General features: G+C 47.2%; 1 protein-coding gene across 1 annotated transcript; it reads left to right on the top strand.

Annotated features, from left to right (window-relative positions):
- Positions 1 to 2,744: 2,744 nt before the first annotated feature.
- On the top strand, positions 2,745 to 37,522 carry MAB21L3 (mab-21 like 3). The gene is made up of 6 exons (XM_069945721.1): positions 2,745 to 2,855; positions 20,546 to 20,686; positions 34,394 to 34,685; positions 34,790 to 34,971; positions 36,671 to 36,865; positions 37,019 to 37,522. Exons 1-6 carry the CDS (start codon positions 2,808 to 2,810, stop codon positions 37,277 to 37,279), a joined length of 1,119 nt encoding a protein of 372 aa, XP_069801822.1. The 5' UTR covers positions 2,745 to 2,807; the 3' UTR covers positions 37,280 to 37,522.
- Positions 37,523 to 72,089: the final 34,567 nt, after the last annotated feature.

Here is a 72,089-nt window from a genome sequence, read left to right on the forward strand (position 1 = left end):
TCACAAGGTTGATTGATGGGGGGCTCTGCGCAGGGCCGGCCTTAGGGGTGCTCCGACAGGGCACTGTGCACACCCAGCAGGAAGGGGGCTCCACCTGCGTCCCCCGAGGCCATATATCCGACCCCTGCCTCGGCACAGCAGCCTTGCGGAGAGTCAGCAAGGAGGAAGTTCTTCTCCCCTGAACATGTGACTGCAGCCTAGCCCCGCCCCCACAGCGTCTCCCGACTCACAGATGCCCATAACCCCGCCCCCTCTCCCCACAGAAACACCAGCAGTGTGATCCTCCGCTCTACCTCCTCCTCATGGGCAGAGACATCATCCACTACTACTGCAGTGTGAGTATATGTATCTATCTGTGTGTTAGTGGAGTGTGTGTGTGTTAGTACTCATGTGTGGCTGAGTATAACTACAGCTCCCAGCAAGCCCTGACAGCCTGTGTATAACTACAGCTCCCAGCAAGCCCTGACAGCCTGTGTATAACTACAGCTCCTAGCATGCCCTGGCAGCCTGTGTAGGACTACTACTCCCAGCATGCCTTGACAGCCTGTATGTGTATAACTACTACCCCCAGCCTGTGTGGGTATATGTGTCTGTAAGGCCTCTTCAGCTTCCCCCCAGCCCGTCCCCAGCCTAGCTCTTGAAGCCCATGTGCCATTAGATGCGATGGTGGCACACATGTAGACTTCACAGCTTCCCTGGCGACTTCTCTTCCCAGCTGGCGATCTGTCATGTCCTGTCTCCGCAGTTCTACTGTACATCAGTAATACTGTAATAAAATATTATTGGGAAAGCTGGGGACGTCTTTGGGATGTGACGCATAGTAGTAGTGAGTGGCTGCAATCTGAGGACATTAGGATCCTATAAATGAGGCTGCCGGCTGCCCAGTAGAGCTGTCAGTGCTGAGAGAAGAGATGGCAGATCCTGTGCGGTGAGACACCGAAGTGGCTGGAGAAATTATGAAGGTCACCGTCCTATCCCCGCCGCATCTCACAGCACATGGGCTCCAAGACATAGGCTGGGGATGGGCAACAAGCCTGGGGGGGAGGGCGCCATCTACCCTAAGGCCGGCCCTGGCTCCGCAGGCCCCCCTAGTGGCGAGCCGGGTCGCAGCGGCGTCCTCGCTGATCCCCTAGTAATTGTGGTGGCGTCCTCGTTGATCCCCCTAGTAACCGTGGTGGCGTCCTCGCTGATCCCCTAGTAACCGTGGTGGGGTCCTCGCTGATCCCCCTAGTAACCGTGGTGGGGTCCTTACTGATCCCCTAGTAATTGTGGTGGCGTCCTCGCTGATCCCCCTAGTAACCGTGGTGGGGTCCTTGCTGATCCCCCAGTAACTATGGTGGGGTCCTCACTAATCCTCCAGTAACCGTGGTGGCGTCCTCGCTGATCCCCTAGTAACCGTGGTGGCGTCTTCGCTGATCCCCCTAGTAACCGTGGTGGCGTCCTCACTGATCCCCCAGTAACTGTGGTGGCGTCCTCACTGATCCCCCAGTAACCGTGGTGGTGTCCTCACTGATCCCCCAACCCCAGTAACCGTGGTGGCGTCCTCACTGATCCCCCAGTAACCGTGGTGGTGTCCTCACTGATCCCCCCCCCCCCCCCAGTAACCGTGGTGGCGTCCTCACGGATCCCCCAGTAACTGTGGTGGGGTCCTCACTGATCCCCCAGTAACCGTGGTGGCGTCCTCACTGATCCCCCAGTAACCGTGGTGGCGTCCTCACTGATCCCCCAGTAACCGTGGTGGCGTCCTCACTGATCCCCCAGTAACCGTGGTGGCGTCCTCACTGATCCCCCAGTAACCGTGGTGGTGTCCTCACTGATCCCCCCCCCAGTAACCGTGGTGGCGTCCTCACTGATCCCCCAGTAACCGTGGTGGTGTCCTCACTGATCCCCCCCCCCCCCCCAGTAACCGTGGTGGCGTCCTCACGGATCCCCCAGTAACTGTGGTGGCGTTCTCGCTGAGCACTCAGTAATTGTAGTTGGGTCCTTGCTGATCCCCCAGTAACCGTGGTGGCGTCCTCACTGATCCCCCAGTAACCGTGGTGGCGTCTCCTCTCTGATCCCCCAGTAACCGTGGTGGCGTCCTCACTGATCCCCCAGTAACCGTGGTGGCGTCCTCTCTGATCACCCAGTAACGGTGGTGGCGTCCTCTCTGATCACCCAGTAACCGTGGTGGCGTCCTCACTGATCCCCCAGTAACCGTGGTGGCGTCCTCACTGATCCCGGTGCATGCCCCGTGGTTGCGTCCTCACTGATCCCCGTGCATGCCCCGTGGTGGCGTCCTCACTGATCCCCGTGCATGCCCCGTGGTGGCGTTCTCACTGATCCCCGTGGTGGCGTCCTCACTGATCCCCGTGCATGCCCCGTGGTGGCGTCCTCACTGATCCCCCAGTAACCGTGGTGGCGTCCTCACTGATCCCCGTGCATGCCCCGTGGTGGCGTCCTCACTGATCCCCGTGCATGCCCCGTGGTGGTCCTTATAGATGGGGCAGCGGTCAGACGAGGGCTCAGTCCCTTTAATCAGCGGCTCCTCCACCCGTCTATGGAGTCCCGCTCTATAACTTATAACTTCTCTGTCTCCAGTTCCCCGGGGGGGGGGAGGGAGAGTTTAACAATTAGTTTGTTCTGTATTTACAATACAGACACAGATGACAAGGGCGATGGAGAGTCAACAAGCCGGGACATAAGGGAGGGGCGGCGGCGGTGACATTGATTATGTGCACAGAGCCGCTGCCCAGAGCTGGGATCATGTGCAGAGCGCTGACAGCACAGCGCAGGTGGAGCAGACTGCTGTGCACACTGAGCCGGAGATGAAGGGGATCACAGATGAAGACTTACACAACTTCCTCATCCATACGGTATATACTCTGCGTGTGTGTGTATACTCTGCGTGTGTGTGTATACTCTGTGTGTGGATATACTCTGTGTATGTGTGTGTGTATATACTTTGTGCATACTATGTGTGTGTATAATTTGTGCATACTATGTATGTGTGTGTGTGTGTGTATATACTGTGTATGTGTGTGTATATACTATGTGTGTGTATATACTGTGTGTGTGTATATACTGTGTGTGTATATACTCTGTGTGTGTGTATATACTTTGTGCATACTATGTGTGTGTATAATTTGTGCATACTATGTATGTGTGTGTGTATATATACTGTGTATGTGTGTGTATATACTCTGTGTGTGTGTGTATATACTGTGTGTGTGTGTATATATACTCTGTGTGTGTGTATACTATGTGTATGTGTGTATACTCTGTGTTTGTATATACTCTGTGTGTGTATATACTGTGTGTGTGTATATATACTCTGTGTGTGTATACTATGTGTATGTGTGTATACTCTGTGTTTGTATATACTCTGTGTGTGTATACTATATGTGCGTGTGTGTGTATACTATATGTGCGTGTGTGTATACTGTGTATAAACTGTGTGTGTGTATATATACTCTGTGTGTATAAATTTGAGTGTGTGTATATACTGTGTGTGTGTATGTATATACTCTGTGTATGTGTGTGTATATACTGTGTGTGTGTGTGTGTGTGTGTATATATATATATATATACATATACTGTGTGTGTGTGTATATATATACTGTGTGTGTGTGTATATATATATACTGTGTGTGTGTGTGTGTATATACTGTGTGTATGTGTGTGTGTGTATATACTTTGTGCATACTATGTGTGTGTGTGTATATATACTGTGTATGTGTGTGTATATACTTTGGGGGACATTTATTAAGTCCGGCGTTTTTTACGCCGGACATATAAATGTCCCCGCATCTCCGGCGCTACGGAGATTTATGTAGAGGCGGACTGCCTCTACATAAATCCCGTGCGCGTCGGTACGCACAGCCGAAAACCTACGCCACCTGAAAGGTGGAGTAGGTTTTCGGTGTATCTTTGTGCGGAAAAAATTATGAATCGTGCGGACTCTGAGTCCGCGCCCCCCGTAACGCCCCCTCCACACCCCCTCCCCGCCCCACGGCGTACTCGGCGGAAAGTGCCGATATGCAAATATTTTATTCGCAAATCGGCCATTTGCAAATAAAAAAATACGCAAATCGGCACTTTCCGCCAAAAATCATCCGTACGCCGGATGATACATGTCACCCTATGTGTGTGTATATACTGTGTGTGTGTGTGCATATATATACTGTGTGTGTGTGTGTGTGTATATATATATATATATATATATATATATATATATATATATATATATATATAATGTATATACTTTGTGTGTGTGTGTGTATATATATATATATACACTCTGTGTATGTGTGTGTATATACCGTGTGTGTGTGTGTGTGTGTATATACTCTGTGTGCAGCATCCTGCCCTGTGGTCACACAGGGATCATACATGACACTGTACACCCCCTCCAAACCTTGTGTGACCCGGGGCGGTGGTCTCCAGAGATCAGCCAATGTACAGAGGCAGCCAATCGCTTCCTTAGCTCGGTGATCCGCTCAGCTGCCGGCTGCTGTCAGTGCTGCTCTGTCCCGGGTGCCTGGAAAAGCTGGATCCAGTCCTGGGAGAAGTTTCACAGAACTATCCAACGTTTCCAGGCAGCTGGGGCGGAGCAGACTGATGAGAAGACGGCCGAGCCAAGGAAGCCATTGGCTGCGTCTGTAAATCCGCTCATCTCTGGTGGGATCTGTCGTGAGCTGGAATCCATCGATGGATGAGCAAGAGCCTCAGGAGTGTCCGAAACCCGTTGGGAATAGAGCTACTGATCTCTCTGCTCCCTCCTCCCATCCATCACCCTCTCCACCCATCACTGATCTCTCTGCTGCCCCCCCCAATCCCTCTCCACCCATCACTGATCTCTCTGCTCCCTCCTCCCATCCATCACCCTCTCCACCCATCACTGATCTCTCTGCTGCCCCCCAATCCCTCACACTCTCCACCCATCACTGATCTCTCTGCTGTCCCCCCCCATCCATCACCCTCCCCACCCATCACTGATCTCTCTGCTGCCCCCCCATCCCTCACCTCTCCACCCATCACTGATCTCTCTGCTGCCCCCCCCATCCATCACCCTCTCCACCCATCACTGATCTCTCTGCTGCCCCCCCAATCCCTCACCCTCTCCACCCATCACTGGTCCCTCTGCTGCCCCCCCATCCATCACCCTCTCCACCCATCACTGGTCCCTCTGCTGCCCCTCCATCCATCACCCTCTCCACCCATCACTGATCCCTCTGCTGCCCCCCATCCCTCACCCTCTCCACCCATCACTGATCTCTCTGCTGCCCCCCCATCCCTCACCCTCTCCACCCATCACTGATCTCTCTGCTCCCTCCTCCCATCCATCACCCTCTCCACCCATCACTGATCTCTCTGCTGCCCCCCATCCCTCACCCTCTCCACCCATCACTGATCTCTCTGCTGCCCCTCCATCCATCACCCTCTCCACCCATCACTGATCTCTCTGCTCCCTCCTCCCATCCATCACCCTCTCCACCCATCACTGATCTCTCTGCTCCCTCCTCCCATCCATCACCCTCTCCACCCATCACTGATCTCTCTGCTGCCCCCCAATCCCTCACCCTCTCCACCCATCACTGGTCCCTCTGCTGCCCCCCCATCCATCACCCTCTCCACCCATCACTGATCTCTCTGCTGCCCCCCCAATCCCTCACCCTCTCCACCCATCACTGATCCCTCTGCTGCCCCCCCATCCATCACCCTCTCCACCCATCACTGGTCCCTCTGCTGCCCCTCCATCCATCACCCTCTCCACCCATCACTGATCCCTCTGCTGCCCCCCATCCCTCACCCTCTCCACCCATCACTGATCTCTCTGCTGCCCCCCCATCCCTCAACCCTCTCCACCCATCACTGATCCCTCTGCTGCCCCCCATCCCTCACCCTCTCCACCCATCACTGATCTCTCTGCTGCCCCCCCATCCCTCACCCTCTCCACCCATCACTGATCTCTCTGCTGCCCCCCCATCCCTCACCCTCTCCACCCATCACTGATCTCTCTGCTGCCCCCCCATGCCTCACCCTCTCCACCCATCACTGATCTCTCTGCTGCCCCTCCCATCCCTCACCCTCTCCACCCATCACTGATCTCTCTGCTGCCCCCCATCCCTCACCCTCTCCACCCATCACTGATCTCTCTGCTGCCCCCCATCCCTCACCCTCTCCACCCATCACTGATCTCTCTGCTGCCCCCCCATCCCTCACCCTCTCCACCCATCACTGATCTCTCTGCTGCCCCCCCCCCCCCCCCAATCCCTCACCCTCTCCACCCATCACTGCCTCTGACCTTCACGACTCAGCTGTTACCCTACACATCAATGATTTGCAGCCATCCCGTCCATCAGTGAGAGACCTTCACCCCTGGGTTATTGCTTGTGACAGCTCCGCTGTGGGTAGACATGGGCAGCAGGGGGTGGCAGATAGATCTACGGTAACCCTGAGCAACATTCATCTCCTTGTATGACAGTACTGTAATCCCCTGACCATCAGTCATCTCCACCTATGCCGTGTGTGTGCACGTGTGTGTATGCGCACTCTATGGTATTGCTGTGTGTGTGTGCGCACTGTATGGTATTGCTGTGTGTGTGTGTGTGTGCGTGTGTGTGTGTGCGCGCGCGCACTGTATTGTATTGCTGTGTGTGTGCTCTGTATGCCATCGCTGTGTGGGTGCTCTGTATGCTATCACTGTGTGTGTGCGTATGTGTTTTGTGTGTATGTGTGCACTGTATGGTATTGCTGTGTGTGTGCACTGTATTATATTGCTGTGTGTGTGCTCTGTATGCTATCGCTGTGTGTGTGCGCACACATGTTTTGTGTGTGTATGCTCACTGTGCGTGTGTGTATGTATGTATGTATGCTCACTGTGAATGTGTGTACATGCGCACTGTATGGTATTGCAGTGTGTGTGTGTGCGCTGTATGGTACTTCTGTGTGTGTGCTGTATGGTATTTCTGTGTGTGCACTGTATGGTACTTCTGTGTGTGTGCTGTATGGTAATGGTGTGTCTGTGTGCTGTATGGTATTGCAGTGTGTGTGCTGTATGGTATTGCAGTGTGTGTGTGTGCTGTATGGTATTGCAGTGTGTGTGTGTGCTGTATGGTACGTGTGTGTGTGCTGTATGGTACGTGTGTGTGCGCTGTATGGTACGTGTGTGTGCGCTGTATGGTACGTGTGTGTGTGCTGTATGGTACGTGTGTGTGTGCTGTATGGTACGTGTGTGTGTGCTGTATGGTACGTGTGTGCGCTGTATGGTACGTGTGTGTGCGCTGTATGGTACTTTGTGTGTGTGCTGTATGGAATTGCTGTGTGTGTGCTGTATGGTATTGCTGTGTGTGTGCTGTATGGTACTTCTGTGTGTGTGCTGTTCGGTATTGCAGTGTGTGTTTGTGTGTGCTGTATGGTATTGCTGTGTGTGTGCTGTATGGTATTGCTGTGCGTGTGCTGTATGGTATTGCTGTGCGTGTGCTGTATGGTATTGCTGTGTGTGTGTGTGTGTGCTGTATGGTATTGCTGTGTGTGTGCTGTATGGTATTGCAGTGTGTGTGTGCTGTATGGTATTGCTGTGTGTGTGTGCTGTATGGTATTGCAGTGTGTGTGTTTGTGTGTGTGTGCTGTATGGTATTGCAGTGTGTGTGTGTGTGTGTGTGTGTGTGTGTGTGTGTGCTGTATGGTATTGCAGTGTGTGTGTGTGTGTGCGCTGTATGGTATTGCAGTGTGTGTGTGTGTGTGTGTGTGTGTGTGTGTGTGTGTGCTGTATGGTATTGCAGTGTGTGTGTGTGTGTGTGTGTGTGTGTGTGTGTGCTGTATGGTATTGCTGTGTGCGCTGTATGGTATTGCTGTGTGCGCTGTATGGTATTGCAGTGTGTGTGTGTGCTGTATGGTATTGCAGTGTGTGTGTGCTGTATGGTATTGCAGTGTGTGTGCTGTATGGTATTGCTGTGTGTGTGCTGTATGGTATTGCAGTGTGTGTGCTTTATGGTATTGCAGTGTGTGTGTGCTCTATGGTATTGTTGTGTGTGTGTGCTCTATGGTATTGCAGTGTGTGCTGTATGGTACGTGTGTGTGTGTGTGTGTGTGTGTGCAGTATGGTATTGCAGTGTGTGTGTGCTGTATGGTATTGCTGTGCGTGTGTGCTGTATGGTATTGCTGTGTGTGTGTGCTGTATGGTACTTTGTGTGTGTGCTGTATGGTATTGCAGTGTGTGTGTGTGTGTGCTGTATGGTACTTCTGTATGTGTGCTGTATGGTATTGCAGTGTGTGTGTGTGTGTGCTGTATGGTATTGCAGTGTGTGTGTGTGTGCTGTATGGTATTCCTGTGCGTGTGTGCTGTATTGTACTTTGCGTGTGTGCTGTATGGTATTGCTGTGTGTGTGTGCTGTATAGTATTGCTGTGTGTGTCTGTGTGTGCTGTATGGTACTTTGCGTGTGTGCTGTATGGTACTGCTGTGTGTGTGTGCTGTATGGTATTGCTGTGTGTGTGTGCTGTATGGTATTGCAGTGTGTGTGTGCTGTATGGTATTGCAGTGTGTGTGTGTGTGCTGTCTAGTATTGCAGTGTGTGTGTGTGTGCTGTATGGTATTGCAGTGTGTGTGTGTGTGTGTGTGTGTGTGCTGTATGGTATTGCAGTGTGTGTGTGTGTGTGCTGTATGGTATTGCAGTGTGTGTGTGTGTGTGTGCGCTGTATGGTACTGCAGTGTGTGTGTGTGTGTGCGCTGTATGGTATTGCAGTGTGTGTGTGTGCGCGCTGTATGGTATTGCAGTGTGTGTGTGTGTGTGCGCTGTATGGTATTGCAGTGTGTGTGTGTGCGCGCTGTATGGTATTGCAGTGTGTGTGTGCTGTATGGTATTGCAGTGTGTGTGCTGTATGGTATTGCAGTGTGTGTGCTGTATGGTATTGCAGTGTGTGTGTGTGCTGTATGGTATTGCAGTGTGTGTGCTGTATGGTATTGCAGTGTGTGTGTGCTGTATGGTACTTTGTGTGTGTGTGTGCGCTTTATGGTATTGCAGTGTGTGCTGTATGGTTCTTGTGTGTGTGTGTGCTTTATGGTATTGCTGTGCGTGTGCTTTATGGTATTGCAGTGTGTGTGTGTGTGCTCTATAGTATTGCAGTGTGTGTGTGTGTGTGTGTGTGCTGTATGGTATTGCAGTGTTTGTGTGTGCTGTATGGTATTGCAGTGTTTGTGTGTGCTGTATGGTATTGCAGTGTGTGTGTGCGTGTGCTGTATGGTATTGCAGTGTGTGTGTGTGTGTGTGCTGTATGGTATTGCAGTGTGTGTGTGTGTGTGTGCGCTGTATGGTATTGCAGTGTGTGTGTGTGCTGTATGGTATTGCAGTGTGTGTGTGTGCTGTATGGTATTGCAGTGTGTGTGTGTGTGTGCTGTATGGTATTGCAGTGTGTGTGTGTGTGTGCTGTATGGTATTGCAGTGTGTGTGTGTGTGTGTGTGTGCTGTATGGTATTGGTGTGTGTGTTTGTGCTGTATGGTATTGCTGTGTGTGTGCTGTATGGTACTTCTGTATGTGTGCTGTATGGTATTGCAGTGTGTGTGTGTGTGTGTGCTGTATGGTATTGCAGTGTGTGTGTGTGTGCTGTATGGTATTGCAGTGTGTGTGTGTGTGCTGTATGGTATTGCAGTGTGTGTGTGTGTGTGTGTGTGTGTGTGTGTGCTGTATGGTATTGCTGTGCGTGTGTGCTGTATGGTATTGCTGTGTGTGTGTGTGTGCTGTATGGTACTTTGCGTGTGTGCTGTATGGTATTGCTGTGTGTGTGTGTGTGTGTGTGCTGTATGGTACTTCTGTATGTGTGCTGTATGGTATTGCTGTGTGTGTGTGTGTGCTGTATGGTACTTTGCGTGTGTGCTGTATGGTATTGCAATGTGTGTGTGTGTGTGTGCGCTGTATGGTATTGCAGTGTGTGTGTGTGTGTGCGCTGTATTGCAGTGTGTGTGTGTGTGTGTGTGCTGTATGGTATTGCAGTGTGTGTGTGTGTGTGCTGTATGGTATTGCTGTGTGTGTGTGTGTGTGCTGTATGGTATTGCTGTGTGTGTGTGCTGTATGGTATTGCAGTGTGTGTGTGTGCTGTATGGTATTGCAGTGTGTGTGTGTGTGTGTGTGTGCTGTATGGTATTGCAGTGTGTGTGTGTGTGTGCGCTGTATGGTATTGCAGTGTGTGTGTGTGTGCGCTGTATGGTATTGCAGTGTGTGTGCTGTATGGTATTGCAGTGTGTGTGCTGTATGGTATTGCAGTGTGTGTGCTGTATGGTATTGCAGTGTGTGTGCTGTATGGTATTGCAGTGTGTGTGCTGTATGGTATTGCAGTGTGTGTGTTTTCTGTATGGTTCTTGTGTGTGTGTGTGCTTTATGGTATTGCTGTGCGTGTGCTTTATGGTATTGCTGTGCGTGTGCTGTATGGTATTGCAGTGTGTGTGTGTGCTCTATGGTATTGCAGTGTGTGCTGTATGGTTCTTGTGTGTGTGTGTTTGTGTGTGTGTGTGTGTGTGTGCTTTATGGTATTGCTGTGCGTGTGCTGTATGGTATTGCAGTGTGTGCACTGTATGGTATTGCAGTGTGTGTGTGCTGTATGGTATTGCTGTGTGTGTGTGTGCTGTATGGTATTGGTGTGTGTGTTTGTGCTGTATGGTATTGCTGTGTGTGTGCTGTATGGTACTTCTGTATGTGTGCTGTATGGTATTGCAGTGTGTGTGTGTGTGTGTGTTGTATGGTATTGCAGTGTGTGTGTGTGCTGTATGGTATTGCATTGTGTGCACCGTATGGTACTTCTGTGTGTGTGCTGTATGGTTGCTGTGTGTGTGCTGTATGGTTGCTGTGTGTGTGCTGTATGGTATTGCTGTGTGTGTGCTGTATGGTGTGTGTGTGTGCGTGCGTGCTGTATGGTGTGTGTGTGTGCGTGCGTGCTGTATGGTGTGTGTGTGCGTGCGTGCTGTATGGTGTGTGTGTGCGTGCGTGCTGTATGGTGTGTGTGTGCGTGCGTGCTGTATGGTGTGTGTGTGCATGCGTGCTGTATGGTGTGTGTGCTGTATGGTATTGCTGTGTGTGTGTTGTATGGTACTTGTGTGTGTGCTGTATGGTACTTGTGTGTGTGCTGTATGGTACGTGTGTGTGTGTGTGTGTGCTGTATGGTACTTGTGTGTGAGTGTGCTGTATGGTACTTGAGTGTGAGTGTGCTGTATGGTACGTGTGTGTGCTGTATGGTACTTGTGTGTGTGTGTGCTGTATGGTACTTCTGTGTGTGTGCTGTATGGTACGTGTGTGTGTGTGCTGTATGGTATTGCTGTGTGCGTGCTGTATGGTATTGCTGTGTGTGTGCACTGTATGGTACTTCCGTGTGTGTGCTGTATGGTATTGCCAGCGGCAGGGCCACTCTCAGGCCGTTCATTTATTGGTCCTGTGCCATATATTTACAAGATATGTAAATTGGTTTTAATTACCAACAGGGGTCTCGCTGATGCTGCCGGTGCCCGGTAACCCCCCCCCCCCCCTTCCCCGGAGCAATACTGTGGATATAAGGGCCCTATCACACAATCTCCTAGATCGCCTGATAACGGGGCAGCAAGGGCTGTATATGTATGTGTGTATGTGTATACATACACTGGTGACTTGGATTAGGAGGATAATCCGTTCCAGGACGGCGCTTGTAATCCAAATCCGCTCTTACACCAAAGCAAATTTTCACATAAGAAATCACTGATCTGCAGACAATTGGTTCCTATCCCCCAAATATACTGATTATTATTCTGAATAACATGTAGTATGTATCCATGTACACTATTACACGTAGCCATGTGTTACTATTACACGTAGCCATGTATCACTATTACACGTAGCCATGTATCACTATTACACGTAGACATGTATCACTATTACACTTAGCCATGTATCACTATTACACGGAGCCATGTACACTATTACACGTAGCCATATGTCACTATTACACAGAGCCATGTGTCACTATTACACGTAGCCATGTGTCACTATTACACGTAGCCATGTGTCACTATTACACGTAGCCATGTGTCACTATTACACGTAGCCATGTGTCACTATTACACGGAGCCATGTATCACTATTACACCTAGCCATGTATAACTATTACACGGAGCCATATGTCACTATTACACAGAGCCATGTGTCACTATTACACGGAGCCATGCGTCACTATTACACGGAGCCATGCGTCACTATTACACGTAGCCATGCGTCACTATTACACGTAGCCATGCGTCACTATTACACGTAGCCATGCGTCACTATTACACGTAGCCATGCGTCACTATTACACGGAGCCATGCGTCACTATTACACGAAGCCATGCGTCACTATTACACGTAGCCATGCGTCACTATTACACGTAGCCATGCGTCACTATTACACGTAGCCATGTGTCACTATTACACGTAGCCATGTGTCACTATTACACAGAGCCATGTGTCACTATTACACTGAGCCATGGGTCACTATTACACGGAGCCATGTGTCACTATTACACTGAGCCATGGGTCACTATTACACGGAGCCATGTGTCACTATTACACGGAGCCATGTGTCACTATTACACGTAGCCATGTGTCACTATTACACGTAGCCATGTGTCACTATTACACGGAGCCATGTGTCACTATTACACATAGCCATGTATCACTATTACACGGAGCCATGTATCACTATTACAGGTAGCCATGTGTCACTATTACACGTAGCCATGTATCACTATTACACGTAGCCATGTGTCACTATTACACGGAGCCATGTGTCACTATTACACATAGCCATGTATCACTATTACACGGAGCCATGTGTAACTATTACACGTAGCCATGTGTATCTATTACACGTAGCCGTGCGTCACTATTATACGTAGCCGTGCGTGACTATTACACTTAGCTATTTCACATAGCCATGTTTTGCTATTAGGCGCAGCCATGTGTCACTATTACACGCAGCCATGTATCGCTATTACACGTAGCCATGTATCACTATTACACAGAGCCATGTGTCACTATTACACGGAGCCATGTGTCACTATTACACGTAGCCATGTATCACTATTACACAGAGCCATGTGTCACTATTACATGTAGCCATGTGTCACTATTACACGCAGCCATGTATCACTATTACACGTAGCCATGTGTCATTATTACACGTAGTCACACGTGGCCAATGCCCAACAATTTTAGGTCTGAACCTAAACAATCAGCTGATCACTTATTATTATCATTGCTCGTGTAATAGGGCCCTAACACTGACCCATAGATGTGCAGCTTACAGAGCTGGTGTCACTATTACACGTAGCCATGTGTCACTATTACACGTAGCCATGTATCACTATTACACGTAGCCATGTATCACTATTGCACGTAGCCATACATCACTATTACATTTAGCCATGTATCACTATTACACGTAGCCATGCGTCACTATTACACATAGCCATGTATCACTATTACACGTAGCCATGTGTCACTATTACACGTAGCCATGCGTCACTATTACACGTAGCCATGCGTCACTATTACACTTAGCTATTACACGTAGCCATGTATCACTATTACACTTAGCTATTACACGTAGCCATGTATCACTATTACACTTAGCTATTACACGTAGCCATGCGTCACTATTACACGTAGCCATACATCACTATTACACGTAGCCATGTGTCACTATTACACGTAGCCATGTATCACTATTACACGTAGCCATACATCACTATTACACGTAGCCATGTGTCACTATTACACGTAGCAATGTGTCACTATTACACGTAGCCATGTATCACTATTACACGTAGCCGTGTGTCACTATTACACGTAGCTGTGTATCACTATTACACGTAGCCGTGTGTCACTATTACACGTAGCCATGCGTCACTATTACACGTAGCCATGCGTCACTATTACACGGAGCCATGTATCACTATTACACGTAGCCATGCGTCACTATTACACACTAAAACACGTAGCTATGTATCACTATTACACGTAGCCGTGCGCCACTATTACACGTAGCCGTGCGTCACTATTACACGTAGCCATGTGTCACTATTACACGTAGCCATGTATCACTATTACACGTAGCCATGTATCACTATTACACGTAGCCATGTATCACTATTACATGGAGCCATGTATCACTATTACATGTAGCCATGTATCACTATTACACGTAGCCATGTATCACTATTACACGTAGCCATGCGTCACTATTACACACTAAAACACGTAGCTATGTATCACTATTACACGTAGCCATGTGTCACTATTACACGTAGCCATGTGTCACTATTACACAGAGCCATGTATCACTATTACACAGAGCCATGTATCACTATTACACGTAGCCATGTATCACTATTACACGTAGCCATGTATCACTATTACATGGAGCCATGTATCACTATTACACGTAGCCATGTATCACTATTACACGTAGCCATGTATCACTATTACACGTAGCCATGTATCACTATTACACGTAGCCATGTATCACTATTACACGTAGCCATGTATCACTATTACATGGAGCCATGTATCACTATTACATGTAGCCATGTATCACTATTACACGTAGCCATGTATCACTATTACACGTAGCCATGCGTCACTATTACACACTAAAACACGTAGCTATGTATCACTATTACACGTAGCCGTGCGCCACTATTACACGTAGCCGTGCGTCACTATTACACATAGCCATGTATCACTATTACACACAGCCATGTGTCACTATTACACGTAGCCATGTATCACTATTACACGGAGCCATGTATCACTATTACACACAGCCATGTGTCACTATTACACATAGCCATGTATCACTATTACACGTAGCCATGTATCACTATTACACGTAGCCATGTATCACTATTACACTATGTATCACTATTACACGTAGCCATGTGTCACTATTACACGTAGCCATGTATCACTATTACAGGTAGCCATGCATCACTATTACATGTAGTATCACTATTACACGTAGCCATGTGTCATTATTACACGTAGTCACACGTGGCCAATGCCCAACAATTTTAGGTCTGAACCTAAACAATCAGCTGATCACTTATTATTATCATTGCTCGTGTAATAGGGCCCTAACACTGACCCATAGATGTGCAGCTTACAGAGCTGGTGTCACTATTACACGTAGCCATGTGTCACTATTACACGTAGCCATGTATCACTATTACACGTAGCCATGTATCACTATTACACGTAGCCATGTATCACCATTACACAGAGCCATGTATCACTATTACACGTAGCCATACATCACTATTACATTTAGCCATGTATCACTATTACACGTAGCCATGCGTCACTATTACACATAGCCATGTATCACTATTACACGTAGCCATGTGTCACTATTACACGTAGCCATGTATCACTATTACACGTAGCCATGTGTCACTATTACACGTAGCCATGTATCACTATTACACGTAGCCATGCATCACTATTACATGTAGTATCACTATTACACGTAGCCATGTATCACTATTACACGTAGCCATGTGTCACTATTACACGTAGCCATGTATCACTATTACACGTAGCCATGTATCACTATTACATGTAGTATCACTATTACACGTAGCCATGTATCACTATTACACGGAGCCATGTGTCACTATTACACGTAGCCATGTATCACTATTACACGTAGCCATGCGTCACTATTACACGTAGCCATGCGTCACTATTACACGTAGCCATGCGTCACTATTACACATAGCCATGCATCACTATTACACGTAGCCATGTGTCACTATTACATGTAGCCATGTATCACTATTACACGTAGCCATGTGTCATTATTACACGTAGTCACACGTGGCCAATGCCCAACAATTTTAGGTCTGAACCTAAACAATCAGCTGATCACTTATTATTATCATTGCTCGTGTAATAGGGCCCTAACACTGACCCATAGATGTGCAGCTTACAGAGCTGGTTACAGGTCACTCACTCATACCCTTTAGTAGCGCCATGAATACATATGTATATGGCAGTGACTCTGATAGCTCAGTCCCAGGTTTACACTAAACACTCGGCTTCTGTATAGAGCAATAAACACAGTGACAGTAAAGAATCTGACAATGTGACCGGTGAATCTGATCGCATTGTGTCAGAAGTTGTCTATACACACAGAATGGCTGGTTGTTATGTATGGACGTGTATCCTGGTCACTCCTGGACTATAACAGAGGATCTACCCACATACTCGTGTTCAGAATATCACATTACAGATAATACAAGGAGACGCAGATGGTACATGGACTGCAATTATGGTTGTACAAAGATTCCCTAGGGGACACAGCGCATTAGAGGCCGCCAGAGATCACCGCAACCTGCTCTAAGAATCTCCCTGTAAATATAGGGATCCTCTGAAGGAATTAGGCCAATACAAGGTGCGACCCTTCAAGGCAAGTCTTAGTCATGGTCATGTATATTGGATAATTACAGTCAATAAGACGCCTAGGATCATGTGAGGTGAGAGCTGGAAACATCTCTGAGACCGACCGGAGCAAAACTTCCCTAAACACACCCTGAAATTACAACTACAACAAGATATAACGCTGCCGGTCTACAGGGTGACCGAAATACAAGACTAGATCAAGTGTTAGGTGGTGTGTAAGATATGAGGTAGTATGGTGAAAGGAGAGAGGTATGAATAGATATAAGGTGGTATGAGTATATATATATATATGGTAGTAGGTGTGCATATACCTATATAGTATAGCATTCTAATGTTACCATTAGAATAGCCATTACACAGGGGGGGAAGCTGTCTGTGTCACTAGCGCTCCAGCCTCCCCTGATGTCTATACAGTACATGTTACCATTAGAATAGCCATTACACTGGGGGGAGCTGTCTGTGTTACTAGCACTCCAGCCTCCCCTGATGTCTATACAGTACATGTTACCATTAGAATAGACATTACACTGGGGGAGCTGTCTGTGTCACTAGTGCTGCCACCTCCCCTAATCTCTATATATTACATGTTACCATTAGAATAGACATTACACTGGGGAAGCCGTCTGTGTCACTAGTTCTGCAGCCTCCCCTGATCTCTATATATTACATGTTACCATTAGAATAGACATTACACTGGGGGAAGCCGTCTGTGTCACTAGTTCTGCAGCCTCCCCTGATCTCTATATATTACATGTTACCATTAGAATAGACATTACACTGGGGGAGCTGTCTGTGTCACTAGTTCTGCAGCCTCTCCTGACGTTTATATATTACATGTTACCTCTAAAATAGACATTATACTGGGGGGAGCTGTCTGTGTCACTAGTGCTGCCACCTCCCTCAATGTCTATATTTTACATGTTGCCATTAGAATAGACATTACACTTGGGGAGCTGCCTGTTTTACCAGTGCTGCAGCCTCCCCTGATCTCTATATATTACAGGTTACCATTAGAATAAACATTACACTGGGAAAGCTGTCTGTGTCGCTAGTGCTGCAGCCTCCCGTGATCTCTCTATATTACATGTTACCATTAGAATATACATTACACTGAGAGGAGCTGTCTGTGTCTCTAGTGCTGCCACCTCCCCTGATCTCTATATATTACATGTTAACATTAGAATAGACATTATACTGGGGGGAGCTGTCTGTGTCACTAGTGTTGCAGCCTCTTTTTATGTCTATACAATACATGTTACCATTAGAATACACATTATACTGGGGGGAGTTGTCTGTGTCACTAGTGCTGCCGCCTCCCCTGATGTATATAATACATGTTACCATTAGAATAGACATTACCCTGGGGGGAGCTGTCTGTGTCACTAGTGCTGCAGCCTCCCCTGATGTATATAATACGTGTTGCCATTAGAATAGACATTACCCTGGGGGAAGCTGTCTGTGTCACTAGTGCTGCAGCTTCCCCTGATGTCTATATAATACATGTTATCATTAGACATTACCCTGGGGGGAGCTGTCTGTGTCACTAGTGCTGCAGCCTCCCCTGATGTATATAATACGTGTTGCCATTAGAATAGACATTACCCTGGGGGAAGCTGTCTGTGTCACTAGTGCTGCAGCTTCCCCTGATGTCTATATAATACATGTTATCATTAGACATTACCCTGGGGGAAGCTGTCTGTGTTACTAGTGCTGCCGTCTCCCCTGATGCCTATATATTACATGTTACCATTAGACATTACCCTGGGGAAGCTGTCTGTGTCGCTAGTGCTGCAGGCAAAGCATAGTAAAGCAGATTAGCAGTGATTGACAGGGTCCTATTATACAAAGCGATTTTTAATGATAACTGATTAACAATAAACGGTTGCAAACAACGATAGTTTCCTCCATCTGATCTTAGCAAAAGAAGGAGCGTCGTGGAATAACCCTGAGCGATTAGTGAATGAAAACCGAATTACAGCAAAAGATTAACGATGATTTAAGAGTTAGTGCTAAATCAACGATCAACGTTATACAAACGGTTTTTCGATTGTTGCCGGCAATTACTCAGAACGATTATCGTTTAGATTTGAATGATTTTTGGCTCGATAATCGTCCTCCCCCTGCTCACTCCTCTATATGCTTCAGCTGCAGCACAAGTGACTAGAGATACAGAGGATGGCTTCCTTCCTGTCTACATTCTGCTAATCGGGCTGTGGGCTATGCAGTCTGCTCCGCTCTGTGCCGCTCCTCCCCGGCTGTGGGCTATGCAGTCTGCTCCTCTCTGTGCCGCTCCTCCCCGGCTGTGGGCTATGCAGTCTGCTCCGCTCTGTGCCGCTCCTCCCCGGCTGTAGGCTATGCAGTCTGCTCTGTGCCGCTCCTCCCCGGCTGTAGGCTATGCAGTCTGCTCCGCTCTGTGCCGCTCCTCCCCGGCTGTGGGCTGTGCACTCCGCTCTGTGCCACTCCTCCCCAGCTGTGGGCTATGCAGTCTGCTCCGCTCTGTGCCGCTCCTCCCCGGCTGTAGGCTATGCAGTCTGCTCTGTGCCGCTCCTCCCCGGCTGTAGGCTATGCAGTCTGCTCCGCTCTGTGCCGCTCCTCCCCGGCTGTGGGCTGTGCACTCCGCTCTGTGCCACTCCTCCCCGGCTGTGGGCTATGCAGTCTGCTCCGCTCTGTGCCGCTCCTCCCCGGCTGTGGGCAGTGCACTCCGCTCTGTGCCGCTCCTCCCCAGCTGTGGGCTATGCAGTCTGCTCCGCTCTGTGCCGCTCCTCCCCGGCTGTGGGCTATGCACTCTGCTCTGTGCCGCCCCTCCCCGGCTGTGGGCTATGCAGTCTGCTCCGCTCTGTGCCGCTCCTCCCCGGCTGCGGGATATGCAGTCTGCTCCGCTCTTTGTTGCTCCTCCCCGGCTGCGGGCTATGCAGTCTGCTCCGCTCTGTGCCGCTCCTCCCCGGCTGCGGGATATGCAGTCTGCTCCGCTCTTTGTTGCTCCTCCCCGGCTGCGAGCGTTGCAGTCTGCTCCACTCTTTGTTGCTCCTCCCCGGCTGTGGGCTATGCACTCTGCTCTGTGCCGCTCCTCCCCGGCTGTAGGCTATGCAGTCTGCTCCGCTCTGTGCCGCTCCTCCCCGGCTGTGGGCTGTGCACTCCGCTCTGTGCCACTCCTCCCCGGCTGTGGGCTATGCAGTCTGCTCCGCTCTGTGCCGCTCCTCCCCGGCTGTGGGCTATGCAGTCTGCTCCGCTCAGTGCCGCTCCTCCCCGGCTGCGGGATATGCAGTCTGCTCCGCTCTTTGTTGCTCCTCCCCGGCTGCGGGCTATGCAGTCTGCTCCGCTCTGTGCCGCTCCTCCCCGGCTGCGGGATATGCAGTCTGCTCCGCTCTTTGTTGCTCCACCCCGGCTGTGGGCTATGCACTCTGCTCTGTGCCGCTCCTCCCCGGCTGTAGGCTATGCAGTCTGCTCCGCTCTGTGCCGCTCCTCCCCGGCTGTGGGCTGTGCACTCCGCTCTGTGCCACTCCTCCCCGGCTGTGGGCTATGCAGTCTGCTCCGCTCTGTGCCGCTCCTCCCCGGCTGTGGGCTATGCAGTCTGCTCCGCTCTGTGCCGCTCCTCCCCGGCTGTGGGCTATGCAGTCTGCTCCGCTCAGTGCCGCTCCTCCCCGGCTGCGGGATATGCAGTCTGCTCCGCTCTTTGTTGCTCCTCCCCGGCTGCGGGCTATGCAGTCTGCTCCGCTCAGTGCCGCTCCTCCCCGACTGCGGCCTTTTAGTCTGCTCCGCTCCGTGCTTCTCTTCCCCGGCTGCGTGCTTTGTCTGCTCCGCTCAGTGCCGCTCCTCCTCGGGTGCTGTGCACTTCTCCCAGTTTCCCAGGGCTGGATCCGTCTTTTCCCTCCGCTACCAAACCTCGGGTATTTTTCCTTAATCAGTATATTGAGTTGTGCGGCTAGAAATTATAATATGGAGTCAGAAAATGAGACCCCCAGGCCCCCCCCAGGGTCTGGACTGTAATAAGCCGAGCACGATCAGCCTATCCCACCTATTCTCCACCTGTGGATCCGGCGTCTGCCCTCCGCACCTGCCCTGTGTTACATCTGCCCCCACCCTGACCCATGTCTGTTGTTTCCAGGGAGATGCCCGCCATCGCCACGTCTCTCGGATGGTGGAGGAGGTGCAGAGCATCATGCTGAAGCTGACAACGCAGATCAGTTCCTGGGACTCCAGGTTCCATAGCATCTCCAACTCTGGGATCCACAGTGACAGCCTGAAGGTGAGTGGGACAAAACCACCCGAGGCTAGGGGAACCCCGCGGCCACCCGAGGCTACGAGGACCCCGAGATTGACATCCTCTGTGCTGCTGTGTCCTCTCCTATAAGATCAGCCCCCTCTTCTCCTGACATCCTCTGTGCTGCTGGGACCTCCTCTATAAGATCAGCCCCCTCCTCTCCTGACATCCTCTGTGCTGCTGTTACCTCCCCTATAGATCAGCACCCTCCTCTCCTGACATTCTCTGTGCTGCTGTTACCTCCCCTATAGATTAGCACCCTCCTCTCCTGACATCCTCTGTGCTGCTGTGTCCTCTCCTATTACGATCAGCACCCTCCTCTCCTGACATCCTCTGTGCTGCTGTGTCCTCTCCTATAAGATCAGCACCCTCCTCTCCTGACATCCTCTGTGCTGCTGTGTCCTCCCCTATTAGATCAGCCCCCTCCTCTCCTGACATCCTCTGTGCTGCTGTGTCCTCCCCTATTAGATCAGCCCCTCCTCTCCTGACATCCTCTGTGCTGCTGTGTCCTCCCCTATTAGATCAGCCCCTTCTCTCCTGACATCCTCTGTGCTGCTGTGTCCTCCCCTATTAGATCAGCCCCTCCTCTCCTGACATCCTCTGTGCTGCTGTGTCCTCCCCTATTAGATCAGCCCCCTCCTCTCCTGACATCCTCTGTGCTGCTGTGTCCTCCCCTATTAGATCAGCCCCTCCTCTCCTGACATCCTCTGTGCTGCTGTGTCCTCCCCTATAAGATCAGCCCCCTCCTTTCCTGACATCCTCTGTGCTGCTGGGACCTCTCCTATAAGATCAGCACCCTCCTCTCCTGACATCCTCTGTGCTGCTGTGACCTCCCCTATAAGATCAGCCCCCTCCTTTCCTGACATCCTCTGTGCTGCTGGGACCTCTCCTATAAGATCAGCCTCCTCCTCTCCTGACATCCTCTGTGCTGCTGTGTCCTCCCCTATTAGATCAGCCTCCTCCTCTCCTGACATCCTCTGTGCTGCTGTGTCCTCCCCTATTAGATCAGCCCCTTCTCTCCTGACATCCTCTGTGCTGCTGTCTCCTCCCCTATTAGATCAGCCCCTCCTCTCCTGACATCCTCTGTGCTGCTGTGTCCTCCCCTATTAGATCAGCCCCTCCTCTCCTGACATCCTCTGTGCTGCTGTGTCCTCCCCTATTAGATCAGCCCCCTCCTCTCCTGATATCTAAACATTATGTTTATTGGGGCCAACAGGGAGGGGAGGCAGTGTTTATTGGGGACAGCATTGGGGGGGGGCAGTAGTGGAGTATAATGTGGGCGGATTGACCGAGGGGGGGGGGGGGAGGTTGGGTGGATAGCCCGGGGCCCAGGGTACATTTGATCCGCCACTGGCCGCTGTATACCCAGTGATATAACTGTGCTGTGTATAGTGGTACATGGAAAACAACAATACATCTTTGAAATAATGAAAAAATCCCCACAGTGCTGTAGACGCGAGGAACTATTTGCAAAGTATCCGTGTCCGTCCTGCTTTACTTTTTGAAGTGTTTGGATTACTGGGACTAGTGACCCAGAATAGGACAGTATTCACACAGTGTTTAGTATGGCACAGAACTGCTTTATTTGAAGTCTGTGTATAGTGGTAGCCATAGAATGGGCTTTGGGGAGTCCCTCCTGCCTACAATCCACCAAAACCTAACTCTCCCTGCTCCACACACTCTCCCTGTCTAGGTCAAAGATGGCGCCTGACGATGAGCAGGAAATCCCAAGTTTGTATACCCTGGTGGTCACATGACTAAGCCAGCCAATGACTGTAGACGCTGTTCTCGCACTGCCAGCATGCTCCTAGGGCCTCTCATCTCCCGCATAGTTATTGGTGCAAAGAAGGCACCAGAGAAGGTGCAAGGGGAAAGCGAGTACATTGAATATCGTAGAATTCCATCCCACAGCTACTGGCTCATCTCTAGCTCTGTATTGTCAGGTCCCTATGGCGCTCTGTATTGTCAGGTCCCTATGGCGCTCTGTATTGTCAGGTCCCTATGACGCTCTGTATTGTCAGGTCCCTATGGCGCTCTGTATTGTCAGGTCCCTATGGCGCTCTGTATTGTCAGGTCCCTATGGCGCTCTGTATTGTCAGGTCCCTATGGCGCTCTGTATTGTCAGGTCCCTATGACGCTCTGTATTGTCAGGTCCCTATGGCGCTCTGTATTGTCAGGTCCCTATGGCGCTCTGTACCGTCAGGTCCCTATGGCGCTCTGTACTGTCAGGTCCCTATGGCGCTCTGTATTGTCAGGTCCCTATGGCGCTCTGTATTGTCAGGTCCCTATGGCGCTCTGTATGTCAGGTCCCTATGGCGCTCTGTATTGTCAGGTCCCTATGACGCTCTGTATTGTCAGGTCCCTATGGCGCTCTGTATGTCAGGTCCCTATGGCGCTCTGTATTGTCAGGTCCCTATGGCGCTCTGTACTGTCAGGTCCCTATGGCGCTCTGTACTGTCAGGTCCCTATGGCGCTCTGTACTGTCAGGTCCCTATGGCGCTCTGTATTGTCAGGTCCCTATGGCGCTCTGTACTGTCAGGTCCCTATGGCGCTCTGTATTGTCAGGTCCCTATGGCGCTCTGTATTGTCAGGTCCCTATGGCGCTCTGTATTGTCAGGTCCCTATGATGCTCTGTATTGTCAGGTCCCTATGGCGCTCTGTATGTCAGGTCCCTATGGCGCTCTGTATTGTCAGGTCCCTATGGCGCTCTGTACTGTCAGGTCCCTATGGCGCTCTGTACTGTCAGGTCCCTATGGCGCTCTGTACTGTCAGGTCCCTATGGCGCTCTGTACTGTCAGGTCCCTATGACTCTCTGTATTGTCAGGTCCCTATGGCGCTCTGTACTGTCAGGTCCCTATGACGCTCTGTACTGTCAGGTCCCTATGGCGCTCTGTATTGTCAGGTCCCTATGACGCTCTGTACTGTCAGGTCCCTATGACGCTCTGTACTGTCAGGTCCCTATGACGCTCTGTACTGTCAGGTCCCTATGACTTTCCCTCTGTACTGTCAGGTCCCTATGACTTTCCCTCTGTACTGTCAGGTCCCTATGACTTTCCCTCTGTACTGTCAGGTCCCTATGACTTTCCCTCTGTACTGTCAGGTCCCTATGGCGCTCTGTACTGTCAGGTCCCTATGACTTTCCCTCTGTACTGTCAGGTCCCTATGACTTTCCCTCTGTACTGTCAGGTCCCTATGACTTTCCCTCTGTACTGTCAGGTCCCTATGACTTTCCCTCTGTGGATCCTTCTCTCTCTCACTGTCTCATGACTTGTGGATTCTCTTTCTCTTTCTGCGGCTGCCGCTGGATCAGGAGCAGCCGGATTTACTGGCTCACTGGATGGTGCTGCTCAGGGGGCGACGTTCACTGCACCCCTGTATACAGGTAACGCAGAATAAGTGCATGGGGGTGAAGCTAGCTCTATGTCCATGTACCCCCATACTGGCTGTATATGTCCCTGTACCCCCATACTGGCTGTATATGTCCCTGTACCCCCATACTGGCTGTATATGTCCCTGTACCCCCATACTGGCTGTATATGTACCCTGTACCCCCATACTGGCTGTATATCTCCATGTACCCTGTACCCCCGTACTGGCTGTATATGTCCCTGTACCCCCATACTGGCTGTATATGTCCCTGTACCCCCATACTGGCTGTATATCTCTATGTACCCCCATACTGGCTGTATATCTCTATGTACCCCCATACTGGCTGTATATCTCCATGTACCCTGTACCCCCATACTGGCTTTATATGTCCCTGTACCCCCATACTGGCTGTATATGTCCCTGTACCCCCATACTGGCTGTATATGTACCCTGTACCCCCATACTGGCTGTATATCTCCATGTACCCTGTACCCCCGTACTGGCTGTATATCTCTATGTACCCCCATACTGGCTGTATATCTCTATGTACCCCCATACTGGCTGTATATCTCCATGTACCCTGTACCCCCATACTGGCTGTATATCTCCCTGTACCCCTATACTGGCTGTATATCTCCATGTACCCCCATACTGGCTGTATATGTCTCTGTACCCCCATACTGGCTGTATATGTCCCTGTACCCCCATACTGGCTGTATATGTCCCTGTACCCCCATACTGGCTGTATATGTACCCTGTGCCCCCATACTGGCTGTATATGTCTCTGTACCCCCATACTGGCTGTATATGTACCCTGTACCCCCATATTGGTTGTATATCTCCATGTACCCTGTACCCCCATATTGGTTGTATATCTCCATGTACCCTGTACCCCCATACTGGCTGTATATCTCCATGTACCCTGTAGCCCCATACTGGCTGTATATCTCCATGTACCCTGTACCCCCATACTGGCTGTATATCTCCCTGTACCCCCGTACTGGCTGTATATGTACCCTGTACCCCCGTACTGGCTGTATATGTCCCTGTACCCCCGTACTGGCTGTATATCTCCCTGTACCCCCGTACTGGCTGTATATGTCCCTGTACCCCCGTACTGGCTGTATATCTCCCTGTACCCCCATACTGGCTGTATATGTCCCTGTACCCCCGTACTAGCTGTATATGTCCCTGTACCCCCATACTGGCTGTATCTCCCTGTACCCCCATACTGGCTGTATATCTCCCTGTACCCCCATACTGGCTGTATATGTCCCTGTACCCCCCATACTGGCTGTATATGTCCCTGTACCCCCATACTGGCTGTATATGTCCCTGTACCCCCATACTGGCTGTATATCTCCCTGTACCCCCCATACTGGCTGTATATGTCCCTGTACCCCCCATACTGGCTGTATATGTCCCTGTACCCCCCATACTGGCTGTATATCTCCCTGTACCCCCATACTGGCTGTATATCTCCCTGTACCCCCCATCCTGCACAGGAGGAATGGCCGTAATCACATCACACACTAGATTTCTGCTGACTGGGGCCGAATTTGTAACAATGTCGTAATAAATATTCCAAAAAAGAGTCTGTGGAGCCTTGAAACCCAGGACTAGCCCGATATCCCAAGAGGAGCTCTGGGCCCCTTACTGGAGGGATATCTGGCTAGTCCTGGGTTTTGAGACTCTTAAAGGGGTACTCCGGCGCTGATAAAAAACAATCAATCAATCCTAAACATAGTTTTCCCATTTATCATCCCTCCTGAGTCCGTCTCTGTTTGAATTTCCCGCTGTTTGCAGGTCCCTGAAGCTCCAGTTGGTGGCTTAATTTTTTCTTCACTTCCTGGTTTTGGCTTTCCCATGATGCACTTTGTCTCCTGTGATGTATAACTGACTCTGTAAAACTGTTAGGTTGCTCAGCTCTGATTGGTTGAACAAGCTGTAAGCCATCTGAGTCCTGTGACAAAGGGAGGCTGGCCTAACAGGGCTTAGACCCGCCTCCCTCTTGATGTCATTGTCACAAAATGGCTGCCGCAGAACAGCCTGGGGTCACCAGTCATTAGGTAAGAGAGAGTTTACTGGTGGGGGCTTGAGGGGGGGAAAGATAGGGAAGGGAGGCAGATAGGTGATTAAAGCATATTACAGTTATATAACTTTGTAATGTGTTTCAATTACTGGGAAAAAGCTTTTCGTCTGAGTACCCCTTTAAATGAGGCTTCACAGACTTTTTTTTTTTTTTTGGTCGTGTGTAGTGTCCTACCATAGGTGGTTCTCTAAGTTTTTATTCCGCCCAGGTAAAGTAACTCTCTCAGGTGTCACACCAAGTGCTGGTAGCTGCTGGTTTCCACTCCAGCCACTAGGCGTCTCACTCTCCAAAGCTCTCTCTCTTCTTACTGTTTCAGTCAGTTGTGGTTAGGGAAGAGACAAGACCTATTCCTAAGAAAGACTACTAGCCAGTCTGCTGTGCTAAACCCTAGAGGTGGGGTAACCGGACACTAGGATCACCCTTATCTACACCAAGGATTCATTAGTCAGGACAGTCACCCCCAAAGGAAAGGAAGAGGGACTGATCCCCAGTAAAGCAAAAGTGCATTAAGCTGTAAGGTAATCTTCACTAGTCAGCTCCACCCAGAGACAGAGACCTGGGACTTGTACTACCACAAAGGACGGTCTCCGAACTTTTGTAGGCAGAAGGCGGTCAGATACTCTATTGCACTGAAGTTCTTTTAAAGGGAACCTGTCACCCCCCGTGCCGGGGTGACAGGCTCCCGACCCCCCGTTAGAGTTCCCTATACTCACCTAATCCCGCCGGGTCCCGCTTCTGGAGATGGTCGGGTGATGAAGATCTCAGCCGCTGCAGCCCGGCGCGCGCGCTGAGAGATGAGTCCAACGCTCATAGAGAATGACGGAGCGCTGGACTCTCCTGTCATTCTCTATGAGCGCTGGACTCTCCTGTCATTCTCTATGAGCGCTGGACTCTCCGGTCATTCTCTATGAGCGCTGGACTCTCCTGTCATTCTCTATGAGCGCTGGACTCTCCTGTCATTCTCTATGAGCGTTGGACTCATCTCTCAGCACGCGCACCGGGCTGCAGCGGCTGAGATCTTCATCACCCAACCATCTCCAGAAGCGGGACCCGGCGGGATTAGGTGAGTATAGGGGGCTCTAATGGGGGGTCGGGAGCCTGTCACCCCGGCACGGGGGGTGACAGGTTCTCTTTAAGTAAAGTTAATCATCAATTACTCCACACCTTGCACCTGCACCTCACACCAGTTCTAGCAAGGTCCGGTTGCCGTGTGTCTGGGGGTGGGTACTACAGGATGCTGGGAAAGCTGGATGACCTCCATTACACTGACATACAGGATGCTGGGAAAGCTGGATGACCTCCATTATACACTGACATACAGGATGCTGGGAAAGCTGGATGACCTCCATTACACTGACATACAGGATGCTGGGAAAGCTGGATGACCTCCATTACATTGACATACAGGATGCTGGGAAAGCTGGATGACCTCCATTACATTGACATACAGGATGCTGGGAAAGCTGGATGACCTCCATTATACACTGACATACAGGATGCTGGGAAAGCTGGATGACCTCCATTACACTGACATACAGGATGCTGGGAAAGCTGGATGACCTCCATTACATTGACATACAGGATGCTGGGAAAGCTGGATGACCTCCATTACATTGACATACAGGATGCTGGGAAAGCTGGATGACAAGCTTATCGGGACATATCTGGGACTCCCTCTGTGCAGGCTTCCCCCCACCCCCTCCTCATAGCCCCCATTAGATACTCACCTGTCACCCTGCTGCCTCCAGCTCCTCTTCTTGGTGAGTCCCGTCCTCTTCTGGCTTCCGGTGCAGACACGTCATCCCATCTCGCCCCCCCAGACACGTCATCCCATCTCGCCCCCCCCAGACACGTCATCCCATCTCGCCCCCCCCAGACACGTCATCCCATCTCACCCCCCCCCAGACACGTCATCCCATCTCGCCCCCCCCAGACACGTCATCCCATCTCGCCCCCCCAGACACGTCATCCCATCTCGCCCCCCCCCAGACACGTCATCCCATCTCGCCCCCCCCAGACACGTCATCCCATCTCGCACCCCCCAGACACGTCATCCCATCTCGCCTCCCCCAGACACGTCATCCCATCTCGCCCCCCCCCCAAACACTTCATCCCATCTCGCCCCCCCAGACACGTCATCCCATCTCGCCCCCCCAGACACGTCATCCCATCTCGCCCCCCCAGACACGTCATCCCATCTCGCCCCCCCAGACACGTCATCCCATCTCGCCCCCCCCGACACGTCATCCCATCTCGCCCCCCCCAGACACTTCATCCCATCTCGCCCCCCCAGACACGTAATCCCATCTCGCCCCCCCCCCAAACACTTCATCCCATCTCGCCCCCCAGACACGTCATCTCATCTCGCCCCCCCAGACACGTCATCCCATCTCGCCCCCCAAGACAGGTGACTCCACAGGCGTCAGAGAAATAGACTTTTTCAAACTCTATTTCTCTGATGACCTTATAAATTTGATGGTGGCGCAAACAAACTTGTACGCGCACCAATTTATAACCCACAACCCCTCCTCTACTTTATTCATTTCCGTTGCATCAACAGGGGTGTTGATGCAGCGGAAATGAAAAAATATCAGTTGCTCCTGCTGCACATGGGCGTCAGGGTACACTTAGGCAGATTAAGACTGGAAGGGACACCAAAATCCAGCCCCCAGATGTCCTCCCCCCCCCCATCCTCCGAGTTAGTGGGAAGATCGTCCGGGAACTGATCTTCCCACTGCTGGATAAAGGTCACCACCTGTACGGGGATAACTTTTATACCAGCGCCCCCTCTTCTGGTCCCTCGCTGCCCTGTAGCTTGCCGCACGATAATATATCAGAAGCAGTAATAGAGCCCTAATATTTAGCAGCCATGGAGCGGACCCAGCGCTTCTGGATATGAAGGACCCCGTATCGCACCAGGACAACATTCTCCAGGTGACGTCCCCCACACTGGAGAAAGGGAGACCCCAGAAGAAGTGCAGAGTGTGGCGTAATAGGGGGATCAGGAAGGACACCATTTACCAGTGTGACACCTGTCCTGATCACCCCGGCCTCTGCATACTGGATCGCTCCAAGGCGCACTACACGTCATTGGGGTTCTACATTATCTAATTTCTGTCCCTTATTCCTATTTCAGGGGTCACGTTGATCCGGGGATTATTCTGATCGCCATTATGGAGTCGGGAAGGAATTTTTCCCCCATGATGAGGCTACTGTCGTCTGCCTTACGAGGGTTTTTTTTGCCTTCCTCTGGATCAACACAGGTTGAATTTGATGGACACCTGTCATTTTCAACCTTATAAACTAATAATTGGCCTAATACCCCCAAATAAATTAGAATTGTCCCTTTTCCCCAGCTAAATAGGTATGGCCGCCATTCCCATTAGAGGATGCCATGATGCAATTACAAAGCCTCATTGTTCACGTCACATTGTTCCACATTTGTGCTCAGGGTCCACTGTCCGGTGGATGATCACCTGCCTGATCTCAGGGTCCAGCGTCCGGTGGATGATCACCTGCCTGATCTCAGGGTCCACTGGCCGGTGGATGATCACCTGCCTGATCTCAGGGTCCACTGTCCGGTGGATGATCACCTGCCTGATCTCAGGGTCCACTGGCCTGTGGATGATCACCTGCCTGATCTCAGGGTCCAGCGTTCGATGGATGATCACCTGCCTGATCTCAGGGTCCAGTGTCCAGTGGATGATCACCTGCCTGATCTCAGGGTCCAGCGTCCGATGGATGATCACCTGCCTGATCTCAGGGTCCACTGGCCTGTGGATGATCACCTGCCTGATCTCAGGGTCCAGCGTCCGATGGATGATCACCTGCCTGATCTCAGGGTCCAGTGTCCAGTGGATGATCACCTGCCTGATCTCAGGGTCCACTGGCCGGTGGATGATCACCTGCCTGATCTCAGGGTCCAGCGTCCGGTGGATGATCACCTGCCTGATCTCAGGGTCCAGCGTCCGGTGGATGATCACCTGCCTGATCTCAGGGTCCAGCGTCCGGTGGATGATCACCTGCCTGATCTCAGGGTCCAGCGTCCGGTGGATGATCACCTGCCTGATCTCAGGGTCCAGCGTCTGGTGGATGATCACCTGCCTGATCTCAGTGTCCAGCGTCCGGTGGATGATCACCTGCCTGATCTCAGGGTCCACTGGCTTGTGGATGATCACCTGCCTGATCTCAGGGTCCACTGGCCTTTGGATGATCACCTGCCTGATCTCAGGGTCCAGCGTCCGGTGGATGATCACCTGCCTGATCTCAGGGTCCAGCGTCTGGTGGATGATCACCTGCCTGATCTCAGGGTCCAGCGTTCGGTGGATGATCACCTGCCTGATCTCAGGGTTCACTGTCCGGTGGATGATCACCTGCCTGATCTCAGGGTCCAGCGTCCGGTGGATGATCACCTGCCTGATCTCAGGGTCCAGCGTCCGGTGGATGATCACCTGCCTGATCTCAGTGCGATGCCCTGGCCCCTAGGGGCCACTCCGCCGTATACAGATGTTGTGAGGGTGCAGGAACCGGGGCAGCTGTAGGATGTAGTGTGGTCACGGTGTAGGCACGAGGGTGCTACAGCTGGAAGCCGGGCTCCTGACCATGCGGGAATACTGGGCGTGCGATTCTTCGTTGTCCTTAGTCAGGGCACCAATGAACACACCAATGCCAAGGTTCAGAAACAACGGTAGCTGTATATTTATTGTAACGGTGGTAACTAGTAGCAACAGTCTCTCCGGATGCAACCGGGAATAAGGCAATGTTGAATAAAGCAGAGTAATGGGTGATGCTGCAATAGGCTGTGAGAGTAGCGTGCTGAATAATGGGAGTTGTAGTGATACTGAAGCTGAGATGCTGGGTGGAATGAGACTTGAATGAAATACTTGCTGTTGATGAATGGAGAAGATGATGATGAGAGGAACTGAAGAATGACTGAAGAATCGACACCCAGATGAGAATCTTGAGACTTGAGACAGGAACACAGCCAGTGGACTGGAGCAGCAGAGCACACGCAGGCCTCTCTCCTTAGCAGGGAGAGAGGACAGACACACAACCTATTCCCTCTGATGGTGGGGAATAGACTGAGGTAGGACAGGAAGTCACATGGTAACCCAGCCAAAAGCTCGATGACCATTGGTGTTACCATGGAAGCAGGGCACAGTCACGTGACATCCAGCCATTGCATCATCACACCATTAGGCATATGCAGAAAAATATGCATAAGAAATACCATCCTTGAACACTAGGTGGCGACATAATACCTTTAGACACTGATACCTGAAATACATATGCAATGAATGATAGAAATGGCAGACCTGAATACTGCAGGGGTGACACAATACACGCAGTTTGCAGTGGACCATAGCTTTCCAGAACAGAACTGTTTATACTGAAAACGTGAGCATGAGAATTGCTATTCTGGGACACTGCATCAGGGTCCAGCGTCCGGTGGATGATCACCTGCCTGATCTCAGGGTCCAGCGTCCGGTGGATGATCACCTGCCTGATCTCAGGGTCCAGCGTCCGGCGGATGATCACCTGCCTGATCTCAGGGTCCAGCATCCGGTGGATGATCACCTGCCTGATCTCAGGGTCCACTGGCCTGTGAATGATCACCTGCCTGATCTCAGGGTCCACTGGCCGGTGGATGATCACCTGCCTGATCTCAGGGTCCAGCGTCCGGTGGATGATCACCTGCCTGATCTCAGTGTCCAGCGTCCGGTGGATGATCACCTGCCTGATCTCAGGGTCCACTGGCTTGTGGATGATCACCTGCCTGATCTCAGGGTCCACTGGCCGGTGGATGATCACCTGCCTGATCTCAGGGTCCAGCGTCCGGTGGATGATCACCTGCCTGATCTCAGGGTCCACTGGCCGGTGGATGATCACCTGCCTGATCTCAGGGTCCAGCGTCCGGTGGATGATCACCTGCCTGATCTCAGGGTCCAGCGTCCGGTGGATGATCACCTGCCTGATCTCAGGGTCCAGCGTCCGGTGGATGATCACCTGCCTGATCTCAGGGTCCAGCGTCCGGTCGATGATCACCTGCCTGATCTCAGGGTCCAGCGTCCGGTGGATGATCACTGGCCTGATCTCAGGGTCCAGCGTCCGGTGGAAGATCACCTGCCTGATCTCAGGGTCCAGCGTCTGGTGGATGATCACCTGCCTGATCTCAGGGTCCAGCGTCCGGCGGATGATCACCTGCCTGATCTCAGGGTCCACTGGCCGGTGGATGATCACCTGCCTGATCTCAGGGTCCAGCGTCCGGTGGATGATCACCTGCCTGATCTCAGGGTCCAGCGTCCGGTGGATGATCACCTGCCTGATCTCAGGGTCCACTGGCTTGTGGATGATCACCTGCCTGATCTCAGGGTCCACTGGCCGGTGGATGATCACCTGCCTGATCTCAGGGTCCAGCGTCCGGTGGATGATCACCTGCCTGATCTCAGGGTCCAGCGTCAGGTGGATGATCACCTGCCTGATCTCAGGGTCCAGCGTCCGGCGGATGATCACCTGCCTGATCTCAGGGTCCAGCGTCCGGTGGATGATCACCTGCCTGATCTCAGGGTCCAGCGTCCGGTGGATGATCACCTGCCTGATCTCAGGGTCCACTGGCCTTTGGATGATCACCTGCCTGATCTCAGGGTCCAGCGTCCGGTGGATGATCACCTGCCTGATCTCAGGGTCCACTGGCCTTTGGATGATCACCTGCCTGATCTCAGGGTCCACTGGCCGGTGGATGATCACCTGCCTGATCTCAGGGTCCAGCGTCCGGTGGATGATCACCTGCCTGATCTCAGGGTCCAGCGTCAGGTGGATGATCACCTGCCTGATCTCAGGGTCCAGCGTCCGGTGGATGATCACCTGCCTGATCTCAGGGTCCAGCGTCTGGTCGATGATCACCTGCCTGATCTCAGGGTCCAGTGTCCAGTGGATGATCACCTGCCTGATCTCAGGGTCCACTGGCCGGTGGATGATCACCTGCCTGATCTCAGGGTCCAGCGTCCGGTGGATGATCACCTGCCTGATCTCAGGGTCCAGCGTCTGGTGGATGATCACCTGCCTGATCTCAGGGTCCAGCGTCCGGCGGATGATCAACTGCCTGATCTCAGGGTCCACTGGCCTGTGGATGATCACCTGCCTGATCTCAGGGTCCACTGGCCTGTGGATGATCACCTGCCTGATCTCAGGGTCCACTGGCCGGTGGATGATCACCTGCCTGATCTCAGGGTCCAGCGTCCGATGGATGATCACTTGCCTGATCTCAGGGTCCAGTGGCCTGTGGATGATCACCTGCCTGATCTCAGGGTCCAGCGTCCGGTGGATGATCACCTGCCTGATCTCAGGGTCCAGCGTCCGATGGATGATCACCTGCCTGATCTCAGGGTCCAGCGTCTGATGGATGATCACCTGCCTGATCTCAGGGTCCAGCGTCCGGTGGATGATCACCTGCCTGATCTCAGGGTCCAGCGTCCAGTGGATGATCACCTGCCTGATCTCAGGGTCCAGCGTCCGGTGGATGATCACCTGCCTGATCTCAGGGTCCACTGGCCTGTGGATGATCACCTGCCTGATCATATGTCCATAGTGTAGCCCACGATTACAGACCTGTGACCATGGGCGGCATTACGGAACGTGTATCAGTAGTGCCCGGGGCTTTACAGATCCGTACATTAACGATAGCGATCCGCACTGCAGCTTCGGCTCCGTACTAGAACTTGTGCCTTTTTCTTGCGGTACTGATTGCATCTTCGTACACTCATACCGATGGATGAAACACATTAGTCCTATGTTCTGTCCACACAGAACCTCCGAGGTGTGAATAGGGCCTATAAGGTTACCCCGGATGTCCCTCCCATGGGCTTCACAAATCTTCATAGAAGTGTATGTGGTGTCTACTCCAGTGCAGACACTTCCAGAGCTACCTTTAAGATTCTGCTGTGCTCCTGACCAGGGTCTCACAGTGCAGGACTGCCCCCTGCTGGCTCACTCTTGTGCTACATCTCCCATGATGCATTGCAGCTGCAGTCTAGTACCATCTCAACTCAATTTCTTTTTTCAATATCTGTCTGTCAAACTAGCCAGTGCAATAGGGACTAGAGCTCTGAATGTGGTTGAACTAATGCAGCAGAATTGTGAATGCAGCTCTGGAGGTGTCATGGTACATTAGTGGGTGTGCACTCTTCCAAGGACTATCCTCTTGGTGGTGACTTTAGCTTTGTGTGTTGCAGGTTTTGGCCCCCTCGCAGCTCCTAGTTACTGTCCCCCTGCGAGGTTTGAGTGGGTATCGTCAGAAGAGCTCCAGACGGTGGCGCTATTACACCCCCAGCGGAGTGCAGCTCCTGAGCCCAGTGATGGAGCCAGAGAAGCTTCACCAGTGGCTGGAGGTGGAGCAGTTTCAGAAGAGTAGTGCCCACTGGCATGACACCGACATCTCCATCCAGGGGGATCTGGTGCCCACCCGTGTGCTGGGCGTCCTGCAAGGGCTCCTCCAGAGAGCTATACCTGCCTGCCAACTGACCGGTGAGGGGCCACTCTCTGTTATCAGCCATGTCAGGCTGGGGAGAGCTGACTGCACTGATCCAGGTGTTACTCTGAGCCTCATGTTATTGTGTCTCCTCCTCCAGAAAGGGTGAGTGTCCTGGACTCCATTGGTCCAACCATCAGAGCGACCGTCCAGACCGCTGGGCAAACAGTGGAGGTGGAGGTGCTCCCTGTGGTGGAGATCCCGGGATGTTGGCCTCGGAAGGCTCGGTGGCCCCGCTTCTTTAAGCGTTGGCCCTCCAAGGAGAGAGCGCGTTGTGTTAAGGTATTATATCAGTGATGTCATTCAGGAGGCGGGGCTGTGACTACCTCTCTATACACAGGATATACAGGGGGCGGGGCTGTGACTACCTCTCTATACACAGGATATACAGGGGGCGGGGCTGTGACTACCTTTCTATACACAGGATATACAGGGGGTGGGGCTGTGACTACCTCTCTATACACAGGATATACAGGGGGCGGGGCTGTGACTACCTCTCTATACACAGTATATACAGGGGACGGGGCATTGACTCCCTCTCTATACACAGGATATACAGGGGGGCGGGGCTGTGACTACCTCTCTATACACAGGATATACAGGGGGCGGGGCTGTGACTACCTCTCTATACACAGGATATACAGGGGGCGGGGCTGTGACTACCTCTCTATACACCGGATATACAGGGGGCGGGGCTGTGACTACCTCTCTATACACAGGATATACAGGAGGCGGGGCTGTGACTACCTCTCTATACACAGGATATACAGGGGGCGGGGCTGTGACTACCTCTCTATACACAGGATATACAGGGGGCAGGGCTGTGACTACCTCTCTATACACAGGATATACAGGGGGCGGGGCTGTGACTACCTCTCTATACACATGGTATACAGGGGGCAGGGCTGTGACTACCTCTCTATACACATGGTATACAGGGGCGGGGCTGTGACTATTTCTCTATAGACAGGATATACAGGGGGTGGGGCTGTGACTATTTCTCTATAGACAGGATATACAGGGGGTGGGGCTGTGACTACCTCTCTATACACAGGATATACAGGGGGCGGGGCTGTGACTACCTCTCTATACACAGGATATACAGGGGGCGGGGCTGTGACTACCTCTCTATACACAGGATATACATGGGGCGGGGCTCTGACTCCCTCTCTATACACATGATATACAGGGGGTGGGGCTGTGACTACCTCTCTATACACAGGATATACAGGGGGCGGGGCTGTGACTACCTTTCTATACACAGGATATACAGGGGGCGGAGCTGGGACTACCTGATATACAGAGGGCGAGGCTGTGACTACCTCTATACACATGGTATACAGGGGTGGGGCTGTGACTATTTCTCTATACACAGGATATACAGAGGGTGGGGCTGTGACTACCTCTCTATACACAGGATATACAGGGGGCGGGGCTGTGACTACCTCTCTATACACAGGATATACAGGGGGCGGAGCTGTGACTACCTCTCTATACACCGAATATACAGGAGGCGGGGCTGTGACTACCTTTCTATACACATGATATACAGGGGGCGGGGCTGTGACTACCTCTCTATACACCGAATATACAGGAGGCGGGGCTGTGACTACCTTTCTATACACATGATATACAGGGGGCGGGGCTGTGACTACCTCTCTATACACCGAATATACAGGAGGCGGGGCTGTGACTACCTCTCTATACACAGGATATACAGGGGGCGGGGCTGTGACTACCTCTCTATACACAGTATATACAGGGGGTGTCAGCAGTAATAGATGAGTAGCTGTTCCTGTAGTATAAGGTGTGTGGGTCTGATGTCTGATCACATCCATATATAATATATCAGTGATGTCATCCAGGGGGCGGAGCTGTGTTATTTAAGTGACATATCATCCAGGGGGCGGGGCTGTGTTTTGTGTTGTCCGATATTCTGTGTTTTTCTTCTTTTATTCTGTGATATTTTTTTCTCTCTTAGTCTTTTGGCTTTGACCTCATTGCTCGAACGAATTACCACTGGCAGCTGTCATTCCTGCGGGCAGAGCGCCTCCTGCTGGAGGGGGTGGATGAGGATGGGGGGTGTCGGATGAAGTGCCTGCGGGTGGTCCGGCAGCTGAAGGAGGACGTGTGGTGCCCGGGATCTCGCCCTGTTATCACTTCCCAACATCTGCAGGTGAGAGTCTGTGCTCAGCCCCAAGGTGGGCGGTCCCTATCTGTGATCACCCTTAAGGGGGAGGGGCTTCCATACACCCCAGCCATGCTCTGTATATACTGCCTGCACTCTGTATCCCCCAGTCTTACAGCCATACATTGCTCTTTCTGACAGATGATTCTCTTCTGGGAGTGTGAGCGGAACCCTTCCTCAAAGTCTTGGATGGATTTTGGCTCCTGCTTCCTTCGCCTTGTTCGCAGGCTCCTGAAATGTTCCCGGCAGCGGTTCCTGCGACATTACTTTGTCAGACGAGCAAATCTTCTTAAATATGCGGACGCCAACCAGCTGGACAAGCTGGCCGACAAACTGAGCAGGTTCTTGCAGTGTCCTACTCTGAATCTTTCTCCATACTCTGACCACGCCTCTGTCTGCTGAGACCGCCCCCGAGGAGCTGCCAACCAACAAAAATGTCACCAGTGACTGAATATAAGCCGCTTCTCCTTGGAAACAACCAGATCTGTCCCTGAAGATGACCCCAAGCTGTATAAGGATTACAATGCATAACGACTGCAATAGTCTGCCAGAGGTGGCGCTGTGTATCCAGTGGTGGAGGCGGATACACCCAGTGGTGGAGGCGGATACACCCAGTGGTGGTGGCCCTATACACCCAGTGGTGGAGGCGGATACACCCAGTGGTGGAGGCGGATACACCCAGTGGTGGTGGCCCTATACACCCAGTGGTGGAGGCGGATACACCCAGTGGTGGAGGTCCTATACACCCAGTGGTGGTGGCCCTATACACCCAGTGGTGGAGGCGGATACACCCAGTGGTGGAGGTCCTATACACCCAGTGGTGGTGGCCCTATACACCCAGTGGTGGAGGCGGATACACCCAGTGGTGGAGGTCCTATACACCCAGTGGTGGTGGCCCTATACACCCAGTGGTGGAGGCGGATACACCCAGTGGTGGAGGTCCTATACACCCAGTGGTGGTGGCCCTATACACCCAGTGGTGGAGGCGGATACACCCAGTGGTGGAGGTCCTATACACCCAGTGGTGGTGGCCCTATACACCCAGTGGTGGAGGCGGATACACCCAGTGGTGGAGGTCCTATACACCCAGTGGTGGAGGCCCTATACACCCAGTGGTGGAGGCGGATACACCCGGTGGTGGTAGCCCTATACACCCAGTGGTGGAGGCCCTATACACCCAGTGGTGGAGGCGGATACACCCAGTGGTGGAGGTCCTATACACCCAGTGGTGGAGGCCCTATACACCCAATGGTGGAGGGGATACACCCGGTGGTGGTGGCCCTATACACCCAGTGATGGAGGCCCTATACACCCAGTGGTGGAGGCCCTATACACCCAGTAGTGGAGGCGGATACACCCGGTGGTGGCCCTATACACCCAGTGGTGGAGGCCCTATACACCCAGTGGTGGAGGCGGAAACACCCGGTGGTGGAGGCAGATACACCCAGTGGTGGTGGCACTATACACCCAGTGGTGGTGGCCCTATACACCCGGTGGTGGTGGCCCTATACACCCAGTGGTGGTGGCCCTATAGACCCGGTGGTGGAGGCGGATACACCCAGTGGTGGTGGCCCTATACACCCAGTAGTGGTGGCCCTATACACCCAGTGGTGGTGGCCCTATACACCCAGTGGTGGTGGCCCTATACACCCAGTGGTAGAGCTGCTGCATTTACAGTGATGGCAGCAGTGCTATGCATCCAGTTGTTGGTATGTTGCAGGAATCAGGGCACACTGCCCCCTACAGGTAACAAGCAGCACTCCATCTGACCAGCAGTATATGCTTGTGAAGAATACTGAACCTGACTGTCCTGACCTGCTCCATGGAGGGATTGCCTGTCCATCATGTCCGGTGTGTTTTACTTTGGATAAACAACAGACATACCGTTCCTCGGGGGTTGTTCACAGCTATGGCGAAGGGTGAAGTCGCTGCATAATGTTTGATCCTGTCATATATCCTGTGGATTGTGGGGTAACCTCAGCATCTCATCCCACGTACGATCATCCATGACTCCACCTCAGTATATAACATATACGTAAGGATGATCCAGTTCCTCGGGGGCGGGGTTAACTGTTGGTGGCAGCTGTGTTAGAAGCTTACTGTGAGATATAGTATATACTGCTCCATTATAAATGTTATTGGTGTCTTGTAGGATCATGTGAATGTGTTAGTTGTTGTCCTTGTTCTATGAATTAAATAAACTCCACCTTGAACCACCCCCAAGGAGCTGTCACATAGTACAGACCGGGAGTACTGGAGGCTGATACCAGGGTAGTGCTTCAGGTACATCAGGGGGCCACATAGCTTTACAGAATGGCTTCGGGCCCTGTTCACATTGCCTGATTCTCTATAGATGGTGTGGACCTGCCCGGGCTCCAGAGAGAATGACGGCAGTGAGAAGGAGTTGGGCCCCCTGCTTAGTTATGGGCCCCTCTCTTGTGGCCTCAGAGCTGACACGTTTCCTGGTCTGCTTAATGTTAGGAGGTGATGGTGATCACGTGACCAGGAAGAAGACCATGTTATAATCAGACTGACCACCGGGTGTCAGTGCTGCTCCAGAGAACGGCCGCTCCCTGTGATTCCCTCTAATATCCTGGATTGGGGACGGTACTAGAGGACACAGGAGCTGGGGGGGGGGGCCGAGTTCCCATTCATCATGATGCCGGGAGACCCTAAACTGTTTGAATCTTTGCGTTACTGTACATGTCGGGTGTCAGTACAGCAGCACAATGATTTACACCTGTACAGTGGTCTGCAGAGAGCTGCGGACTCTGCTCCGGTTATTGGGGGGCCTGAGATAGCCCCCTGATAGTAGACACGCTCAGGTGGTGGTCAGTGATCTGTAACCATCTGTGCTGATCTATAACGGCCTGTGAGGATCAGAGGTGATCAGTGCTGATGAGATCGCCAAGACTGCGGCTACACGGCCATTCCCGCAGAGCCACCCCATTGACCCCATGAGTGAAGGGTGCGAGGACCCTGCAGCCGCCAGCTGGGAGCTGATCTCATGATCTGGGGTGATCATTAAAGGGGCACTCCGGAAAAAAATAAATCACCTGGTATCACAATCTTTTACACAATTGTATTTATACATCTCCTGTCTTCCAGTACATATCAGCTGCTGTATGTCCTGCAGGAAGTGATGAAGAAAGATGTGAGGGGATCTGTAATGGTTTATAATTTCCTCTGGAGATCTGGGATGTATAGACTTCTATGGTCACCTGAGAGATATAACGGGGGTATATAATATAATCCTGGTGTGTATACCTCTCTGTATAGCGGTATATAATATAATCCTGGTGTGTACACCTCTCTGTATAGCGGTATATAATATAATCCTGGTGTGTATACCTTTCTGTATAGCGGTATATAATATAATCCTACTGTATACTCCTCTCTGTATAGCGGTATATAATATAATCCTGGTGTATACTCCTCTCTGTATAGCGGTATATAATATAATCCTGGTGTGTACACCTCTCTGTATAGCGGTATATAATATAATCCTGGTGTGTACTTCTTTCTGTATATCGGTATATAATATAATCCTGATGTATACACCTCTCTGTATAGCGGTATATAATATAATCCTGGTGTATACTCCTCTCTGTATAGCGGTATATAATATAATCCTGGTGTGTACACCTCTCTGTATAGCGGTATATAATATAATCCTGGTGTATACTCCTCTCTGTATAGCGGTATATAATATAATCCTGGTGTATACACCTCTCTGTATAGCGGTATATAATATAATCCTGGTGTATACTCCTCTCTGTATAGCGGTATATAATATAATCCTGGTGTGTACACCTTTCTGTATAGCGGTATATAATATAATCCTGGTGTGTACACCTCTCTGTATAGCGGTATATAATATAATCCTGGTGTGTACACCTCTCTGTATAGCGGTATATAATATAATCCTGGTGTGTACATCTCTCTGTATAGCGGTATATAATATAATCCTGGTGTGTATACCTCTCTGTATAGCGGTATATAATATAATCCTGGTGTGTATACCTCTCTGTATAGCGGTATATAATATAATCCTGGTGTGTACATCTCTCTGTATAGCGGTATATAATATAATCCTGGTGTATACACCTCTCTGTATAGCGGTATATAATATAATCCTGGTGTATACACCTCTCTGTATAGCGGTATATAATATAATCCTGGTGTATACATCTCTCTGTATAGCGGTATATAATATAATCCTGTTGTGTACACCTCTCTGTATAGTGGTATATAATATAATCCTGGTGTGTACATCTCTCTGTATAGCGGTATATAATATAATCCTGGTGTGTACACCTCTCTGTATAGCGGTATATAATATAATCCTGGTGTGTATACCTCTCTGTATAGCGGTATATAATATAATCCTGGTGTATACATCTCTCTGTATAGCGGTATATAATATAATCCTGGTGTGTACACCTCTCTGTATAGCGGTATATAATATAATCCTGGTGTTTACACCTCTCTGTATAGCGGTATATAATATAATCCTGGTGTGTACACCTCTCTGTATAGCGGTATATAATATAATCCTGGTGTGTACATCTCTCTGTATAGCGGTATATAATATAATCCTGGTGTGTACATCTCTCTGTATATCGGTATATGATATAATCCTGTTGTGTACACCTTTCTGTATAGCGGTATATAATATAATCCTGGTGTGTACACCTCTCTGTATAGCGGTATATAATATAATCCTGGTGTGTACACCTCTCTGTATAGCGGTATATAATATAATCCTGGTGTATACTCCTCTCTGTATAGTGGTATATAATATAATCCTGTTGTATACACCTTTCTGTATAGCGGTATATAATATAATCCTGGTGTGTTCATCTCTCTGTATAGCGGTATATAATAAAATCCTGGTGTGTATACCTTTCTGTATAGCGGTATATAATATAATCCTGGTGTGTACACCTCTCTGTATAGCGGTATATAATATAATCCTGGTGTATACACCTCTCTGTATAGCGGTATATAATATAATCCTGGTGTATACACCTCTCTGTATAGCGGTATATAATATAATCCTGGTTTGTACACCTCTCTGTATAGCAGTATATAATATAATCCTGGTGTATACACCTCTCTGTATAGCGGTATATAATATAATCCTGGTGTATACATCTCTCTGTATAGCGGTATATAATATAATCCTGTTGTGTACACCTCTCTGTATAGCGGTATATAATATAATCCTGGTGTGTACACCTCTCTGTATAGCGGTATATAATATAATCCTGGTGTGTACACCTCTCTGTATAGCGGTATATAATATAATCCTGGTGTGTACACCTCTCTGTATAGCGGTATATAATATAATCCTGGTGTGTACACCTCTCTGTATAGCGGTATATAATATAATCCTGGTGTGTACACCTCTCTGTATAGCGGTATATAATATAATCCTAGTGTATACTCCTCTCTGTATAGCGGTATATAATATAATCCTGGTGTGTACACCTCTCTGTATATCGGTATATAATATAATCCTGGTGTGTACACCTCTCTGTATAGCGTTATATTATATAATCCTGGTGTATACTTCTCTCTGTATAGCGGTATATAATATAATCCTGTTGTGTACACCTCTCTGTATAGCGGTATATAATATAATCCTGGTGTGTACACCTCTCTGTATAGCGGTATATAATATAATCCTGGTGTGTACACCTCTCTGTATAGCGGTATATAATATAATCCTAGTGTATACTCCTCTCTGTATAGCGGTATATAATATAATCCTGGTGTATACATCTCTCTGTATAGCGGTATATAATATAATCCTGGTGTATACTCCTCTCTGTATAGTGGTATATAATATAATCCTGGTGTGTACACCGTTCTGTATAGCGGTATATAATATAATCCTGGTGCATACACCTCTCTGTATAGCGGTATATAATATAATCCTGGTGTATACATCTCTCTGTATAGCGGTATATAATATAATCCTGGTGTGTACATCTCTCTGTATATCGGTATATAATATAGTCCTGATGTATACTCCTCTCTGTATAGCGGTATATAATATAATCCTGGTGTATACATCTCTCTGTATAGCGGTATATAATATAATCCTGTTGTATACACCTTTCTGTATAGCGGTATATAATATAATCCTGGTGTGTACACCTCTCTGTATAGCGGTATATAATATAATCCTGATGTGTACATCTCTCTGTATAGCGGTATATAATATAATCCTGGTGTGTACATCTCTCTGTATAGCGGTATATAATATAATCCTGGTGTATACATCTCTCTGTATAGCGGTATATAATATAATCCTGGTGTGTACATCTCTCTGTATAGCGGTATATAATATAATCCTGGTGTGTACACCTCTCTGTATAGCGGTATATAATATAAACCTGGTGTGTACACCTCTCTGTATAGTGGTATATAATATAATCCTGGTGTGTACATCTCTCTGTATAGCGGTATATAATATAATCCTGGTGTGTATACCTCTCTGTATAGCGGTATATAATATAATCCTGGTGTGTATACCTCTCTGTATAGCGGTATATAATATAATCCTGGTGTGTACATCTCTCTGTATAGCGGTATATAATATAATCCTGGTGTATACACCTCTCTGTATAGCGGTATATAATATAATCCTAGTGTATACTCCTCTCTGTATAGCGGTATATAATATAATCCTGGTGTGTACACCTCTCTGTATAGCGGTATATAATATAATCCTGGTGTGTACACCTCTCTGTATAGTGGTATATAATATAATCCTGGTGTGTACATCTCTCTGTATAGCGGTATATAATATAATCCTGGTGTGTACACCTCTCTGTATAGCGGTATATAATATAATCCTGGTGTGTATACCTCTCTGTATAGCGGTATATAATATAATCCTGGTGTATACATCTCTCTGTATAGCGGTATATAATATAATCCTGGTGTGTACACCTCTCTGTATAGCGGTATATAATATAATCCTGGTGTTTACACCTCTCTGTATAGCGGTATATAATATAATCCTGGTGTGTACACCTCTCTGTATAGCGGTATATAATATAATCCTGGTGTATACATCTCTCTGTATATCGGTATATGATATAATCCTGTTGTGTACACCTTTCTGTATAGCGGTATATAATATAATCCTGGTGTGTACACCTCTCTGTATAGCGGTATATAATATAATCCTGGTGTGTACACCTCTCTGTATAGCGGTATATAATATAATCCTGGTGTATACTCCTCTCTGTATAGTGGTATATAATATAATCCTGTTGTATACACCTTTCTGTATAGCGGTATATAATATAATCCTGGTGTGTTCATCTCTCTGTATAGCGGTATATAATAAAATCCTGGTGTGTATACCTTTCTGTATAGCGGTATATAATATAATCCTGGTGTATACACCTCTCTGTATAGCGGTATATAATATAATCCTGGTTTGTACACCTCTCTGTATAGCAGTATATAATATAATCCTGGTGTATACACCTCTCTGTATAGCGGTATATAATATAATCCTGGTGTATACATCTCTCTGTATAGCGGTATATAATATAATCCTGTTGTGTACACCTCTCTGTATAGCGGTATATAATATAATCCTGGTGTGTACACCTCTCTGTATAGCGGTATATAATATAATCCTGGTGTGTACACCTCTCTGTATAGCGGTATATAATATAATCCTGGTGTGTACACCTCTCTGTATAGCGGTATATAATATAATCCTGGTGTGTACACCTCTCTGTATAGCGGTATATAATATAATCCTGGTGTGTACACCTCTCTGTATAGCGGTATATAATATAATCCTAGTGTATACTCCTCTCTGTATAGCGGTATATAATATAATCCTGGTGTGTACACCTGTCTGTATATCGGTATATAATATAATCCTGGTGTGTACACCTCTCTGTATAGCGGTATATAATATAATCCTGGTGTATACTTCTCTCTGTATAGCGGTATATAATATAATCCTGTTGTGTACACCTCTCTGTATAGCGGTATATAATATAATCCTGGTGTGTACACCTCTCTGTATAGCGGTATATAATATAATCCTGGTGTGTACACCTCTCTGTATAGCGGTATATAATATAATCCTAGTGTATACTCCTCTCTGTATAGCGGTATATAATATAATCCTGGTGTATACATCTCTCTGTATAGCGGTATATAATATAATCCTGGTGTATACTCCTCTCTGTATAGTGGTATATAATATAATCCTGGTGTGTACACCTCTCTGTATAGCGGTATATAATATAATCCTGGTGTGTACACCTCTCTGTATAGCGGTATATAATATAATCCTGGTGTGTACACCTCTCTGTATAGCGGTATATAATATAATCCTAGTGTATACTCCTCTCTGTATAGCGGTATATAATATAATCCTGGTGTGTACACCTCTCTGTATATCGGTATATAATATAGTCCTGATGTATACTCCTCTCTGTATAGCGGTATATAATATAATTCTGGTGTATACATCTCTCTGTATAGCGGTATATAATATAATCCTGTTGTGTACACCTTTCTGTATAGCGGTATATAATATAATCCTGGTGTGTACACCTCTCTGTATAGCGGTATATAATATAATCCTGATGTGTACATCTCTCTGTATAGCGGTATATAATATAATCCTGATGTGTACATCTCTCTGTATAGCGGTATATAATATAATCCTGGTGTGTACACCTCTCTGTATAGCGGTATATAATATAATCCTGGTGTGTACACCTCTCTGTATAGCGGTATATAATATAATCCTGGTGTATACATCTCTCTGTATAGCGGTATATAATATAATCCTGGTGTATACATCTCTCTGTATAGCGGTATATAATATAATCCTGGTGTGTACATCTCTCTGTATAGCGGTATATAATATAATCCTGGTGTGTACACCTCTCTGTATAGCGGTATATAATATAATCCTGGTGTGTACACCTCTCTGTATAGCGGTATATAATATAATCCTGGTGTATACATCTCTCTGTATAGCGGTATATAATATAATCCTGGTGTATACATCTCTCTGTATAGCGGTATATAATATAATCCTGTTGTGTACACCTCTCTGTATAGCGGTATATAATATAATCCTGGTGTGTATACCTCTCTGTATAGCGGTATATAATATAATCCTGGTGTATACTTCTCTCTGTATAGCGGTATATAATATAATCCTGTTGTGTACACCTCTCTGTATAGCGGTATATAATATAATCCTGGTGTGTACACCTCTCTGTATAGCGGTATATAATATAATCCTGGTGTGTACATCTCTCTGTATAGCGGTATATAATATAATCCTGGTGTATACACCTCTCTGTATAGCGGTATATAATATAATCCTGGTGTATACATCTCTCCGTATAGCGGTATATAATATAATCCTGGTGTGTACACCTCTCTGTATAGCGGTATATAATATAATCCTGGTGTTTACACCTCTCTGTATAGCGGTATATAATATAATCCTGGTGTGTATACCTCTCTGTATAGCGGTATATAATATAATCCTGGTGTGTACATCTCTCTGTATAGCGGTATATAATATAATCCTGGTGTGTACATCTCTCTGTATAGCGGTATATAATATAATCCTGGTGTGTACATCTCTCTGTATATCGGTATATGATATAATCCTGTTGTGTACACCTTTCTGTATAGCGGTATATAATATAATCCTGGTGTGTACACCTCTCTGTATAGCGGTATATAATATAATCCTAGTGTATACTCCTCTCTGTATAGCGGTATATAATATAATCCTGGTGTATACATCTCTCTGTATAGCGGTATATAATATAATCCTGGTGTATACTCCTCTCTGTATAGTGGTATATAATATAATCCTGGTGTGTACACCTCTCTGTATAGCGGTATATAATATAATCCTGGTGTGTACACCTCTCTGTATAGCGGTATATAATATAATCCTGGTGTGTACACCTCTCTGTATAGCGGTATATAATATAATCCTAGTGTATACTCCTCTCTGTATAGCGGTATATAATATAATCCTGGTGTGTACACCTCTCTGTATATCGGTATATAATATAGTCCTGATGTATACTCCTCTCTGTATAGCGGTATATAATATAATCCTGGTGTATACATCTCTCTGTATAGCGGTATATAATATAATCCTGTTGTATACACCTTTCTGTATAGCGGTATATAATATAATCCTGGTGTGTACACCTCTCTATATAGCGGTATATAATATAATCCTGATGTGTACATCTCTCTGTATAGCGGTATATAATATAATCCTGGTGTGTACATCTCTCTGTATAGCGGTATATAATATAATCCTGGTGTATACATCTCTCTGTATAGCGGTATATAATATAATCCTGGTGTGTACATCTCTCTGTATAGCGGTATATAATATAATCCTGGTGTGTACACCTCTCTGTATAGCGGTATATAATATAAACCTGGTGTGTACACCTCTCTGTATAGTGGTATATAATATAATCCTGGTGTGTACATCTCTCTGTATAGCGGTATATAATATAATCCTGGTGTGTATACCTCTCTGTATAGCGGTATATAATATAATCCTGGTGTGTATACCTCTCTGTATAGCGGTATATAATATAATCCTGGTGTGTACATCTCTCTGTATAGCGGCATATAATATAATCCTGGTGTATACACCTCTCTGTATAGCGGTATATAATATAATCCTAGTGTATACTCCTCTCTGTATAGCGGTATATAATATAATCCTGGTGTGTACACCTCTCTGTATAGCGGTATATAATATAATCCTGGTGTGTACACCTCTCTGTATAGTGGTATATAATATAATCCTGGTGTGTACATCTCTCTGTATAGCGGTATATAATATAATCCTGGTGTGTACACCTCTCTGTATAGCGGTATATAATATAATCCTGGTGTGTATACCTCTCTGTATAGCGGTATATAATATAATCCTGGTGTATACATCTCTCTGTATAGCGGTATATAATATAATCCTGTTGTATACACCTTTCTGTATAGCGGTATATAATATAATCCTGGTGTATACATCTCTCTGTATAGCGGTATATAATATAATCCTGTTGTGTACACCTCTCTGTATAGCGGTATATAATATAATCCTGGTGTGTATACCTCTCTGTATAGCGGTATATAATATAATCCTGGTGTATACTTCTCTCTGTATAGCGGTATATAATATAATCCTGTTGTGTACACCTCTCTGTATAGCGGTATATAATATAATCCTGGTGTGTACACCTCTCTGTATAGCGGTATATAATATAATCCTGGTGTGTACATCTCTCTGTATAGCGGTATATAATATAATCCTGGTGTATACACCTCTCTGTATAGCGGTATATAATATAATCCTGGTGTATACATCTCTCCGTATAGCGGTATATAATATAATCCTGGTGTGTACACCTCTCTGTATAGCGGTATATAATATAATCCTGGTGTTTACACCTCTCTGTATAGCGGTATATAATATAATCCTGGTGTGTACACCTCTCTGTATAGCGGTATATAATATAATCCTGGTGTGTACATCTCTCTGTATAGCGGTATATAATATAATCCTGGTGTGTACATCTCTCTGTATATCGGTATATGATATAATCCTGGTGTGTACATCTCTCTGTATAGCGGTATATAATATAATCCTGGTGTGTACACCTCTCTGTATAGCGGTATATAATATAATCCTGGTGTGTACACCTTTCTGTATAGCGGTATATAATATAATCCTGGTGTGTACACCTCTCTGTATAGCGGTATATAATATAATCCTAGTGTATACTCCTCTCTGTATAGCGGTATATAATATAATCCTGGTGTATACATCTCTCTGTATAGCGGTATATAATATAATCCTGGTGTATACTCCTCTCTGTATAGTGGTATATAATATAATCCTGGTGTGTACACCTCTCTGTATAGCGGTATATAATATAATCCTGGTGTGTACACCTCTCTGTATAGCGGTATATAATATAATCCTGGTGTGTACACCTCTCTGTATAGCGGTATATAATATAATCCTAGTGTATACTCCTCTCTGTATAGCGGTATATAATATAATCCTGGTGTGTACACCTCTCTGTATATCGGTATATAATATAGTCCTGATGTATACTCCTCTCTGTATAGCGGTATATAATATAATCCTGGTGTATACATCTCTCTGTATAGCGGTATATAATATAATCCTGTTGTATACACCTTTCTGTATAGCGGTATATAATATAATCCTGGTGTGTACACCTCTCTGTATAGCGGTATATAATATAATCCTGATGTGTACATCTCTCTGTATAGCGGTATATAATATAATCCTGGTGTGTACATCTCTCTGTATAGCGGTATATAATATAATTCTGGTGTATACATCTCTCTGTATAGCGGTATATAATATAATCCTGGTGTGTACATCTCTCTGTATAGCGGTATATAATATAATCCTGGTGTGTACACCTCTCTGTATAGCGGTATATAATATAAACCTGGTGTGTACACCTCTCTGTATAGTGGTATATAATATAATCCTGGTGTGTACATCTCTCTGTATAGCGGTATATAATATAATCCTGGTGTGTATACCTCTCTGTATAGCGGTATATAATATAATCCTGGTGTGTATACCTCTCTGTATAGCGGTATATAATATAATCCTGGTGTGTACATCTCTCTGTATAGCGGTATATAATATAATCCTGGTGTATACACCTCTCTGTATAGCGGTATATAATATAATCCTAGTGTATACTCCTCTCTGTATAGCGGTATATAATATAATCCTGGTGTGTACACCTCTCTGTATAGCGGTATATAATATAATCCTGGTGTGTACACCTCTCTGTATAGTGGTATATAATATAATCCTGGTGTGTACATCTCTCTGTATAGCGGTATATAATATAATCCTGGTGTGTACACCTCTCTGTATAGCGGTATATAATATAATCCTGGTGTGTATACCTCTCTGTATAGCGGTATATAATATAATCCTGGTGTATACATCTCTCTGTATAGCGGTATATAATATAATCCTGGTGTGTACACCTCTCTGTATAGCGGTATATAATATAATCCTGGTGTTACACCTCTCTGTATAGCGGTATATAATATAATCCTGGTGTGTACACCTCTCTGTATAGCGGTATATAATATAATCCTGGTGTATACATCTCTCTGTATATCGGTATATAATATAATCCTGGTGTGTACACCTTTCTGTATAGCGGTATATAATATAATCCTGGTGTGTACACCTCTCTGTATAGCGGTATATAATATAATCCTGGTGTGTACACCTCTCTGTATAGCGGTATATAATATAATCCTGGTGTATACTCCTCTCTGTATAGTGGTATATAATATAATCCTGTTGTATACACCTTTCTGTATAGCGGTATATAATATAATCCTGGTGTGTTCATCTCTCCTGTATAGCGGTATATAATAAATCCTGGTGTGTATACCTTTCTGTATAGCGGTATATAATATAATCCTGGTGTATACACCTCTCTGTATAGCGGTATATAATATAATCCTGGTTTGTACACCTCTCTGTATAGCAGTATATAATATAATCCTGGTGTATACACCTCTCTGTATAGCGGTATATAATATAATCCTGGTGTATACATCTCTCTGTATAGCGGTATATAATATAATCCTGTTGTGTACACCTCTCTGTATAGCGGTATATAATATAATCCTGGTGTGTACACCTCTCTGTATAGCGGTATATAATATAATCCTGGTGTGTACACCTCTCTGTATAGCGGTATATAATATAATCCTGGTGTGTACACCTCTCTGTATAGCGGTATATAATATAATCCTGGTGTGTACACCTCTCTGTATAGCGGTATATAATATAATCCTGGTGTGTACACCTCTCTGTATAGCGGTATATAATATAATCCTGGTGTGTACACCTCTCTGTATAGCGGTATATAATATAATCCTGGTGTGTACACCTCTCTGTATAGCGGTATATAATATAATCCTAGTGTATACTCCTCTCTGTATAGCGGTATATAATATAATCCTGGTGTGTACACCTCTCTGTATATCGGTATATAATATAATCCTGGTGTGTACACCTCTCTGTATAGCGGTATATAATATAATCCTGGTGTATACTTCTCTCTGTATAGCGGTATATAATATAATCCTGTTGTGTACACCTCTCTGTATAGCGGTATATAATATAATCCTGGTGTGTACACCTCTCTGTATAGCGGTATATAATATAATCCTGGTGTGTACACCTCTCTGTATAGCGGTATATAATATAATCCTAGTGTATACTCCTCTCTGTATAGCGGTATATAATATAATCCTGGTGTATACATCTCTCTGTATAGCGGTATATAATATAATCCTGGTGTATACTCCTCTCTGTATAGTGGTATATAATATAATCCTGGTGTGTACACCTCTCTGTATAGCGGTATATAATATAATCCTGGTGTGTACACCTCTCTGTATAGCGGTATATAATATAATCCTGGTGTGTACACCTCTCTGTATAGCGGTATATAATATAATCCTAGTGTATACTCCACTCTGTATAGCGGTATATAATATAATCCTGGTGTGTACACCTCTCTGTATATCGGTATATAATATAGTCCTGATGTATACTCCTCTCTGTATAGCGGTATATAATATAATCCTGGTGTATACATCTCTCTGTATAGCGGTATATAATATAATCCTGGTGTGTACACCTTTCTGTATAGCGGTATATAATATAATCCTGATGTGTACATCTCTCTGTATAGCGGTATATAATATAATCCTGGTGTATACATCTCTCTGTATAGCGGTATATAATATAATCCTGGTGTATACATCTCTCTGTATAGCGGTATATAATATAATCCTGGTGTGTACATCTCTCTGTATAGCGGTATATAATATAATCCTGGTGTGTACACCTCTCTGTATAGCGGTATATAATATAATCCTGGTGTGTACATCTCTCTGTATAGCGGTATATAATATAATCCTGGTGTATACATCTCTCTGTATAGCGGTATATAATATAATCCTGGTGTATACATCTCTCTGTATAGCGGTATATAATATAATCCTGTTGTGTACACCTCTCTGTATAGCGGTATATAATATAATCCTGGTGTGTACACCTCTCTGTATAGTGGTATATAATATAATCCTGGTGTGTATACCTCTCTGTATAGCGGTATATAATATAATCCTGGTGTATACTTCTCTCTGTATAGCGGTATATAATATAATCCTGTTGTGTACACCTCTCTGTATAGCGGTATATAATATAATCCTGGTGTGTACACCTCTCTGTATAGCGGTATATAATATAATCCTGGTGTGTACATCTCTCTGTATAGCGGTATATAATATAATCCTGGTGTATACACCTCTCTGTATAGCGGTATATAATATAATCCTGGTGTATACATCTCTCCGTATAGCGGTATATAATATAATCCTGGTGTGTACACCTCTCTGTATAGCGGTATATAATATAATCCTGGTGTTTACACCTCTCTGTATAGCGGTATATAATATAATCCTGGTGTGTATACCTCTCTGTATAGCGGTATATAATATAATCCTGGTGTATACACCTCTCTGTATAGCGGTATATAATATAATCCTGGTGTGTACACCTCTCTGTATAGCGGTATATAATATAATCCTGGTGTGTACATCTCTCTGTATAGCGGTATATAATATAATCCTGGTGTGTACATCTCTCTGTATAGCGGTATATAATATAATCCTGGTGTGTACATCTCTCTGTATATCGGTATATGATATAATCCTGTTGTGTACACCTTTCTGTATAGCGGTATATAATATAATCCTGGTGTGTACACCTCTCTGTATAGCGGTATATAATATAATCCTGGTGTATACTCCTCTCTGTATAGTGGTATATAATATAATCCTGGTGCATACACCTCTCTGTATAGCGGTATATAATATAATGCTGGTGTGTACACCTCTCTGTATAGCGGTATATAATATAATCCTGGTGTATACTCCTCTCTGTATAGTGGTATATAATATAATCCTGTTGTATACACCTTTCTGTATAGCGGTATATAATATAATCCTGGTGTGTTCATCTCTCTGTATAGCGGTATATAATAAAATCCTGGTGTGTATACCTTTCTGTATAGCGGTATATAATATAATCCTGGTGTGTACACCTCTCTGTATAGCGGTATATAATATAATCCTGGTGTGTACACCTCTCTGTATAGCGGTATATAATATAATCCTGGTTTGTACACCTCTCTGTATAGCAGTATATAATATAATCCTGGTGTATACACCTCTCTGTATAGCGGTATATAATATAATCCTGGTGTATACATCTCTCTGTATAGCGGTATATAATATAATCCTGGTGTGTACACCTCTCTGTATAGCGGTATATAATATAATCCTGGTGTGTACATCTCTCTGTATAGTGGTATATAATATAATCCTGGTGTGTACATCTCTCTGTATAGCGGTATATAATATAATCCTGGTGTGTACTCCTCTCTGTATAGCGGTATATAATATAATCCTGGTGTATACATCTCTCTGTATAGCGGTATATAATATAATCCTGTTGTATACACCTTTCTGTATAGCGGTATATAATATAATCCTTGTGTGTACACCTCTCTGTATAGCGGTATATAATATAATCCTGGTGTGTACATCTCTCTGTATAGTGGTATATAATATAATCCTGGTGTGTACACCTCTCTGTATAGCGGTATATAATATAATCCTGGTGTGTACATCTCTCTGTATAGTGGTATATAATATAATCCTGGTGTATACACCTCTCTGTATATCGGTATATAATATAATCCTGGTGTATACACCTCTCTGTATAGCGGTATATAATATAATCCTGTTGTATACACCTTTCTGTATAGCGGTGTATAATATAATCCTGTTGTGTACACCTCTCTGTATAGCGGTATATAATATAATCCTGGTGTGTATACCTCTCTGTATAGCGGTATATAATATAATCCTGGTGTGTACATCTCTCTGTATAGCGGTATATAATATAATCCTGGTGTGTATACCTCTCTGTATAGCGGTATATAATATAATCCTGGTGTGTACACCTTTCTGTATAGCGGTATATAATTTTGGTGTGTATATCATGGATCCTCATATACCGCTGCGCTGGCAGGTTGTGTGGTTATGGTATAGAATGACATGCAAGCCCCCCCCCACCACCACCACCATGGTCATATGACTCCAGATGGCACTGGACGCTTTCTGAACAGGTGGCAGAGGAGATGAAGAGGTTAATGAGCGACAGGAATGTGGATGGATATTTAATAGCCGCCTGTAAATGTCCGGCATGAGGCGCTCCCTATGTGGAGTGCGGAGCGATAACTGAGACATCCTCCTCATTGTTACCAGCCGAGGGAAGCCGCCATCCTCATAAACCAACACTGCGTCCTGAGGAGGCCAGAACACACAGGACCCATCCTGCCCTGTGCTGCTGTATAATACCGTACTGCACAGAAGCCGCCATGTATGAAGTGATGGGGGGAGGTCACTCCGGACCCTATAATACTGCAATACTCAGTCTCATCCTGCCCTGTGCTGCTGTATAATACCATACTGCAGAGAAGCCGCCATGTATGAAGTGATGGGGGGAGGTCACTCCGGACCCTATAATACTGCAATACTCCGTCTCATCCTGCCCTGTGCTGCTGTATAATACCGTACTGCACAGAAGCCGCCATGTATGAAGTGATGGGGGGGGCAGACCGAGCCCTATGTGGCGGATTGTTTGGTAGATGTTACTAGTTTTGCTGTACAGCTCAGCCAGTGATGTAAGTTTCATGACGCCAGTGCTAGTCCAGCACACAGGTGTGATGTTGGTACCTGCTTAGTGTTGTGGCCGGGTGTAACCCCCTGAAATGGTCGGTGACCTGCCGGGCTGTGATGAATCCCTTGGGCTTTTGTCACAGTAGTCCTAAGTGGCAACTGACCCACCCGGACTATTGTTACCGCCACCCACAGAAAGGGGAAAGATAACCCAAGGTGTGCGGCTAGTGTGTATAGGTGCTGGTGCAGAGGAAAGGATTACTGAGTCCCGGTGATATGAAAATACACCAGCTTTACTGTACAGTCTCTTAGTAGTACGATACACTTTGGTACAAAAGCTAAATATTTGCATAAACCTTTAATGCTTCACTTGGTTGTGCTTGAGGAGATGCTTAAAGTGGAGTAGAGGAGAAGAGTTTGTTGAGGGAGTCCTAACCCAATGTAGCAAGGTACCCGTCCTAAGGGTGATGCAAGCCCCAGCCGTGGTTATCTGGGTGAAGCTAATCTCCCGGGGGTGTCCCATTTACCTGCACTGCAAGATAGGATACGTAGACCTTCCTTGGTGGCTTTGTCCTATCCAGGCTAGTTCCTCTGGTTCTTAGGATACTGCCCTGCGCTTTTTAGGCTGGTTCATGACGAGGGTCAGTATTTTCATTGACCCTTCTCCCTTTGTAGTGTTAGCATTGCACAGTAGATATAGTAGGAATATTAAAAGAACTGGTTCACTCTAGCTGCATCTGTACACACTCGTGTTTTAGACTCAACTCACTTTTGTCCTGAATGAGGGTCCTGGCATAAGCCAGGCCCTGGCTTGGCTACAGCAGGGACGTTTGCTCTGTGTTTCCTCCCATGAGAATCTGGGTAAGACTGAAGCTACACCTCCTCCCACCAAGTGGCTACTTCCTACAGGGGCTAAGTAATCTTCCCTGTGAGTGGTGGAAAGGAGTGTTTGCAAGAGAAAGTAGAAAGATAATAGGTTAGGAAAGAACAGCTTCTATAGGCTAGCACTGAACACATGGTACACATAAAACATTAATCCATTACCAACTTCAACTGTGCAATACATGCAATACACAAGAATATACATATAAAAAACATTGATATCTAGTGGTGAAACCTTAGAGAGCATCACCACTTAACCTGGAGTAAGAAGCTTTTTTGGAAGGTGCAAAGGAGAGACACAAAACACCAAACTCTACAATACTGCAATACTCAGTCTTATCCTGCATTATGCTGCTGTATAATACCGCACTACAGAAAAGCCGCTATGTATGAAGGGATAAGGGGGGCTCATACCAGACCCTATAATACTGCAATACTCAGTCCCATCCTGCACTGTTCCACTGTATTGTACCATACCATAAGCGCCCTCGTCATTGTGTGTAGTCACCCTCTTCACTGTCCGCAGTCACCCTCTTCACCGTGCGTATTCGCCCTCTTCACCGTGCGTATTCGCCCTTTTCACTGTGCGTAGTCTCCCTCTCCACTGTGCGTAGTCGCCCTCTTCACTGTGCGTAGTCGCCCTCCTCACTGTGCGTAGTCTCCCTCCTCGCTGTGCGTAGTCTCCCTCTTCACTGTGCGTAGTCTCCCTTCTCACTGTCCGTAGTCTCCCTCCTCACTGTGTGTAGTCTCCCTCCTCGCTGTGCGTAGTCTCCCTCCTCACTATGCGTAGTCTCCCTCCTCGCTGTGCGTAGTCTCCCTCCTCGCTGTGCGTAGTCTCCCTCCTCACTGTGCGTAGTCGCCCTCCTCGCTGTGCGTAGTCGCCCTCCTCACTGTGCGTAGTCTCCCTCTTCACTGTGCGTAGTCTCCCTCCTCACTGTGCGTAGTCTCCCTCCTCACTGTGCGCAGTCTCCCTCTTCACTGTGCGCAGTCTCCCTCTTTACTGTGCGTAGTCTCCCTCTTCACTGTGCGTAGTCTCCCTCCTCACTGTGCGTAGTCTCCCTCCTCACTGTGCGTAGTCGCCCTCCTCGCTGTGCGTAGTCGCCCTCTTCACTGTGCGTAGTTGCCCTCCTCACTGTGCGTAGTCTCCCTCCTCACTGTGCGCAGTCTCCCTCCTCGCTGTGCGTAGTCTCCCTCCTCGCTGTGCGTAGTCTCCCTCCTTACTGTGCGTAGTCTCCCTCCTCACTGTGCGTAGTCGCCCTCCTCACTGTGCGCAGTCTCCCTTCTCACTGTGCGTAGTCGCCCTCTTCACTGTGCGTAGTCGCCCTCTTCACTGTGCGTAGTCTCCCTCCTCACTGTGCGTAGTCTCCCTCCTCGCTGTGCGTAGTCTCCCTCCTCGCTGTGCGTAGTCTCCCTCTTCACTGTGCGTAGTCTCCCTTCTCACTGTCCGTAGTCTCCCTCCTCACTGTGCGTAGTCTCCCTCCTCACTGTGCGTAGTCTCCCTCCTCACTGTGCGCAGTCTCCCTTCTCACTGTGCGTAGTCGCCCTCTTCACTGTGCGTAGTCGCCCTCTTCACTGTGCGTAGTTGCCCTCTTCACTGTGCGTAGTCTCCCTTCTCACTGTGCGTAGTCTCCCTCCTCACTGTGCGCAGTCTCCCTCCTCACTGTGCGTAGTCTCCCTCCTCACTGTGCGCAGTCTCCCTTCTCACTGTGCGTAGTCGCCCTCTTCACTGTGCGTAGTCGCCCTCTTCACTGTGCGTAGTTGCCCTCTTCACTGTGCGTAGTCTCCCTTCTCACTGTGCGTAGTCTCCCTCCTCACTGTGCGCAGTCTCCCTCCTCGCTGTGCGTAGTCTCCCTCCTCACTGTGCGTAGTCTCCCTCCTCACTGTGCGTAGTCGCCCTCCTCACTGTGCGCAGTCTCCCTTCTCACTGTGCGTAGTCGCCCTCTTCACTGTGCATAGTCGCCCTCTTCACTGTGCGTAGTTGCCCTCCTCACTGTGTCACTGTGCGTAGTCTCCCTCTTCACTGTGCGTAGTCTCCCTCCTCGCTGTGCGCAGTCTCCCTCCTCGCTGTGCGTAGTCTCCCTCCTCGCTGTGCGTAGTCTCCCTCCTCACTGTGCGTAGTCTCCCTCCTCACTGTGCGCAGTCTCCCTCTTCACTGTGCGCAGTCTCCCTCCTTACTGTGCGTAGTCTCCCTCCTCACTGTGCGTAGTCGCCCTCCTCGCTGTGCGTAGTCGCCCTCCTCGCTGTGCGTAGTCTCCCTCCTCGCTGTGCGTAGTCTCCCTCCTCGCTGTGCGTAGTCTCCCTCCTCGCTGTGCGTAGTCTCCCTCCTCGCTGTGCGTAGTCTCCCTCCTCACTGTGCGCAGTCTCCCTCTTTACTGTGCGTAGTCTCCCTCTTCACTGTGCGCAGTCTCCCTCCTTACTGTGCGTAGTCTCCCTCCTCACTGTGCGTAGTCGCCCTCCTCGCTGTGCGTAGTCTCCCTCCTCGCTGTGCGTAGTCTCCCTCCTCACTGTGCGTAGTCGCCCTCTTCACTGTGCGTAGTCTCCCTCCTCACTGTGCGTAGTTGCCCTCTTCACTGTGCGTAGTCTCCCTCCTCACTGTGCGTAGTCTCCCTCCTCACTGTGCGCAGTCTCCCTCTTCACTGTGCGTAGTCTCCCTCTTCACTGTGCGTAGTCTCCCTCCTCACTGTGCGTAGTCTCCCTTCTCACTGTGCGTAGTCTCCCTCCTCACTGTGCGCAGTCTCCCTCTTCACTGTGCGTAGTCTCCCTCTTCACTGTGCGTAGTCTCCCTCCTCACTGTGCGTAGTCTCCCTTCTCACTGTGCGTAGTCTCCCTCCTCACTGTGCGTTGTCGCCCTCCTCACTGTGCGTAGTCTCCCTCCTCACTGTGCGTTGTCTCCCTCCTCACTGTGCGTTGTCGCCCTCCTCACTGTGCGTTGTCGCCCTCTCCACTGTGCTTAGAAACATAGAAGATTGTCGGCAGAAAAAGACCACTGAGTCCATCTAGTCGCCCTTTTAGTACTTTCTTTCTTATTATCTTAGGATAGATATATGTATATCCCAGGCGTGTTTAAATTCTGTTATTGTAGATTTACCAACCACCTCTGCTGGAAGTTTGTTCCAGGTATCTACTACTCTTTTAGTAAAATAATATTTTCTCACGTTGCTTCTGATCTTTCCCCCAACTAATCTCTCACTGTCTCCTCTTGTTCTTGAGCTCAGTTTTTTACTACAAACACTTATATATATATATAATATATATATAAAGGTTTCCATCATGTCCCTCCTTTCCCTTCTTCCTCCTGTAACATATATAAAGGTTTCCATCATGTCCCCCTTTCCCATCATGTCTTTCCCTTTCCCTTCTTCCCTCCTGTAACATATATAAAGGTTTCCATCATGTCCTCCCTTTCCCTTCTTCCTCCTGTAACATATATAAAGGTTTCCATCATGTTCCCCCTTTCCCTTCTTCCTCCTGTAACATATATAAAGGTTTCCATCATGTCCCTCCTTTCCCTTCTTCTTCCTGTAACATATATAAAGGTTTTCATCATGTCCCCCCTTTCCCTTCTTCCTCCTGTAACATATATAAAGGTTTCCATCATGTCCCCCCTTTCCCTTCTTCCTCCTGTAACATATATAAAGGTTTCCATCATGTTCCCCCTTTCCCTTCTTCCTCCTGTAACATATATAAAGGTTTCCATTATGTCCCCCCTTTCCCTTCTTCCTCCTGTAACATATATAAAGGTTTCCATTATGTCCCTCCCTTTCCCTTCTTCCTCCTGTAACATATATAAAGGTTTCAATCATGTCCCTCCTTTCCCTTCTTCCTCCTGTAACATATATAAAGGTTTCCATTATGTCCCTCCTTTCCCTTCTTCCTCCTGTAACATATATAAAGGTTTCCATCATGTCCCCCCTTTCCCTTCTTCCTCCTGTAACATATATAAAGGTTTCCATCATGTCCTCCCTTTCCCTTCTTCCTCCTGTAACATATATAAAGTTTTCCATCATGTCCTCCCTTTCCCTTCTTCCTCCTGTAACATATATAAAGGTTTCCATCATGTCCCTCCTTTCCCTTCTTCCTCCTGTAACATATATAAAGGTTTCCATCATGTTCCCCCTTTCCCTTCTTCCTCCTGTAACATATATAAAGGTTTCCATTATGTCCCTCCCTTTCCCTTCTTCCTCCTGTAACATATATAAAGGTTTCAATCATGTCCCTCCTTTCCCTTCTTCCTCCTGTAACATATATAAAGGTTTCCATTATGTCCCTCCTTTCCCTTCTTCCTCCTGTAACATATATAAAGGTTTCCATCATGTCCTCCCTTTCCCTTCTTTCCTCCAGACTATACAGATTCAAATTCTTCCCTGCTATGGCTTATCCCTCACACCCTCCACCATTTTTGTAGCCGTCTTTGGACCCGTTCTATTTTATCAATGTCCTTTGTTAGATGAGGACTCCAGAACTGGACACAGTATACAGATGTGGCCGCACCGGAGCTCTATACAGCGGGATCACAGTCTCCTCTTCCTACTGGTTATACCTCTAGCTATACACCCCAACATACCATATATATATATATATATATATATATATATATATATACACCCCAGCATACCATTATATATATATACACCCCAGCATACCATTATATATATACAGCGGGATCACAATCTCCCTCTTCCTACTGGTTATACCTCTAGCTATACAGCCCAGCATAACATTATATATACAGCCCAGCATACCATTATATATATACTGCCCAGCATACCATTATATATACACAGCCCAGCATACCATTATATATATACAGCGGTATCATAATCTCCTTCTTCCTACTGGTTATACCTCTAGCTATACAGCCCAGCATACTAATATATATATACACCCCAGCATACCATTATATATATATATATATATATATATATATATATACAGCCCAGCATACCATTATATATATATATATATATATATACAGCGGTATCACAATCTCCTTCTTCCTACTGGTTATGCCTCTAGCTATACAGCCCAGCATACCTATATATATATACAGCCCAGCATACCATTATATTTATATATATATATCTATCTATCTATACAGCCCAGCATACTAATATATATATACACCCCAGCATACCATTTTATATATATATATACACACAGCCCAGCATACCTATATATATATATATACAGCCCAGCATACCATTATATTTATATATATATATATATATATATATATATATATATATATATATAAATATATATATACAGCCCAGCATACTAATATATATATATACACCCCAGCACACCATTTTATATATATATATATATATATACAGCCCAGCATACTAATATATATATATATACAGCCCAGCATACCATTATATATATACAGCAGTATCACAATCTCCTTCTTCCTACTGGTTATGCCTCTAGCTATACACCCCAGCATACCATCATATATATACAGCCCAGCATACCATTATATATACACAGCATTATCACAATCTCCTTCTTCCTACTGGTTATGCCTCTAGCTATACAGCCCAGCATACTAATATATATATACACCCCAGCATACCATTTTATATATATATATATATATATATATATATACACACAGCCCAGCATACCTATATATATATATATACAGCCCAGCATACCATTATATATATATATATATATATATATATATATAAATATATATATATATATATATCTATACAGCCCAGCATACTAATATATATATATACACCCCAGCACACCATTTTATATATATATATATATATATATATATATATATATACAGCCCAGCATACTAATATATATATATATACAGCCCAGCATACCATTATATATATACAGCAGTATCACAATCTCCTTCTTCCTACTGGTTATGCCTCTAGCTATACACCCCAGCATACCATCATATATGTACAGCCCAGCATACCATTATATTTATATACATCCCAGCATACCATTATATATATATACATCCCAGCATACCATTATATATATATACACCCCAGCATACGATTTGCTTTCCCCACTGCCTGGTTGCACTGGTTACTCATTTTAAGGCTGTCAGAAATCACTACCCCTAAATCCTTCTCTTCTGAAGTCTTTTCCAACCCATTACTGCCGATGTGATACTCGGATAGAGGATTCCTCTTCCCCAAGTGCATTATTTTACATTTGGAAACTTTGAACTTCAATTTCCACTGTTTGGACACTTATCTAGCAAAGCTAAATCATTTTCCATATTACTGACACCTCCAGGAATATCAACCCTATTGCACATTTTCCTACCAACCCTTCTCCTATGTCACTATCCTTACCTACCAACACTTCTCCTATGTCACTATCCTTACCTACCAACCCTTCTCCTATGTCACTATCCTTACCCACCAACCCTTCTCCTATGTCACTATCCTTACCCACCAACCCTTCTCCTATGTCACTATCCTTACCTACCAAACCTTCTCCTATGTCACTATCCTTACCTACCAACCCTTCTCCTATGTCACTATCCTTACCTACCAACCCTTCTCCTATGTCACTATCCTTACCCACCAAACCTTCTCCTATGTCACTATCCTTACCTACCAAACCTTCTCCTATGTCACTATCCTTACCTACCAACCCTTCTCCTATGTCACTATCCTTACCTACCAACCCTTCTCCTATGTCACTATCCTTACCCACCAACCCTTCTCCTATGTCACTATCCTTACCCACCAACCCTTCTCCTATGTCACTATCCTTACCTAACAAACCTTCTCCTATGTCACTATCCTTACCTACCAACCCTTCTCCTATGTCACTATCCTTACCTACCAACCCTTTTCCTATGTCACTATCCTTACCCAACAACCCTTCTCCTATGTCACTATCCGTATCTACCAAACCTTCTCCTATGTCACTATCCTTACATACCAACCCTTCCCCATGTCACTATCCTTACCTACCAAACCTTCTCCTATGTCACTATCCTTACCTACCAACCCTTCTGCTATGTCACTATCCTTACCTACCAACCCTTCTCCTATGTCACTATCCTTACCTACCAACCCTTCTCCTATGTCACTATCCTTACCTACCAAACCTTCTCCTATGTCACTATCCTTACTTACCAATCCTTCTCCTATGTCACTATCCTTACCTACCAACCCTTCTCCTATGTCACTATCCTTACCTACCAACCCTACCCAATGTCACTATCCTTACCCACCAAACCTTCTCCTATGTCACTATCCTTACCCACCAACCCTTCTCCTATGTCATAATCCTTACCTACCAACCCTTCTCCTATGTCACTATCCTTACCTACCAACCCTTCTATATCACTAACCTTACCTACCAACCCTTCTCCTATGTCACTATCCTTACCTACCAACCCTTCTCCTATGTCACTATCCTTACCTACCAACCCTTCTCCTATGTCACTATCCTTACCTACCAAACCTTCTCCTATATCACTATCCTTACCTACCAACCCTTCTCCTATGTCACTATCCTTACCTACCAACCCTTCTCCTATATCACTATCCTTACCTACCAACCCTTCTCCTATATCACTATCCTTACCTACCAACCCTTCTCCTATGTCACTATCCTTACCTACCAACCCTACCCCATGTCACTATCCTTACCTACCAACCCTTCTCCTATGTCACTATCCTTACCCACCAACCCTTCTCCTGTGTCACTATCCTTACCTACCAACCGTTCTCCTATGTCACTATCCTTACCCACCAACCCTTCTCCTATGTCACTATCCTTACCTACCAACCCTTCTCCTATGTCACTATCCTTACCCACCAACCCTTCTCCTGTGTCACTATCCTTACCTACCAACCGTTCTCCTATGTCACTATCCTTACCCACCAACCCTTCTCCTATGTCACTATCCTTACCTACCAACCCTTCTCCTATGTCACTATCCTTACCCACCAACACTTCCCCTATGTCACTATCCTTACCTACCAACCCTTCTCCTATGTCACTATCCTTACCTACCAACCCTTCTCCTATGTCACTATCCTTACCTACCAACCCTTCTCCTATGTCACTTACAAACATATTAAAAAGAATAGGACCCAGAACAGACCCTTGTGGCACACCACTTGTAACCAGTCTCTGCTCAGAATATTCACCATTACCATCACCCCTGATATCTCTCCTTCAGCCAACAACAAATCCACTGAACTATCCAGGGATTAAGTCCAATTTTCTCCAACTTCTCTCTCAGCTCTTTATGGGGAACTGTATCTGTGGCTTTGCTGAAGTCCAGATAGGCGATATCCACAGCACCACCTTCATCCAGCACTTTTGTGGCATAATCAAAGAAATCAATGAGATTAGTCTGACATGATCGGCCCTCAGTAAAGCCGTGCTGGTTTGGATCCATCAAATTGTTGATTCTTAGGTGATCCATTATCTTCTTTTTTAGAAGAGTTTCCATCATTTTCAGTACTACAGATGTCAGGCTCACTGGCCTGTAGTTACTGGGCTACTACTACTCCCCTTCTTATGGATTGCTATAACATTGGCTGTTCTCCAATCATCAGGGACATCTCCTGTTAGCAGGGATTGGTTATACAGATCTGTCAGGGGGGCAGCAATCACAGATCTGGATTCTTTAAAAACCCTGGGATGGACGCCATCTGGACCCATCGCCTTATTCAGCTTTTGGCTGGGTTCACACTACGTATATATCAGTCAGTATTGTGGTCCTCATATTGCAACCAAAATCAGGAGTGGATTGAAAACACAGAAAGGATCTGTTCACACAATGTTGTAATTGAGTGAATGGCCGCCATATAACGGTAAATAACGGCCATTATTTCAATATAACAGCCGTTGTTCTAAAATAACAGCAAATATTTCCCATTATATGGCGGCCATCCACTCAATTACAACATTATGTGAACAGATCCTTTCTGTGTTTTTAATCCACTCCTGGTTTTGGTTGCAATATGAGGACCACAATACTGACTGAAATATACGTAGTGTGAACGCAGCCTCCAACGGGCAAGTTCCTCTGCAACTTCAGCCTCTGAAAATACTGAAGCTGAACCCATATAACTGGAGGCAATGCTGTGTCCAACCATCCTGTGATTGTGAAGGCCGCCTTCTGAAAACACTGAGCAGAAGTAACTATTCAAATAGTCAGCTTTGTCGCCCTTTTCACTGTGCGTACTCGCCCTCTTCACTGAGTAGTCGCCCTCTTCACTGTGCGTACTCGCCCTCTTCGCTGTGCGTAGTTGCCCTCTTCGCTGTGTACTTACCCTCCTCACTGTGCGTAGTCGCCCTCTTCACTGTGCGTACTCGCCCTCTTCACTGTGCGCAGTCGCCCTCTTCACTGTGAGTAGTCGCCCTCTTCACTGTGTACTCACCCTCCTCACTGTGCGTACTCACCCTCTTCACTGTGCGTAGTCGCCATCTTCACTGTGTATACTCACCCTCTTCACTGTTTGTAGTCGCCCTCTTCACTGTGTGTAGTCGCCCTCTTCGCTGTGCGTAGTTGCCCTCTTCACTGTGTACTTACCTTCCTCACTGTGCGTAGTCGCCCTCTTCACTGTGAGTAGTCGCCCTCTTCACTGTGTACTCACCCTCCTCACTGTGCGTACTCACCCTCTTCACTGTGCGTAGTTGCCATCTTCACTGTGTATACTCACCCTCTTCACTGTTTGTAGTCGCCCTCTTCACTGTGTGTAGTCGCCCTCTTCGCTGTGCGTAGTTGCCCTCTTCACTGTGTACTTACCCTCCTCACTGTGTGTAGTCGCCCTCTTCACTGTGTGTACTCACCCTCCTTACTGTGCGTAGTCGCCCTCTTCAATGTGCGTAATCTCCCTCTTCACTGTGCGTAGTCGCCCTCTTCACTGTGTGTAGTCGCCCTCTTCACTGTGTGTAGTCGCCCTCTTCACTGTGTGTACTCACCTTCCTCACTGTGCGTAGTCGCCCTCTTCGCTGTGCGTAGTTGCCCTCTTCACTGCGTGTACTCACCCTCTTCACTGTGCGTAGTCGCCCTCTTCACTGTGTGTACTCACCCTCCTCACTGTGCGTAGTCGCCCTCTTCACTGCGTGTACTCGCCCTCTTCACTGTGCGTAGTCTCCCTCCTCACTGTGTGTACTCACCCTCCTTACTGTGCGTAGTCGCCCTCTTTACTGCGTGTACTCACCCTCCTTACTGTGCGCAGTCGCCCTCTTTACTGCGTGTACTCACCCTCCTTACTGTGCGCAGTCGCCCTCTTTACTGCGTGTACTCACCCTCCTTACTGTGCGCAGTCGCCCTCTTTACTGCGTGTACTCACCCTCCTCACTGTGCGTAGTCGCCCTCTTTACTGCGTGTACTCGCCCTCTTCACTGTGCGTAGTCTCCCTCCTCACTGTGTGTACTCACCCTCCTTACTGTGCGTAGTCGCCCTCTTCAATGTGCGTAGTCTCCCTCCTCACTGTGCGTAGTCTCCCTCCTCACTGTGTGTACTCACCCTCCTTACTGTGCGTAGTCGCCCTCTTCAATGTGCGTAGTCTCCCTCTTCACTGCGTGTACTCACCCTCTTCACTGTGCGTAGTCGCCCTCTTCACTGTGTGTACTCACCCTCCTCACTGTGCGTAGTCGCCCTCTTCACTGCGTGTACTCACCCTCTTCACTGTGCGTAGTTGCCCTCTTCACTGCGTGTACTCGCCCTCTTCACTGTGCGTAGTTGCCCTTGGGTAAGGACGGGCACTACATGAAAGTCGCACGTGGCTGCATATGGGGTGGTGTAAAGGGAACCTCCATCTGTAGCTCATCCTGTGGGATTTCTATATAGCAGGATGGGAACCTTCAGCCCTCCAGCTGGGACACAATTCCCATCCTTCCTGGACAGCTGAGAAGCTGGGTCCGAGAGTCCACAGCCGCACTGATAGGGAGAAGACTGCGCCGCAGTACCATCCTCTCCCAGCTCTTTGTCACGGGATATTAGTCAGGCTCCACAGACTTACATAGGCAAACGGTCAGAGCCCGACTAATATCACGTGAGACAGACCCAACTCGATCTCCCAATCGGTACTGGGCTAAACACTCAGACCCCGTCTGATTGAAACTTGACATGTCTCTATGACATGTCAGTATGATGTCTCTTTGAAATGTCTCTATGATGTCTTTGACACCTCTTTATGACACGTCTCTATGATGTGTCTCTGACGTCTCTATGAGGTGTCTCTATGATGTCTCTTTAAAATGTCTCCATGATGTCTCTTTGATGTCTCTGACACCTCTTTATGACACGTCTCTATGATATGCCTCTTTGACATGTCTCTATGATGTCTCTGACACCTCTCTATTAAGTGTCTCTATGACATGTCTTTTTGATGTATCTCTATGATTTCTCCATGACGTATCTCTGTTGTCTCTATGACACATCTGTATGTTTCAAACACCTCTCTATGAAGTGTCTCTATGACGTGTCTTTATGATTTCTCCATGACGAATCTCTGTTGTCTCTATGACACGTCTGTATGATATTTCTAACACCTCTCTATGTGTCTTTATGTTGTCTCTATATCGTCTCTATGACATGTCTGTATGATGTCTTTAAGTCTTCTCTCTGACATGTCTGTATGATGTCTCTATGTCGCCTCTATGACATGTCTGTATGATGTTTCTGACACCTCTCTATGATGTGTCTTTATGATGTCGCTATGAAATGTCTTTATGTTGTCTCTATGTTGTCTCTATGATATGGCTGTATGATTTCTCTATGACATGTCTGTATGATGTCTTTATGTTGTCTCTATGACATGTCTGTATAATGTCTCTATGATATGTCTGTATGATGTCTTTATGTTGTCTCTATGTCAGGTCTGTATAATGTCTCTATGACATGTCTGTATAATGTCTCTATGACATGTCTGTATGATGTCTTTATGTCGTCTCTATGTCATGTCTGTATGATGTCTCTATGTCATGTCTGTATGATGTCTCTATGTCCTCTCTATGACATGTCTGTATGATGTCTTTATGTCGTCTCTATGTCATGTCTGTATAATGTCTCTATGTCCTCTCTATGACATGTCTGTATGATGTCTTTATGTCGTCTCTATGTCATGTCTGTATAATGTCTCTATGACATGTCTGTATGATGTCTTTATGTCGTCTCTATGACATGTCTGCATGATGTCTCTATGTCATGTCTGTATGATGTCTCTATGTCGTCTCTATGATATGTCTGTATGATGTCTCTATGTCATGTCTGTATGATGTCTCTATGTCGTCTTTGTGACATGTCTGTATGATGTCTCTGTCGTCTCTATGACATGTCTGTATGATGTCTCTATGACATGTCTGTATGATGTCTCTATGTTGTCTCTATGACATGTCTGTATAATGTCTCTATGACATGTCTGTATGATGTCTCTATGTTGTCTCTATGACATGTCTGTATAATGTCTCTATGTCGTCTCTATGATGTCTTTAAGTCTTCTCTGACATGTCTGTATGATGTCTCTGTCGTCTCTATGACATGTCTGTATGATGTCTCTGACATGTCTGTATGATGTCTCTATGACATGTCTGTATAATGTCTCTATGTTGTCTCTATGACATGTCTGTATGATGTCTCTATGTCGTCTCTATGTCATGTCTGTATGATGTCTCTATGTCCTCTCTATGACATGTCTGCATGATGTCTCTTTGTCATGTCTGTATGATGTCTGTCGTCTCTATGATATGTCTGTATGATGTCTCTATGTCATGTCTGTATAATGTCTCTATGTCGTCTCTATGTCATGTCTGTATGATGTCTCTATGTCGTCTCTATGTCATGTCTGTATGATGTCTCTATGTCGTCTCTGTGACATGTCTGTATGATGTATCTATGTCGTCTCTATGACATGTCTGTATGATGTCTCTATGTCGTCTCTATGACATGTCTGTATGATGTCTCTGTCGTCTCTATGACATGTCTGTATGATGTCTCTATGACATGTCTGTATGATGTCTCTATGACATGTCTGTATAATGTCTCTATGACATGTCTGTATGATGTCTCTGTGTTGTCTCTGACATGTCTGTATAATGTCTCTATGTCGTCTCTATGATGTCTTTAAGTCTTCTCTATGACATGTCTGTATGATGTCTCTGTCGTCTCTATGACATGTCTGTATGATGTCTCTATGTTGTCTCTATGACATGTCTGTATGATGTCTCTATGTTGTCTCTATGACATGTCTGTATGATGTCTCTATGTCGTCTCTATGTCATGTCTGTATGATGTCTCTATGTCGTCTCTATGACATGTCTGTATGATGTCTCTATGACATGTCTGTATGATGTCTCTATGTCGTCTCTATGACATGTCTGTATGTCTTTAAGTCTTCTCTGACATGTCTGTATGATGTCTCTATGACATGTCTGTATAATGTCTCTATGTCGTCTCTATGACATGTCTGTATAATGTCTCTATGTCGTCTCTATGACATGTCTGTATGATGTCTTTAAGTCTCTCTGACATGTCTGTATGATGTCTCTATGACATGTCTGTATGATGTCTCCATGTCGTCTCTATGACATGTCTGTATGATGTTTATGACACCTCTCTATGACAGATTTATCTCTAGGGTGTCTCTATGTCTTGTCTCTATGATGTATCTCTGTTTTTACAAAGGTCAGTGACCCTGTGTCTCCATCATGTAGTGTAGATGTAAGTGTAACAATCCGGTCGCTCTCCATCTTGTGCGATGTGTAGCTGGGATTTCCTGTATCTCATGTATCTGCCTGGTCTTGTAATCTGAGAGGAATTCTCCATATGTAAATCCACACAGAAATCCACAGCATTCCCACTCACATCTATACACAATGGGGACATTTATGAAGTCTGGGTTTTTTTACGCCGGGCTTACAAATGTCCCCGCAGCTCCGGAGCTCAGCGCATTGCCTCTACATAAATCCCGCTCAGAGCTGGCGAAGGTTTCAGTATTATTTTTTCACAGAAAAAATGATAAATGCGGCGCACGCAGAGGCCACGCCCCCTATGCGTGCAGCCACACCCCCATAACGCCCCCTCTCCGCCCCCTTGGCAAAGGTGGCGCAGATGGGGCAGATGCAAAAAAATATTCATAAAAATACAGTTTGCGAATTCTTACGCCGATTTGCCCCAACTGCTCCTAAAAAAGGCATTTACAACTTTTCATACATGTCCCCCAATAAGCCTGGCGATGAGGCTCCTTGTTAACCCTCTGCTTGCTGGACTATGAGGAAGGCACCAGAAAGGTGATGCCAATTTGCGCTCAGGGTAGAGGGTGTCACATAGTCTCCAGGATCAGGACCTATATAATGTCCCTCAGTGCGGCCTCCTGTACACCTGCTTCAGCCTCACTGCTCTGCCCGTGCATCACTGCTCCGTACAGTCACCTTCTGTCTCCATATACTTCTCCATCAGTCATTCCATGCATCAGGGAATCCTGGGAGCTACACTTCTCTACACTTTACTACAACTGGATCCCCTATCTACATCACCGACCTCCTCTCTCTACATCACCGGCCTCCTCTCTCTACATCACCGGCCTCCCCTCTCTACATCACCGGCCTCCTCTCTCTACATCACCGGCCTCCTCTCTCTACCTCACCGGCCTCCCCTCTCTACATCACCGGCCTCCTCTCTCTACATCACCGGTCTCCTCTCTCTACCTCACCGGCCTCCTCTCTCTACATCACCGGTCTCCTCTCTCTACATCACCGGCCTCCTCTCACCTCTGTCTCTGCATTGCTACTCTCTCCTGTCTCTGCATTGTAGCTCTCTCCTGTCTCTGCATTGTAGCTCTCTCCTGTCTCTGCATTGTAGCTCTCTCCTGTCTCTGCATTGTAGCTCTCTCCTGTCTCTTCATTGTAGCTCTCTCCTGTCTCTGCATTGTTGATGTCTCAACTTTATCGCTCTGCAGTGTTCCACACCCCTTCCTCTGCAGTGCTCTCTCCTCTCTCTGCATTTTTACCCCCTTTATATTTTGGCATTGTTGCCCCTCTCTCTCTTTATCCTTTTCTTTGCATTGTTCCCCTGTATTTATCTCTCTGCATTGTTGCTCTTCCTTCTCTCTCTGCCTTATTGCTCTCCCTTCTCTCTCTGCCTTGTTGCTCTCCCTGCAATGTTCCTCTCCCCATCTCTGCATTGTTGCTCTCCCTTCTCTCTCTGCATTGTTGCTCTCCCTTCTCACTGTAATGTTCCTCTCCCTATCTCTGCATTGTTGCTCTCCCTTCTCTCTCTCTGCATTGTTGCTCTCCCTTCTCTCTACATTGTTCCTCTCCCCATCTCTGCATTGTTCCTCTCCCCATCTCTGCATTGTTGCTCTCCCTTCTCTCTCTGCATTGTTCCTCTCCCCATCTCTGCATTGTTGCTCTCCCTTCTCTCTCTGCAATGTTCCCCTTCCCATCTCTGCCTTGTTGCTCTCCCTTCTCTCTCTGCCTTGTTGCTCTCCCTTCTCTCTCTGCCTTGTTGATCTCCCTTCTCTCTCTGCATTGTTGCTCTCCCTTCTCTCTCTGCATTGTTGCTCTCCCTTCTCTCTCTGCAATGTTCCTCTCCCCATCTCTGCATTGTTGCTCTCCCTTCTCTCTCTCTCTGCATTGTTCCTCTCCCCATCTCTGCATTGTTGCTCTCCCTTCTCTCTCTGCATTATTGCTCTCCCTTCTCTCTGCATTGTTGCTCTCCCTTCTCTCTGTAATGTTCCTCTCCCTATCTCTGCATTGTTGCTCTCCCTTCTCTCTCTCTGCATTGTTGCTCTCCCTTCTCTCTACATTGTTCCTCTCCCCATCTCTGCATTGTTCCTCTCCCCATCTCTGCATTGTTGCTCTCCCTTCTCTCTGCATTGTTGCTCTCCCTTCTCTCTCTGCAATGTTCCCCTTCCCATCTCTGCATTGTTGCTCTCCCTTCTCTCTCTGCAATGTTCCCCTCCCCATCTCTACATTGTTGCTCTCCCTTCTCTCTCTGCAATGTTCCTCTCCCCATCTCTGCATTGTTGCTCTCCCTTCTCTCTCTGCAATGTTCCTCTCCCCATCTCTGCATTGTTGCTCTCCCTTCTCTCTCTGCATTGTTGCTCTCCCTTCTCTCTCTCTGCATTGTTACTCTCCCTTCTCTCTGCATTGTTGCTCTCCCTTCTCTCTCTGCAATGTTCCCCTCCCCATCTCTACATTGTTGCTCTCCCTTCTCTCTCTGCAATGTTCCCCTCCCCATCTCTGCATTGTTGCTCTCCCTTCTCTCTCTCTGCATTGTTGCTCTCCCTTCTCTCTGCATTGTTGCTCTCCCTTCTCTCTCTGCATTGTTGCTCTCCCTTCTCTCTGCATTGTTGCTCTCCCTTCTCTCTGCATTGTTGCTCTCCCTTCTCTCTCTGCATTGTTGCTCTCCCTTCTCTCTCTGCAATGTTCCCCTCCCCATCTCTGCATTGTTGCTCTCCCTTCTCTCTCTCTGCATTGT

Source organism: Dendropsophus ebraccatus, chromosome 11, assembly GCF_027789765.1.
Source record: "Dendropsophus ebraccatus isolate aDenEbr1 chromosome 11, aDenEbr1.pat, whole genome shotgun sequence".
NCBI classification, from domain to species: domain Eukaryota; kingdom Metazoa; phylum Chordata; class Amphibia; order Anura; family Hylidae; genus Dendropsophus; species Dendropsophus ebraccatus.

Excerpts from the sequence above, each read along its gene's own strand:
- MAB21L3 (XM_069945721.1), top strand. The coding sequence starts at position 2,808 with ATGAAGGGGATCACAGATGAAGACTTACACAACTTCCTCATCCATACG. Across the intron at positions 2,856-20,545 it reads ACAACTTCCTCATCCATACG|GGAGATGCCCGCCATCGCCA; the intron begins GTATATACTCTG and ends TGTTGTTTCCAG. Across the intron at positions 20,687-34,393 it reads TCCACAGTGACAGCCTGAAG|GTTTTGGCCCCCTCGCAGCT; the intron begins GTGAGTGGGACA and ends TGTGTGTTGCAG.